The sequence below is a fragment of the Arachis ipaensis genome, chromosome B3 (assembly GCF_059453495.1).
Source record: "Arachis ipaensis isolate K30076 ecotype BB chromosome B3, ASM5945349v1, whole genome shotgun sequence".
Taxonomy (NCBI): Eukaryota; Viridiplantae; Streptophyta; class Magnoliopsida; order Fabales; family Fabaceae; genus Arachis; species Arachis ipaensis.
Window position 1 is genome coordinate 121,123,176 of NC_142438.1, and position 72,089 is coordinate 121,195,264.

General features: G+C 34.4%; 2 protein-coding genes, 1 long non-coding RNA gene and 1 other non-coding gene across 9 annotated transcripts; 3 read left to right on the top strand and 1 right to left on the bottom strand.

Moving 5' to 3' along the window:
• The first annotated feature begins 15,200 nt into the window (after positions 1-15,200).
• LOC148572275 (uncharacterized) lies at positions 15,201-16,019 on the top strand. The gene is made up of 3 exons (XR_015907268.1): positions 15,201-15,564; positions 15,672-15,737; positions 15,880-16,019. It is a non-coding gene; the product is annotated as an uncharacterized LOC148572275 (long non-coding RNA).
• A 7,966-nt stretch (positions 16,020-23,985) lies between these two features.
• LOC148572276 (small nucleolar RNA R71) lies at positions 23,986-24,093 on the top strand. Its single transcript, XR_015908324.1, has one exon. It is a non-coding gene; the product is annotated as a small nucleolar RNA R71 (small nucleolar RNA).
• Positions 24,094-40,392: 16,299 nt separating this feature from the next.
• Positions 40,393-46,028, top strand: LOC107630864 (APO protein 2, chloroplastic). Of its 3 annotated transcripts, none has more exons than XM_088508436.1 (4): positions 40,393-40,846; positions 43,098-43,278; positions 43,800-44,149; positions 45,090-46,028. In XM_088508436.1, the coding sequence occupies exons 2-4, from the start codon at positions 43,159-43,161 to the stop codon at positions 45,919-45,921; spliced, it is 1,302 nt and encodes a 433-aa protein (XP_088364562.1). In that variant the 5' UTR covers positions 40,393-40,846; positions 43,098-43,158; the 3' UTR covers positions 45,922-46,028. The 3 variants fall into 3 exon arrangements, with proteins under 3 accessions (XP_088364562.1, XP_088364564.1, XP_088364563.1); XM_088508438.1 differs by having other exon boundaries at positions 40,397-40,846; positions 43,012-43,278; XM_088508437.1 differs by having other exon boundaries at positions 40,415-40,846; positions 42,824-43,278.
• A 2,356-nt stretch (positions 46,029-48,384) lies between these two features.
• On the bottom strand, positions 48,385-51,507 carry LOC110270287 (uncharacterized). 4 transcript variants are annotated; one of them, XR_015907271.1, is made up of 5 exons: positions 51,280-51,504; positions 51,052-51,106; positions 50,862-50,932; positions 50,101-50,378; positions 48,385-48,717 (listed from the first exon to the last, which is right to left on the bottom strand). XR_015907271.1 is itself a non-coding variant. In XM_088508439.1 (4 exons), the coding sequence occupies exons 1-4, from the start codon at positions 51,415-51,417 to the stop codon at positions 50,352-50,354; spliced, it is 291 nt and encodes a 96-aa protein (XP_088364565.1). In that variant the 5' UTR covers positions 51,418-51,496; the 3' UTR covers positions 49,212-50,351. The 4 variants fall into 4 exon arrangements, 1 of the variants encoding a protein (XP_088364565.1); XR_015907269.1 differs by lacking the exon at positions 48,385-48,717 and adding an exon at positions 49,212-49,758 and having other exon boundaries at positions 51,280-51,507; XR_015907270.1 differs by lacking the exon at positions 48,385-48,717 and adding an exon at positions 49,212-49,727.
• Positions 51,508-72,089: the final 20,582 nt, after the last annotated feature.

A 72,089-nucleotide genomic window follows, 5' to 3' on the forward strand; every position in this document is an offset into this window, starting at 1 on the left:
GTTTATCAACCTTCCCACACTTAAACATTAGCATGTTCTCATGCTAAGCTCAAGAGAAGCTATAAAGGAGTGAAGAGGAATGATAGAGAGTATGCAATGCAACCTATCTATGTGAATGCAACTATATGCAAAATGTTTCTACCTACTTAGTTAAAAGTGAATAAGTTCTTCAAGACAAATACAACCCACATTCCATTAATTCAAATCGTACAATAAAAAGCAAGTAAACTTGTAAGAAGATAGCTCATGAAAGCAGGGAACATAGAATTAAGCACTGAACCCTACTGGTAGTGTATATCACTCTAACTCTCAAGTGTCTAGGGTCAATCACTCTATTCTTCCCTAGTCATGCTTTCTCAACATTATTCTTCATCTAACCAATCAACAAATATTCATCATACCAATGCAAACATCATTAGGTCTTTTCAGAGTTGTAATGGGACTGAGATAAAGGTAAGGATATATGTATGGCCAAGTGAGCTAAAATATGAATCCTTGAGTAACCTAAGCTATCACCTAACATACATACATTCTATATAACTTCTAAAATCATGCATAGCTACCCACAATTCCTACTTTTGCATCATATACTCATGTATCAACTTTTCTTTTAATTTGTGTCACATATGCATTGATCTTTTATTAACTTAACATTGGGGTAATTTTGTCCCCTTATATATATATATATATATATATATATATATATATATATATATATATATATATATATATATATTCTTTTTTTCTCTCTTTTTTTTATAGAGACATAAAAACTAAAATAACATATCAATGCATATGGAATTTTTAATTTTATGTTTTACATGAGTAGGTACCCAAATTTCCCAATATTCAAAATTAGAAACATGATATATTCTCTTATTAACCCATGTTCCCACAGTTTTCCCACACTTAGTTGATGCACAACTTCTATCTTAAGCTAACCAAAGATTCAATTGGGATATTTAATTTATTTTTTTCGCTTAAGGCTAGTGATATGGTAAAATATAGAACAAATGGGGATTAAAAGGCTCAAAGTGGCTAACAAAGGTAATTAAAAGGGTAGGCTTATTTGAGATAAGTGAGCTAAACAAATAATGGCCTCAATTATATGCAAGCATATAAATATACTAAATAATGGACATATAGAATGGAACAAAATATAGATTACAATTATAGAGAAGAAAACACACAAGAATAAAATATTTATGGTTAAATAATGTAACCATATAAATAAGCTCAAAATCTCACAGGTTGTGTGTTCTTTATCTCAAAAACCATGTTCCAATTTACGATCCTCAAACAAATTTAACACATAGAAAATTTTAATTTTTTAATTTAAATTAGTGAAATTTTTCAAAAATAGGATCTTAAAAAGAAACTTATTATTTTTCAACCAAGTAGTACTTAAATGCAAACAATCAACTACACATGCAATCTATTATACAATGCAACATTGAACAAACAAAGAAAATAGAGTATTGGTGTTGAAAAGAAGGTAACTAACCCCTGGAAGTCGGTATCAACCTTCCCACACTTAAAGATTGCACCGTCCTCGGTGCATGCTAAGATGTGCAAGTGGATGGGGGTTGTGGTTCCTCAGCTGGGGCTCTTTTTGTTCCTTTTCTTGCCGGTGGTTTGATAGTAGCTTTCTCTTTACCCTTCTTGGTGGCTATCCTGAAAAGGGAAAAAGAAAGTAACTTTTAAAGCTAAGGGTTAGAGCAAGGAAGAGAGCGGAAAAGGTGGTAATCAATGCACAATAAAGAAGAATGACGTTAACACATGGTCATGACTACATGTGAAAAGTTCATCAATGGAAATATAGCAAGTGCGTGTAATGACAATTAAATGCAAGATGTTTATTGGCATGCTGACAAAGGCATGAGTAGCATAGATCAAGCATTCCATGTCCAAGTTAGATTACCAAGTCTTTCAAACTAACATGTTTGAATAACAATTATATTTAATTAATAAAATATAAAAAGGGTTTTGTGAAAAGCAAGCATTTAGAGTAGTAGAATAAAAAAATAGTGCACAATGCCATACGAGCGTTTTCACAAACACATAGCATGTATGGTAAATAAGTTATTGAATGTATTAAATTGAACATGCAAGCAACCCTTTAAAAAGTAATATATAATTGTCAAACAATTCCTTTAATAATCCACAAGCAAAATATAGGAAATAATGACCTAAATAAATTTCTAACACCAATAAAAATAATGCAATGAATGAAAGTATGCAAATAAATTAGATGAAATAGAATGGAAGTGAAGAGGGATGAGAAGTTAAAGAGATGAAGAAGAAGAAAGTAAGAAGAAAGAAGAAAAGATAGAAAAAAATTAGGGTTAGAAAAGAAAAGATAAGATAATTGGCGCTGATCAGGATAAGTTGTGCGATGCGGGCGACGCGAGCGCGTGGGTTACGCGTTCGTGCGGATAGCGCTTCTATGAAGTGACACGGACGCGTGGGTCACGCGTTCGCGTGGAGTGATTTGTGCCATTAGCACGAGGGCAGTCTCGCGGTCGCGCAACTCTCTCTTTTAAATGCATTTTGTCAAAAATCTGGGTGACGCGGTAGCGTGGTTGACGCGATCGCGTGAATGGCCATACTTTGAAAAACGACGCGGACGCATGGGCACGCGTTTGCATGGTGGGGCTTGTGCTTCTAGCATGGTTCCAGCCCCACTCCATCACAACTTGCTGCCATACACCCATTTTACGTCGATTTTTAGGGTCACGCGTTCGCGCGGGTGACGCGGACGCGTGGGAGGCGTAATTTCCAAATGACGCGGCCGCGTGGTTGACGCGGACGCGTGGGCATGTTTGTGCCAAAGGCACGCCTCCAGCCACGCTCTCGCATGACTCTCTGTTCACTTTTCTTTTCTTCCTAATGCACTTGTGACACGGACGCGTCAGCGACGCTTCAGCGTCGCGTGCGTGCTTCTTTCTTTTTCTTTTTTTTTTATGCAATATGCAGATGCAAATGCAAAATGCAGGTGAATATGCAGAAATTATGAATGAACACTAGTAAAAATGAAATAAAATAAGATTAAGAATAAAAAGGAATGAATATACCATGGTGGGTTGTCTCCCACCTAGCACTTTTAGTTATAGTCCTTAAGTTAGATATTTGGTGAGCTCCTTGTCATGGTGGCTTGTCCTTGTACTGATCCAGGAATCCCCACCAATGTTTGCAATTCCAATATCCTCCGGGATCCCAAACTAGGCGTATAAAGCCTTCAAGCAAGTCAAAACAAGTGACAAGGTCCCAAGAGTATTGATTGCTAGACTGAATTCTGGGGTCCCAAACCTTACTTTTGCACCCATCTTCTTGTTGATCATCATGATTCCATCAGGGTAGCAAGAAATCTGAATTCTCACTAAAGCGGCCAAACAACTTCCTAGATCCATTCAATTGAGCTCTACACCAACTTTTGCGTTTAAACTTAAAGCTTCCAACCATAATAAACCTTGCAGGACAATTCTTACCACTGACCATCTTCCTCTTACTCTTAATGCCACAAAGAGCTCTAAGTTGACCATTCGTCTCCAGTAGCCCATATTCAAGTGGAATTAGAAAGCTAAGGGATATGAATTTTACCCACTTGAATGTTGTGAAGGATGATGGCAACTTAGGGGGAGGGATCTCCAACAACTTTGGCAAGGTAATTGCAGGCTTTACTCCCGTGAGTGCTTTCTTAACACTTTCCATCTTTTTGTAAGCTTCTTCAATATCAACCTCTTTTTCTTGGTAGCTTTCTTCTAATTTAATCTCTTCTTCATTGCTTACTAAGGGCACGGGAGGCTGTGCTTCTGCTTCTTTAGTCTTCATCTCTTGATCAACCTCTTCCAAGTCTTCAACCATGATATGCCTCGGAGGTTGTACACCCTCTTCAACATCAAATTCAAACGTCTTGGAAGGAGGTTCTATGATTTGAATTTCCCATGGAGGTTTCGCATCTCCTAAATCTTCAACCATTTCTTCCTCTGCAACTATTATAGCTTCCTCCACTTGTTCCAATACAAAGCCATGTTTCTCATTGTCCACCGAAGTTTCTAGTGTCTCCTTCATGCTAGGCTCTTCTTTTGATTCTCCACATGCAGCCATGGGAGTACTTTGAGTGCTCAGATGTTGAGAAGCTAATTTATTTACTACCTCGGTTAAGGCAGTCGCAAGTTCCAGTACATCCCTTTGCATCTTCGTTTGCCCTTGAAGAAAACCACGAAGGATGTCATCCATTGGAGATTGGGGTGGATATGAGGGTTCATTATTTTGAAGAAAGGGTTCATAATAGGAAGGTGGTTTTTCTTAATAAGGATATGGAGATGGTGAATATTGAGGTGGTGGTTCTGGGTGTGGTTCATATGGTGGTTGGTGTGGTGGATATATGTTAGGGTCATATGATGGTGTTTGGTGGTAAGGGGCTTGTGAGTATGGTGGTCCAGAGTTGTGTTGAGGAGATGGTTCATAAGCATATGGCGGGACTTGTTGGTAACTACAAGGGGGTCCACCATAGTCATCATTTTGGTATGCATCACAGAATGGTTGTTGGTTATAGTGCATTGGAGGGGGTTGTTGCCAAGAGGGTTGATCAAATCTTTGTGGCTACTCCCATCTTTGATTCTTCCAACCTTGATGTCTATTTTCATTATAGTTTCCATTCCTTACAACAACATTGGAACCAAACTTAAAGCGATGGGGGTGAGAACTCATAATAGCAAATAAAAATTAAAAACGAAAATAAAAACAAATTTAAATTAAAAGGTTATTGAAATTTAAATTTTGAATTTGAAAATTAAATTTTGAATTTTGAATTTTTTAAATTTTGAATTTTGAATTTTTGAATTTTAAAATTTGAAATTGAAAATTTAAATATTGAAATTTGAAATTTGATTTTGAAATAAGATAAGGTTTTGAAAAAGATATGATTTTTTAAAAAGATTTGAATTTTAAAATTTAAAACTAAGATAAGATAAAAATTTTAAAATAGAAATCTGAAAATTTTTTTATGCAAATTTTGAAAATTCAATTAAAATAAAGAGAAAAGATATTTTTGAATTAAATGAGGAAAGAGAAAAAAACAATAAAATGACACCAAACTTAAAATTTTTAGATCAAAACGAAGAGAACAACTAAGAACAACTTGAAGGTTAAGATAAACACGAAAAACAAATTTTTGAAAAAAAATTTTAATAACTAAATAAAAACCAATAACCTCTTAATTTATGAAAAAGAAAAAATAAAAACAAAAATAAAAACAAATAAACAAGCAAAAAGCAAATATTTACAATAACCAATAATAAGGCACACGTTTGCAATTCCCTGGCAACGGCGCCATTTTGAAGAACGAAACTCTCGCGCGATCTAGAATTTTCACATATGAATTTCCGTTGCAAGTATAGCTTCTAGACCGACAAGAATTTCTTTCTTACAAAAACTTTGGTTGTCACAAGTAACAAAACCCAATAAAAAGTAATAACCGAAATATTTAAACCTCGGGTCGTCTTCTCAAGAAATTGCAGGGAAGTATGATTTATTATTGGTTATGAAAAATAGTGTTTTTGGGTTTTAAAAGGTTTGAACAAGGGAAATAAATTGTAGGAATTAATATATCAATAGCTAATAAAACTCTTGGCAAGGTATGAAAATTAGAAGTCCTATCCTAGTTATCCTTATCGATGGTGGTGAGAATTGAGTTTTAATCCCACTTAGTTAACCTTTACTAAAGCAAAGGAAAGTCAAGTGGACTAATTAGTTTGATCTTCAGGTCCTAGCCAATTCCTAAGAAAGGACTAGAGTTATTGGAATTCAATTCAATTAGCAAAAATAATAATTATCAATCACGATGAGTTTGATAACTCAAGAGTCTCCAATTAATCAATTAAAGCCAAGAATATAAAAAGCTAAATAAGAATCATAAATCTGAAATACCTCAGTTTATATTAAATAAAGAAAATCCTAACATGAATGGTTCATAAGCCAATTTAGCAACATAATTAATTAACAAATAAAATCATTAAAGTATCTAAAAGTAGAAGAGAAATATAAAGTAAAAAGAATATTAAACCTGTGACTGAAGATGAAATGCACTAAACTAATAGAAATCCTAAAATCCTAAATCCTAAGAGAGAGGAGAGAACATCTCTCTCTAAAAACTACATCTAATCCTAAAATTATGAATTATGAATGTATGATCCGTTCTCTCCCTTGAATGGATGCATTCTCCCACTTTATAGCCTCTAATCTGTGTTTTCTGGGCCGAGAACTGGGTCAGAAATAGCCCAGAATTTGCTGGTTACGAATTTTGTCACGCTGATTTTCGCAGATGTGATGCGTCCACGTAAATCACGTGTTCGCATCACTTATCCTCAAAAAAACTATGACAAATTATATATCATTTTGAAGCGCCGAACGTTAGCTTTCCAACGCAACTGAAACCGCATCATTTGGATTTCTGTAACTCAAGTTATGACCGTTTTAGTGCGAGAGGGCAGGCTGACAGCTTTGCAGTTCCTTCAGTTTCTTGTATTCCTTCCACTTTTGCATGCTTCCTTTCCATCCTCTAAGCCATTCCGGCCCTGTAATATCTGAAAACACTTAACACACATATCACGGCATCAAATGGTAATAAGAGAGGATTAATATTAGCAAATATAAGGCCAAAGAAGCATGTTTTCAATCATAGCACAAATTCTGGGAAGGAATTGTAAAACCATGCAATTAGTATGAATAAGTGGGCAAAGACTTGATAAAAACCACTCAATTGAGCACAAGATAAACCATGAAATAGTGGTTTATCAATGCTGCCGGACAGCACCATCGCGGCGGCGTAGCCCTTTCCTTTCCTTCTCTCTTCCTCAAAGTCTCGTAGTGCTTCTCTCTCTCCCTCATCCTTTACAGCTCCACACCACCTCTCCAGCAGCCGTCTCCTCCACCAACCAACAGCCGTCGTCGTCTTCAACGAACCGCAGCAGCACGCACCAGACGCAATCGAAGCCGCCGCCGTTCGTCGCCCGTCTCTCATTTGTTGTTGATCTGTCCAGTCTTTCTAGTCTTTGGTTTGTCGTCGCCGCCGTCTCACCATCCTGTACCTCCGTCGTCCTCTGCAATGGAGCCTAAGTCTCAGGTTGTTTCTTTTTGTTCTGATTCTATTTTTTTATATTCCGATTTAGTCTTCTTATTGATTCTAATTTGTAATGAACACTTGGTTGGCTTGTTCTTGATTCTATAGTTGAGTTGTTGATTTTGATTTTGTTTTTTAATTCTGAAATTTTTGTTCTATTTTGATTTAGGGTAATTCTTGTTTAGGGTTGATTCTGAACTTTTTGTTTATTCAATTTTAATGCAGGAAATGGGAAGATAAAAGAGAAAGAATTTGTGGAATTGATGCACCACATGAACTTTTTTGGAATTAATTTGGTTGTATTTTTTATTGAGGTTGGTTCTATTTCTTGATTCAGTTTGGAATTGGTGTACCATTTTTGCAAAATTTTTGGAATTAGTTTGGTTGTGTTTTTTTATTTTCTTAATTCAGTTCAAGTTGATTATTGTTCTATCTATTTCTGCTATTTTTTCAAAAAATATTAATGATTTTAATTTGTTGTGCTTTTGCTAATTTGTTACTGATTTATGAGTCAAGTTGATTATTGTTCAATCTGCTTCTGTTGTTTTTGCAAAATTATTAATTATTTTAGTACCTGAATCGCACTATTAATATAAAATTGGATCGGATGGATTTTCTTTAAAAAAACAAACCAAACTGCACCGCTAACACCGCTAACGCACAATACTCGCACAAAATCAATTCTATTATGGTTTGGCATCGAGCGTACGCACAGTACTCGCACAATGCTCGCACAAATCACTTTTGCTTCTGGAAACGCGTTCATGCGTACGCATGATGTGATTTTTTTAAGGCTAAAAGAAAGTTTTCAACCTATTTTCTAACATCCTAGAGACCAAAATCAACTCAAAAATTACTTGAAAACTTAATAATGCAATAAGGATAGAAAATCAAATTAAGAAAGCTACAAACTATTTCAAAAGTGACATCAAACAAGATATTCAAGCATGAAATTAACAATCAAAATCTACCTAAACAAGCTAATAACTAAGAGAAATATGTACAAGAATAGTAAAAACATGTGAGGTTGGAAGATTTTACTATGGTGGGGTGTCTCCCACCTAACACTTTTATTTATTGTCCTTAAGTTGGACATTTTGGCGAGCTCTTGTCATGGTGGCTTATGTTTGAATTTGTCCTTGTACTTCCACCAATGCTTGGACTTCCAATGCTCACTATAATTCCAAATGATGTACGCCAAGCTTTGATGAAGTTGCAAACAACTTAAGAGCTCCTAAAATTAATCTTCACGTTGTATTCCGGGATCTCAAACCTTGTTTTTGCACTCGTCTTCTAGTTGATTGCCATGGTTCTATCCGAGTGACAAGACTTCAGAATCCCCCCTTAAATGCCAAACCATCCTCCTAGATCCATTCAATTGAGCATTGCACAAACCTCGAAACCCAAACCTTGAGGTTTCAACGCTAGTGAGCCTTGATTCATGTTGTCAACCACTACCCATCTCTCTCTTACTCTTCAATCCACAAAGAGCTCTAAGTTGACCATCCATTTCTATCAAACCATGCTCAAGTGGGCCAATAAAGCTAAATGACGAGATTTTTACCCACGCAAATAATGTAACAGATGGTGGTGACTTAGGAAGAAAGGCTTCCAACGGCTTTAGCGATGTGATCTCCACTCCCCTTTGTTCCTCTTGTATAATCTCCACCTCTTAATAAGCTTCTTCAAGTTCGATTCGTTGTTTTCTGACTTCTTCTACACGTTCCTTATTGCCCAAGTTATGTGTCAGCGAGGTTATGCACAGTCCTCCTCAACATCAATTTCACTCATCATGGAGGAAGATTAAACAATCATAAATAGTACATTGGTTGGTGTAGAATCATCTTCACTGATGGCGTTTGTTCCTTGCTCAACATCTCCTAACTCTTCGACTACTTCTTCAAATTTGATGCATTCAACCTTCTCCACTTGTTACAATTCACACCTGGCTCCTCTTCTTCTTCTTGAAGCTCCAAGCTCTCTCTCACACTATGCTCTTCGGTTGATCTTCCACATTCGTTAATCGGAGTACCTTGATTGCATGAACGCCTTGAGACTAAGCGGTCTACAGATTCGACTATGATTGCCACGTAGTGTTCTTACCCCTTGTGGGATTCCTCTTGCTTTAGGAGAAAATCTTTTTGTTCTTGGATTAATAGTTGAAGAGCTTCTTCCTCCATTTGGTTTTCCAAGCTCTCGTCCACACGATGTTCTTCGGTTGAAATTAATTATTCACATTTATTAACAGGAGTACTTTGATTGTCGTGTGAGGTTAAATGAGCTATGATTTCTGCTAAGGTAGCCATGATTGCGCCATGCCTCCTTTGGGATTCTTCACGATCTTGGAGAAAAATTGATGAGGAATGAAAAGCTTCTTCCATGGAGGATTGTGATGAAAAAGATGGTTGATTGTGTTGGAGGTAGCAATCATATATGGGAGGTGGTTCATAAGAGTAAGAGTGTTGAGGTTGTGTATATGGAGGTAATTGGTCAAGGGGAATTTGAGAGTATTGGTATTGGAATGGTGGTGATTCTAAGTGTGGTTCATATGCCTCATATGGTTGTTCTTGAGGCACATAAGATTGATAGTATGATGGTGGATATGGATTAGGATCATATGGAGGTGTTTGGTGGTAAGATGGTATTTGTGAGTATGGTGGTTGAGGACAATGTTGAGGAGGTGTTTGTGAGTATGGTGGTTGAGGACAATGTTGAGGAGGTGTTTGGTAGGCATATGGTGGTTGAGGTTTATAACCATAAGAAGACCCATTACATCCATTAGATTAGTAAGCATTATGGGGTGTATTATGTTCATAACGGGACGGAGGAGGTTGTTGCCATGAAAGTTATCCATACGAACGTGGTTCCTCCCACAATAGATTTCCCGATCCATAACGTGACATATCATTGAAGTTTTCATTTCCTACAACATAGTTACAACCAAACTCAAAGCCAAAAGGGTGAGAATTCATAGAGAAAAGAGAAAATAAAAACAAAAACTATCAAGAAACAAAGAAACACATTCCTAACTACTAGCAATAACAAGCAAACAAACAAAAAGAAAACTATTCACAATATTAACATATTAACAATAACCAATAATAAGCACACATTGCAATTTTTCGACAACGGCACCACAAACTTGATAGCGGGCTAAATGTTGGTTCAGAATTTCTTAAAAAGAATCTCGTCGATAGTATAGTTCCAAATCAACAAATGAACCGAATCAAAGTTTAGTTTGTTTGTTACAATTCAAATCAATAAAAACATGGAGTCTTAGATCTCGGGTCGTCTCTCAAAGAAATTGCAGTGAGGTGTGCACATCATTGGTTATGAAAAAAATGGTTGTGATAGTAAAAGACAAAAAATTAAATTGCAAGAAAATAAAGAGCAAACAAGGAATTTAAATACTAAAAGGGCATCTTGGCAAGGATTGAGAGTTAAGGTTTCATATCCAAGTCATTGACCACAAACATGGCAATTAAGAAGAGTTAATCCTACTTCGTAATCCCCAAATATTGGGAAAAAAATCAAATAAGCATAATTGATCTTAATCCACAAGTCCTAGCTAACTCACTAATTAGACTTAGTGAAAGACTAGCGTCAGTAGAATTGTAGAAACAAAACTAACTAACAACCCTGAATTGCCAATCAATATTGGATATTAATGACTCAAGGTCACCTAAGTCTTCAACTCCAAGCCAAGAATGCAAAAATCTACTCTAAACTAGAAAAAGTATTTTGCAAATATTTGAAATGCATAAAATAAAAACATGGTAAATTACAATAACAATAAAATCTATAACTACAAAATTTAAGGAAGTAATAATAACAATTCAAATGAGCAACAATAAACATAAAAACATCAAATTGTATTAAAAAGAAATTGAAATTAATAATTGTTCATAAATTACAATTAACAAAATAAAGAAACTAACAAGTAAAACTAAAGGAATTAAGATACTAGAACAAGAAAATGCAAAGAAAACTAAACTAGAACAAGATTAAAACATAAGTCTAAGGAGAATTTAACCTAAAAAAATCCCTAAATTCTAGAGAGAAGTTAGAGCTTCTCTCTCTAGAATTGACCTAAAACATGATACTAAAACTATTTTCTACACTCCTTTCTTGATCCCCCTTGAGTCTTGCCTTCAAATACTTCAAAAATGAGTTGGATTGGGCCCAAAATGAACTTGAAATCACAACCCACGTGTTTACTTAAGTCAATCACGTGCTGCTACTTGTGCGTACCCATCTGTCATGCGTACGCACAAATCCAAGGAGATGCGTACGCATCTGCCATGCGTACGCACAACTAGGTAAATTTCCAAAACTTCATTTATTCATGATTTCTCTACTTTTTTTTATGCTTTTTCTCCATTTCTTCAAGTCATTCTTTCATTCTAAACCTTAAATCACTCAAACAAACATATCAAGGCATCAAATGGAATGGAGGTGAATTAAATTTGACAATTTTAAAGCATACAAAGTATTTTTTCACAATTAAGCACAATTAGGAGAAATTCACAAAAACATGTAGTTTCAATAATTAAATGTAAGATAAGTTGATAAAATCTATTCTTTTCAAGCAAAAAATTACCATAAAATAGGGGTTTATTACTAGTTTATATCTTTTATTTTGATTAACTAATTTTAAAGTTTCTTTATGCAATTGAACTTTATATGGGATGATGAGCACGAGGCTCTCATTAGGAAGATATACGACTATTGAATGGGTCGGCGGTGCAATAGATGCTATAGGATGTTCATGAGAGGTGCGACCACCTCACGACCTGGCTCTGCTCGAAAATCAAAAAGGTTCTATTAGTTCACTGGGAGACTAATGAGGAGTTCAGGTATCGGCATCTCAAAAACAAAGCTAACAGGGCATCGGCTAGGTCGTCCAAGAATACCGGTGGCTCAACGACCTTCATGAAGACTAAGGCCAGGCTAGTATGTAGCTTCTTTAATTTTGTTATTAACTTAGTTATATTCTTTGACATATCATTACTAGGCATCCTAATCATATTGTTTCAATGAAACATGTGTAGTTGAAGTCGTTGTATCGCGATGCGACATTGGCGGAGACATTCAAGTACACCTACACTTTGAAGGAGCATAAATAGAGATTTGCATATTAGCAGTCTCAGGATCATTATGTGAGTAACATTTGATCTTGTGATATAAAATTATAGATTTACTGTATAGTTGTCATACTAATCATAATAACATGTGTGACACAGGAGTCCTATACGCATAGACTAGAGGCCGTGACATAGCAATCTCAGCAAAGTGGGGAGGATGCCGATGACTTTGTTGCTTCAGTCGTCGATCTCGATGCAGTTTGGCGTGAGACCGCCTCAGCGCCATACAAGAACCGCGTATACGGGTTGGAGTTGTTCTTCACCAGCAGCTTCCCCACTTCCATGTTGAGGCCATCGTCTGCCTATGCCACCAGTCGAGCCGTCGACTCCGAGAAAGGCATTGATTTGAGGTTGCAGGTGCAGAAGCTCACCCACAAGCTTTACGAGCAAGTTAAGGAGCTGACCGATTATCGGGAGAGGTATCAGGAGATCCTCACACGTGTGACGGACACAGATGACCTAAGGCTAGGGTGGAGGGAGTAGTTGGAGTGGCTTCAGCGGATGGAGGCTCAGATGGAGGTGTACCAGGCTCAGATGCACGTCGCTGGCATCATCCCTGTTGGTGGTAGCGGTCCTTCTGGTTGCAGCGATCCTGCTGGTGGCAGTAGTGCTGCTGGTGGCACACAGACATCACCGCCTTCTGCGTTGCCTCAGTAGGACCATGGGAACGACGATGACGACTACTTGGATCTTTAGTGATTAGGGCTTCGTTTTATTGTTTCATTCTATTTATTTGATTTATTTGACTTTCAATTTATTTGAACATTTGATATTTAATATTTTATAATTGATTTTTATTATTTATAAGTTGACCATTAATTATGTGAAAAATAAATTTAAATAAAAATTAAAAAAATTGCGTCACAATTTTTTTAAAAATATTGACATTATCGTCAGACTTACCGAGAAAATAATCCGACGGTAATAGTGCGGAAAACAACATATTGTAGCGCCAATATTACCGTCAGAAAAATCAACGATAACCAAATGATTTTTCAGGTAGGTAATCCGTTGCAAAATCCGATAATAATTACTGTCTGATGAAAAAATTCGACAGTAATCATTTATCGGCAAGGTTTATACCGTCTGATTCCTTCCGATAGTAACTTAATTAATATTGGATTTTATTTGTTTTTTTGACAGTAAAATCAACAGTACTTAAAATTTTTCTTGTAGTAAACGCGAGAAATGACGAAAAAGTCACTTCGTCTCATGGAGCTCAAGGACAAGAGCCGATTTGAACTCTCTTTCTTCTTCAAGGACACTTTGTTTATCAAAATAATGGTCAAGAGCTGAGTTAGATCTTTACTCCAATAAAAAAGCAGCAAGTTACTGATTTACTCAATTTGTATAACTATAATTAGAAGTTAAAAGCAATAATTTAGAATTGAAATTTTTAATTAACAATAAAAAAAACTGTTAAGAATAAGAAAATAACATAAAGAATCAAACCCCATATGTTGACATATTCAGTTTTTGATTTGTCAACTTTTCAATTAAGATACTCAAGAATCCAATAATTAGTACAATTTTTGTAAGCGATTAGTTAAAGCTAGTGTTGAAATCATCATTAGTGAAAAAGTTTAAATATTTTTTAATGAATATATTAAAAATTAAATTTTATACATTTTTAATTAAATATCTTCAATTAATAATTTTAATACGTGTCTTTAACTAATTATTTTTTTTTATAAAACTTAATAATATGATGCATAACTTAAGTTGTTACATTGAAAGTTTATCTATGTTGTATAATTGATTCAACCCAATTTCTATTTACAAAATTAGAGTAAAAGTTATGGATTTTTATCAATTAATTTGCATAAATTTTATAAAATATTAAACAAATTGATTATTTTCAAATTATTAATAGCTCCCCTCAAAATCCAAAATCTAATTATAGTAATAGGATTTTCTCTAAAAGACGAAATTTTGTAGAGTTGAGGTAGCTACATTTTCTAACGGGTTTGGTGCTGATGTTAAAATTAATAAACAAAGCAAACATCTAAATTTCCATGGCAGCTCCATTGATGAAGCTCTCCAGAATAATTAATTATCTCAAATCTTTTTTGTAATTTGTAAATTGGCAACCATCTTGCTTCCTTTTTCCAACTTTGTTACCAATGATTCTCCAAATTAAAAAATTTCTCAATCCCTCTCCAAAGCAATAATTTCATACCGGTCTATCTCCCCTGATGGTTCATAAGTTGAATCAAACCATAAAAAAATTTTCTCCCCCAAGGTTAATGAAGCAAGTAGTAATCTAAGGAATAAACCACCAAAAATACACTTGAATTATCTTGGCACTGGGTGTTCAAAATCGATCCGGACCGAACAAAACCGACCAACCGAATCGAAAAAATTAAAAACCAAACAAACCGAAAACCGAAAAAATAGAAAAAAAAAAAATTATGTTTTGCTATTTTTGCGGTTCGGTTCGGTTTTCGGTTTTGTCACTTAAAACCTGAACCGAACCAAACTGAACCGGTCAAATAAAAAACCCCAAATAACTATTAGACCATTATCCCCACCCCACCCCCATCAGATAACCTAATCAGCTACGTTCCTAACTCCTAACCTAGCGCAGCCACACTCTCAAAGAACCCCATTACCACAACCCCTCGCAGCCCCTCCCAACCTCGCCTCCCAACACCTCGCAGCCCCTCCCAGTCCTGCCAAACTACCGCCTCCCAGCTCCTCCCATCAGCGCCTCCCAGCAGCGCCGGACCAGCCACCCAGCAGTGACATTCAGCCCCTCCCAGTAGCGCAAACCAGCGAACCCAACGCCTCCCACTCCCAGTAGCGCTTCCCAGCAACGCCTCCCAGCAGCGCCAAACCAGCCACCCAAAACCGGCGTTCAGCCCCTCCCAGTAGCACGAACCGGAGAACCCAGCCCCTCCCAGCACCTCCCATTCACCCACACCCAGAGATAAGAGACACCGCTGGCCCACTCCTTCTTCCTTGACCACCACTGGAGACTACTCGCCGGAGGTCGCCCACTCTTCCTCACGTTCATCCCTCTTCGTCGCGTTCTTTCTGTCGCCGCTGTTCCTCGCGTTCATCCCTCCCTCTTCATGGTTCAGTCGTTCTCGCCGCCTCACGTTCTTGGGCGTTCTCGCCGTCAGGAACGGCCCCATCGCCGTCCTCCTTTTAGTTCCCGCCGTCAGTCTGTGGTCCTCCGTTCTCGCCGCTTGCCGTCCTCGGTGGTTACCGCCTTGCCGTACTCGGTTCCTGCCGCGTCGTCGGCCTCCTTTCAGCGAATCAGCGTGTTCTCTGCTTCATTGTTCAGGACTTCAGGCAATTTTTTATGAAGATCATTTGAATTTTGAGAAGATAATTTGAACTGTGAATTGTGAATAATTGTGAATTGCTTTTGGATATAAACTAATAATTGTTTTTTGCAGTTTCTAAGTCAATGGCAGTACCACCAGAAGAGTATATAAAACTAGAAATATGAAATCCAAAATCGTGTAAGATTTTACTTGTTCAGTTATTGTGTTGATGCTGCTGTTATTGTATATGTTTAAAAGAATTAGATATCATGAATTATACTTGTTCACTTGGTTAATCTTAACTTATCTCGTCGCTGCCTTCTGTCTCATCCTTTTGCAGAGACTGTAGTCTTCTTCGTCATTGGTGACTGTACTCTGCTCTTCCAAGCAGCAAATTCAGGATGAATGTGACTATTAGGACTCTGTCCCTTCCTATTGGAATTGCTTTCCCCACCCGACAGAAGTTTTTATGTTGAAGCCCAACCTATTATTGCATCTTAGTTCCCTTGGTTATTACCAGGTATGACTTGGAGTTATTTTTCTTTGTATTACCTCCGAGTTTATTGATTCAAGTGTTTGTGTTGTCGATTATTATTGGTTATTATTTGGACTGAATTACAATAGGTATACATAGAAATAAGTCACTAGTATGAAATACAAAATACAAATATACATTGAAAATAAATTAAATAACACATCGATTTATACATATTGTTGCTTGATTTTCGTATACAAATAGCATTTTTGCTGAATTGCGGGTTCGTGTACTGAAAATAACAAAATTGTCACCCTTATTTACGTTTCTTGGTTGAGATTCTAAACAAAAAGTGGATAATTTCCTTTTGTTTCCTTTGCATAGTTTTCTATAATCTAATATTTAACTGGTTCGTCTTCAAACTGGCAATATCCCATTTTGGCTAAAGTAATTTACTTCATTGAACATTGTTCTTAGCTTTTATTTGGGTTGTCTACTGTGACAAATGCAATGGTTACTGCCAATTATGTTACAAAAATTTTCTTTTGTTCCTGTTTTTGTTTATCAGTACAATAGCGATAAGATTAGACTTCCCGTGGAGACTAGAATTTAAGCGAAGAAATGTTTTCGATGTAAATTGAAAGTCAGGGATGAAGTGCCACAAAATGCTGATTTTCCACGGCAATATGCAAGAAAAGAAAAGAAACCTTTTCCGACGCCCATTGTTGAGCTGCGACGAGCAGCTAGGGAAAGGCTAAAGATGATGAAAGGTCAGCCAAGAAAACCACTCTCGGCCCCAAATAATGGGTTGCTTGTGAAGAGCCTTATACCAACTGCTTACAATGTGTATAATGCAAGGATCACTTTAATTAACAATCTGAAGAAGTTGCTCAAAGTAGTGCCAGCGCATGCTTGCAGGTAGTTATCCTTGGTACCTTATCATACATTCGGCTAATGTGGAGTTTCTATGATCATAACCTCAATTTGATATGTTTTCTTTGTTATTGATAAATGCGATAATAGTAATACAAACTGGTGCTGTTGTTTGGGGTCATGTGACATTTTTGTTTGCTTAGTGGTTTCTTTTACAATTTCTTTGAAGTGTTTCATAGGTCACAAAGCTTTTCATCTTCACCACATTTTAGCTTTTTTAATTGTGTTATCTTTTAGTGAAATTTGAATCTAATGTCATACTGGCAATGCCACATACTATTTTTTTGAAAAGTGAATAGTTTATATCTTCCATTTTCAACAGAGGAAATTTGAATGATAGACATTTGCAACCCATAGTTTGTTCTAACTATTATAACTTAATGAAAGCGATATTATAGACTTCATGTAAAATTTACCTCACTGAACCCCTCAATCAAAGATACCCATATAAACAATGTCAGTTTTTCCACTTGTTTGCTGCTTAAAGTCTTTTATGGTAAGCATGCTGCCAGAGCCAAGGATAGGTAATTCACTGATGTAGGTAGGTTAACTTATGGTAGCATTGTAAAATTTTCAGTTGAAATTTAAATTCTGTTATACATTGAGCACAAATAATATATTCATGTACATTTTCAAGTGAGCACATAAGATATAGTAAGGAAAAATTCTAGTTACTAGCTAACCTTGCAATATGGTATTTGTGCTGACAAACTAGTCTTGTTGCTAACTCGTTCTGATTTACATGAGAAAAATGTCAGATCTTCCTGTAAAGTTTATTTTCTCTGTTAAAACGTGGTGCATTATTGTCCATTATTTATACAAATAAATGTGATTTAATGTCTGCCACAGCAAAAGTAATGAAAAAATGATTGATTGTCCTATAGTGGTAGGTATCTGAAAATTTGTATACTGATGCAGGTGGTGCAGCGAAATCCATGTAGGACCTATTGGACAGTCATTTAAATCGTGTAAAGGTGCACAAGCCAATCTTTGCAAGGGACTCCACGAATGGATGAAGGCACATGTTGAAGACATGATAATACCAATTGAAGCCTATCACCTCAAAGATCGACTAGGAAAGAGGATTCCTCATGAAGAGAGATTCTGTATCCCTTGAATACCAGTAGTGGTTGAGCTTTGTATTCAAGCTGGTGTTGAAATTCCAGAATTTCCCACCAAAAGAAGAAGATAGCCCATAATTCGGATTGGGAGAAAGGAATATATTAATGCTGATGAAAGTGAACTGCCAAATGAAACCCCAGCAGAACCATTAAGACCACTACTAGCTGAAATAGCTGATTCAGAGTAATAGCTCCATCGAGCAACGAAGAAATCGTTGCCCTTGCCGAGGAAACTCTCCAGGCATGGGAACGAATGAGGAAAGGTGCTAAGAGATTAATGAGGATGTATCCTGTGAGGGTCTGTGGATATTGCCCGGAAATCCATGTTGGTCCCCAGGGGCACAAGGCTCAAAATTGTGGAGCACACAAACACCAACAACACAATGGGCAGTGGTACATGAAATTGTGATCACACTTTTCACAACTTCGCACAATTAACCAACAAGTGCACTGGGTTGTCCAAGTAATACCTTACATGAGTAAGGATCGATCTCACGGAGATTGTCGGCTTGAAGCAAGCTATGGTCATCTTGTAAATCTTAGTCAGGCGAATTCAAATTGTTATGAGGTTTTGATAATTAAAAGATAAATAAAATATAAAATAAAATAGAGATACTTATGTGATTCATTGGTGGGAATTTCAGATAAGCGTTTGGAGATGCTTTGTTGCTTTTGAATTTCTGCTTTCCTATTGTCTTCTTCCAATCATGTGTGCTACCTTCCATGGCAAACTTTATGATCCTCTTGGATGAAAAATACCAGGTATGGTTTCTGCACAGCTAATCAACTGTCGGATTTCTCGTCTCGGATGAAAAATACTTGGTACAGCTACCGCACGGCTAATCATCTGTCGGTTCTCACTAGCATCGGAATAGAATCTCTCTATCCTTTTGCACACTGTCACTGTGCCCAACATTCCCGAGTTTGAAGCTCGTCACAGTCATCCTTTCCCAGATCCTACTCGGAATACCACAGACAAGGTTTAGACTTTCCGGATCTTAGGAATGCTGCTAATTGGTTCTAGCCTATACCACGAAGATCCTAATCTCACGGACTCGGTCCTTGGATTAGAGACCCAAGAGAATATACTCCGGCTGTCGTCCAATGACTACGTTGAACATCATGTAGATCGCTTGTGGTTGTCAGGCACGCGAAACTTGGCTAAGCGAGTAAAAAAGATAATGGGTGATTGTCACGGGTCACCCCTTCATTCTGACTTAACTGAATTAAGTACAAGAGTATCTCTTGGAGAAAAAGTAGGCGTGAATTGAAAGAAAAACAATAGTACTTGCATTAATTCATGAAGAACAGTAGAGCTCTGCACCTTAATCTATGAGGTGTAGAAACTCCACCGTAGAAAATACATAAGAGAAAAAGGTCTAGGCATGGCCATGTGGCCAGCCTCCAAATATGAAAAATGGCATAAGCTGTTCCAAAACTGCGAATACAATAGTAAAAGTGCTATTTATACTAAAACTAGTTACTAGGGATTACAGAAAATAAGTAACTAAGTGCAGATAGTGCAGAAATTCACTTCTGGGGACCACTTGGTGTGTGCTTGGGCTGAGCATTGAGATTTACACGTGCATAGGCCATTTCTAGAGTTAAACGCTAGCTTGGATGCCAGTTTGTGCGTTTAACTCCAGTTCTGGCGTTTTACGCCAGAAAATGATCTCTGGCTGGCGTTTAGACGCCAGTTTGGGCCATCAAATCTCGAGAAAAGTATGAACTATTATACATTTCTGGAAAGCCCAAGATGTCTACTTTCCAACGCAATTGAGAGTGCGCCAATTGCGCTTCTGTAGCTCCAAAAAATCCATTTTGCGTGCAGGAGGGTCAGAATCCAACAGCATCTGTAGTCCTTTCTCAGCCTCTGAATCAGATTTTTGCTCAGGTCCCTCAGTTTCAGCCAGAAAATACCTGAAATTACAGAAAAATACACACTCATAGTAAAATCCATAAATGTTATTTTTACATAAAAACTAATAAAAATATAATAAAAAGTAATTAAAACATACTAAAAACTATGTAAAAATAATGCCAAAAAAGGTATAAATTATCCGCTCATTACAACACCAAACTTAAATTGTTGCTTGTCCCCAAGAAACTAAAAACAAAATAGGATAAAAGAAAGAGAAAATACAATAAATGTCAAAAATATCAATGAAGATTAGTTTCAATTAGATGAGCGGGACTAGTAGTAGCTTTTTGCTTCTGAACAGTTTATGCATCTCTCTTTATTCTTTGAAGTTCAGAATGATTGGCATCCATAAGAACTCAGAATTCAGATAGTGTTATTGATTCTCCTAGTTCAGTATGTTGATTCTTGAACACAGCTACTTTATGAGTCTTGGCCGTGACCCTAAGCATTTTGTTTTCCAGTATTATCACCAGATACATAAATGCCACAGACACATAACTGGGTGAACCTTTTCAGATTGACTCAGCTTTCTAGAGTCCCCAGTTAGAGGTGCCCAGAGCTCTTAAGCACACTCTTTTTTCTTTAGACCACGACTTTAACCGTTCAGTCTCAAGCTTTTCACTTGACACTTTCACGCCACAAGCACATGGTTAGGGACAGCTTGATTTAGCCGCTTAGGCCAGGATTTTATTCCTTTGGGCCCTCCTATCCATTAATGCTCAGAGCATTGGATCCTTTTTACCCTTGCCTTTTAGTTTAGGGTTGTTGGCTTTTTTCTGCTTGCTTTTTCTTTTTCTTTCTTTTTCTTTATTTTTCGACCCTTTTTTTTTCTTTTTTTTCCGCAAGCTTTTGTTTTCACTGTTTTTTCTTGCTTCAAGAATCAATTTTATGATTTTTCAGATTATCAATAACATTTCTCTTTTTTCATTATTCTTTCAAGAGCCAACAATTTTAACATTCATAAACTTCAATATAAAAAATATGCACTGTTCAAGCACTCATTTAGAAAATAAAAAGTATTGCCACCACATCAAAATAATTAAACTATTTTCAAGATAGAATTCAAAATTCATGTACTTCTTTTTCTTTTTCAGAAAATATTTTTCATTTAAGAAAGGTGAAAGATTCATGGAATCATTCATAACTTTAAGACATAGACACTAGACACTAATGATCATGTAATAAAGACAAAAACATAGACAAAACATAAAGCATAAAAACCGAAAAACAGAAAAGAAAATAAACAAGGAGATTAAAGAATAGGTCCACCTTAGTGAGGGCGGCTAGTTCTTCCTCTTGAAGATCCTATGGAGTGCTTGAGCTCCTCAATATCTCTTCCTTGCCTTTGTTGCTCCTCTCTCATGGCTCTTTAGTCCTCTCTGATTTCATGGAGGATAATGGAGTGCTCTTGTTGAGGTCCATGAGTGGGCTCTCTTGTTTGCTCCATCCTCTTTTTAGTGATGGGCTTTTGAGATGAATCTCTCCATCTCCCATGACTCGGAGTTGGAAGCAACTGCCTTCCCTTTCCTCTTCCTAGAGGTTTCTCTGGCCTTAGGTGCCATTAATGGTTTATGGAAAAACAGAAAGCAGAGCTTTTTCCACACCAAACTTAAAAGGTTTGCTCATCCTCGAGCAAAATAAGATAGAAGGGAGTAGAAGAAGAATGATGCAATTAATTTTGAAAACTTATTACTGTATACAAGAAAAATTAAAAAGAGTTGAAAAAGAATTTGAAGAGATATGTAAGTTTTAAAAACGTTTTGGAAGGAGTTGAAAAGAATTGAAAAAAAAAAGAATTAAAAAGAATTGGAAAGGTTATTAATATTTGAAAATAAAAATTGAAAGATGAACATTTAAAATATGTTTGATGCAAAAAATTATGAATTAAAACATGAAAAATTAAAAAAAAAAATCGAATTGGAAACAAAATTACCTCCCTTGTGTCATCCTGGCGTTAAACGCCCAGAATGCTATCCATTCTGGTGTTTAACGTCCACTTGACTGCCTCTTTGGGCGTTTAACGCCCAGCCAGATACCCTGGCTGGCGTTAAACGCCAGGAATTCTTCTTTATTGGGTGTTTTGCTGAACGCCCAGAATGCTGCCTGCATGGGCGTTAAACGCCCATTCTGCTATCCTTACTGACGTTTAAACGCCAGTAAGCCTGTCCTCCAGGGTGTGCTATTTTTTATGCTATTTTTTATTTCGCTTTAATTCTGCAGCTATTTTTATGATTCAATATGATCATCAACCTAAAGAAAACATAACATGGCAATGGAAAACAAATGTCTATAAAAAAATAAATATAATTAAATAACATTGAATTGCCTCTCAATAAGCGCTTCTTTAATGTCAATAGCTTGATAGTGAGCTCTTAGAGAGCTTCACAGAGACTCAGAGCTTAATGGTGGCCTCCCAACACCAAACTTAGAAGTTGAGTGTGGGGGCTCTGTTTGACTCTGTATTGAGAGAAGCTTTTCATGCTTCCTCTCCATGGTTACAGAAGAAGATTCTTGAGCCTTAAACACAAGGTAGTCCTTATTCAATTGAAGGACTAACTCTCCTCTGTCCACATCAATCACAGCCCTTGTTGTGGCTAGGAAGGGTCTTCCAAGGATAATGGATTCATCCTCATCCTTCCCAGTGTCTAGGATTATGAAGTCAGCAGGGATGTACAGGCCTGTAACCTTCACTAAGACATCCTCTACAAGTCTATAAGCCTGTTTCATTGATTTGTCTGCCATCTCTAGTGAGATTCTTGCAACTTGTACCTCAAAGATCCCTAGTTTCTCCATTACAGAGAGTGACATGAAGTCTATTCCTGACCCCAGGTCACACAGAACCTTCTCAAAGGTCATGGTGCTTATGGTACAAGGTATTAAGAACCTTCCGGGATCCGATTTCTTCTGAGGTAATTTCTGCTGAACTAAGGCATTCAGTTCATTGATGAGCAATGGAGGTTCATCCTCCCAAGTCTCATTACCAAATAACTTGGCATTCAGCTTCATGATTGCTCCTAGATACCGAGCAACTTGCTCTTCAACAATATCTTCATCCTCTTCAGAGGAAGAATACTCATCAGAGCTCATGAATGGCAACAGTAAGTTCAGTGGAATCTCTATGATCTCTGTATGAGCCTCAGATTCCTTTGGTTCCTCATTAGGGAACTCCTTAGTGGTCAGTGGACGTCCATTAAGGTCTTCCTCACTGGAAATCACTGCCTCTTCCTCCTCTATAGGTTCAGCCACTTTGGATATATTGATGGCCTTGCATTCTCTCTTTGGATTCTCTTCTGTATTGCTTAGGAGAGTACTGGGAGGGATTTCAGTAACTTTTTTACTCATCTGACCCACTTGTGCCTCCAAATTTCTGATGGAGGACCTTGTTTCAGTCATGAAATTGAGAGTGATCTTAGATAGATCAGAGATTATGGTTGCTAAGTCAGAGAGGCTCTGCTTAGAATTCTCAGTCTGTTGCTCAGAAGATGATGGAAAAGGCTTGCTTTTGCCAAATCTATTTCTCCCACTATTATTATTATTGAAGCCTTGTTGAGGCTTCTGTTGATCCTTCCATGAGAAATTAGGATGATTTCTCCATGAAGGATTATAGGTATTTTCATAGGATTCTCCCATGTAATTCATCTCTTCTATTGCAGGATTCTCAGGGTCATAAGCTTCTCCTTCAGATGAGGCTTCTTTAGCACTGCCGGATGTAGCTTGCATTCCAGTCAGATTCTGAGAAATCATGTTGACTTGCTGAGTTAATATTTTATTCTGAGTATCAATCTCAAGAACTCCTTTCTTTTGAGTCATCCCATTATTCACAGGATTTCTTTCAGAAGTATACATGAACTGGTTATTTGCAACCATCTCAATGAGTTCCTGGGCTTCTGCAGGCATTTTCTTCAGATGAAGAGATCCACCAGCAGAGTGGTCCAATGACATCTTGGACAATTCAAACAGACCATCATAGAATATACATAAGATGCTCCATTCTGAAAGCATGTCAGAAGGACACCTTCTGATCAATTTCTTGTATCTTTCCCAAGCTTCATTGAGGGATTCACCTTCCTTCTGTCTAAAGGTTTGGACTTCCACTCTAAGCTTGCTCAACTTTTGAGGTGGAAATAATTTGACCAAGAAAGTATTGACTAACTTTTCCCAAGAGTTCACGCTTTCTTTAGGTTGTGAGTCCAACCATATCCTAGCTCTGTCTCTTACAGCAAAAGGAAAAAGTATAAGTCTGTAGACCTCGGGATTAACCCCATTAGTCTTAACAGTGTCACAGATTTGCAAGAATTCAGCTAAGAATTGATGAGGATCTTCCAATGGAAGTCCATGAAACTTGCAATTCTGCTGCATTAGAGAAACTAATTGAGGCTTAAGTTCAAAGTTGTTTGCTCCAATTGCAGGAATTGAGATGCTTCTTCCATAGAAGTCTGAAGTTGGTGCAGTAAAGTCATCAAGCATCTTCCTTGCATCTCCACCATTGTTATTGGGTTCGGCTGCCATGTCTTCTTCTTTTTCAAAAATTTCTGTAAGGTCCTCTCCGGAGTGTTGTGCTTTAGCTTCTTTTAGCTTCCCCTTCAGAGTCCTTTCAGGTTCAGGATCAGCTTCAACAAGAATGTCTTTATCCCTGTTTCTACTTATATGAAAAAGAAGAGAATAGAAAAGAAGAGGAATCATCTATGTCACAGTATAGAGATTCCTTTACGTGAGTATAAGAATAGAAGAATAGAAGAATGAGGTAGAGAGAGAATGAGGGGAATTCAAACACAGCGAGAGGGAGAGGGTTCGAATTATGAGTAGAAGAGAAGTGTTAATAAATAAATAAAATGAATAGAAAGAGATGAGAGAGAGGGTATTCGAATTTTAAAAAGAGGGAGAAGAAAATATTTTTATTTTTATTTAATTAATTAAGTTAGAATTCAAAATTTAAAAAAAAAAAGAAATAAAATAAAATTAGAATTTAAAACAATTAGTTAATTAAAAGGAATTTTGAAAAAGTGGTTAGTGATTTTCGAAATTAATGAGAGAGAAAGGTAGTTAGGTAGTTTTGAAAAAGATAAGAAATAGTAAACTTTTTAAAATTAAAACAAACAAGTCAAGTGGTTAATTGAAAAAGATTTGAAAACAAATTTTGAAAAGATAAGAAGTTAGAAAAAGATTTTGAAATTAAGTTTTGAAAAAGATACGATTGAAATTTATTTTGAAAAGATTTGAAAAAAAATTTTAAAAAGATTTGATTTTGAAAATTAAAGTTGATGACTTGACTAACAAGAAACTAAAAGATATGATTCTAGAATTTAGGGTGTGTTTGGCAAACCCGTTGGTGAAGAAAGAAGTGCGTTTGAGCTTCTTGAAAGTTTCACTTTTATGTTTGGCAATTTTTTTCTTTCTAAACGCAGAAACGATTCTGCCTCTGAACCTACGTTGAGAAGAAGCTAAAATTTGTAGCTTCTGCGTTTCACGTTCATGGTTGCTGATTACCTTTAGAAAATTAGGTGAAAATTTTTTTTCTTTCTTACCAACCTTACCCTTCATTTTCTTCTATAAAAAGGATATCAATAACTATAAGCTTCACAGTAGTTCTCTGTAATTCTTTCTACCTTTTCATAGTTCTTCCTTCCATTTTTTTTCATCAAAATCGTTCAAATTTGTTTCAAACACTAGTAAATTGAATATTTTATTTTTTTTATTATTTTACTTACTTTCTATCTTTTTTTTCTATTTTTTACTACATTGTATTTATGTTGTGTATGAAATTTTTTTATTTTTTATTTATTTTATTCATATGAATTTTATTTAGTTTTTATTGTATTTTTTTGTTCATATGATATATGTTGTTAGTTTTATAAATTTTTTATTATTTTTTATCTGTATGATTTTTTTTCTATTCTTTGACGTACTCTATCTTTGTTTTATATTAATTTTTTATTTTTTATTTTGACTTTATAAAATTTGTAATTGTAATTATTATATACTACGTTTATTATCAAAATTTTGTATAATATAAACTATGATCTTATAAAAAAGGATAAAATAAATAAAAAATTAATTATAAGTAATAATAGAGCCATCAATAATGAAAATTTATAGTAAAAAATAATACTAAATTAAAGAGTACGTGTAATATTAAAAATATTATAAAATATTTTTTTTGTTTAATATTATAAAATTTATAGTACTCTTTTTTTATATTTTTTATATTATTTTTGTTAGGTTCTGTTTTTGCATGTATATAAAAAAATAATTTAAATTGATGTCTCTTTTAGTAATTTTTCATCTAAAAGTGATTTTGAGTAGTATAATCCAAACAATATTTATTTTGTTATAATTAATTTTGATACAAATATTGCCAAACATAAATCATGTTAACCCAAACTTACTTTTTATCAAAATCAATTTTGTAAAATCAATTTTATGCAAACTCACGTTTGCAAACTGAAATCCAAACACACACTTAAAGATTGAACCTTTCTTAACAGGAAAGTAACAAACTTGAAATTTTTGAATCAAAACATTAAATGTTAGCAATAAATTCGAAAATTATGAAATAAAATTAAGAGAAAGATCTTGAAAATTAATTAAAAAAATTTCGGAAATCATGAAAAAAAAAATGAAAGATTTGATTTTTGAAAAAGATTTGAAAAGATAAAGTTTTTAAATTGAAATTTTGACTTGACTAACAAGAAACAACTAAATTTTGAAAATTTTTTACTAAGTCAACCCAAAATTTTGAAATTTATAGTAAAATAAGGGAAAGATATTATTTTTTATTTTTTATTTTTCTGAATTAATGAAGAAAGAGAAAAACAACAAAATGACACAAGACATAAGAATGTAAGATCAAAACAACTAATGCATGCAAGAACACTTTGAATGTCAAGATGAATACTAATAACACTTTGAAGATCATGATGAATATCAAGAACATATTTTTGAAAATTTTTAAGAAAAGAAACATATGCAAGACACCAAACTTAAAAAATTTTAATGTTTAGACACTATAAATTCGAAAATGCATATGAAAAACAACAAAAAGCACAAAACAAGGAAATCACAAGATTAAACAAAGAAAATCATCAAGAACAACTTGAAGATCAAAGAAGAACACAATGCATATATTTTCGAAAATTTAAGAAAAATTAAATCATGCAATTGACACCAAACTTAAAATTTGACACAAGACTCAAATAGGAAACACAAAATTTTTTGGTTTTATGATTTTATTAATTTTTTTGTATTTTTTTTCGAAAATAAAAATAAAAAGCTTAATCATAAAATAAAATTACTCAATCTAAGCAACAAGATGAACCGTCAGTTGTCCAAACTCGAACAATCTCTGGCAACGGCGCCAAAAACTTGGTGCACGAAATTGTGATCACATTTTTCACAACTCCGCACAACTAACCAGCAAGTGCATTGGGTCGTCCAAGTAATAGCTTACGTGAGTAAGGGTCGATCCCACGGAGATTGTCGGCTTGAAGCAAGCTATGGTCATCCTGTAAATCTTAGTCAGACGGATTCAAATGGTTATGAGGTTTTGATAATTAAAAGATAAATAAAACATAAAATAAAATAGAGATACTTGCATTAATTCATGAAGAACAGTAGAGCTCCGCACCTTAATCTATGAGGTGTAGAAACTCTACCGTAGAAAATACATAAGAGAAAAAGGTCTAGGCATGGCCGTGTGGCCAGCCTCCAAATATGAAAAATGGCATAAGCTGTTCCAAAACTGTGAATACAATAATAAAAGTGTTATTTATACTAAAACTAGTTACTAGGGATTACAGAAAATAAGTAACTAAGTGCAGATAGTGCAGAAATCCATTTCCGGGGTCCACTTGGTGTGTGCTTGGGCTGAGCATTGAGCTTTACACGTGCATAGGCCATTTCTAGAGTTAAACGACAGCTTGGATGCCAATTTGGGCGTTTAACTCCAGTTCTGGTGCTAGTTCTGGCATTTAGACGCCATTTTGGGCCATCAAATCTCGGAAAAAGTATAGACTATTATACATTGCTGGAAAGCCCAAGATGCCTGCTTTCCAACTCAATTGAGAGCGCGCCAATTGGGTTTCTGTAGCTCCAGAAAATCCATTTCGCGTGCAGGAGGGTCAGAATCCAACAGCATCTGCAGTCATTTCTCAGCCTCTGAATCATATTTTTGCTCAGGTCCCTCAATTTTAGCCAGAAAATACTTGAAATTATAGAAAAACACACAAACTCATAGTAAAGTCCAAAAATGTGATTTTTGCATAAAAACTAATAAAAAGTAACTAAAACATATTAAAAACTATGTAAAAATAATGTCAAAAAGGATATAAATTATCCGCTCATCAGGTAGTATAGTTGGCATTCTGCAATTCTTGATGACTTGATCCCACCAAGATTTGTTTGGCATGTTCCTGATGTAAATGGGCCACCCTTGGAACGAGAGCTAAAAGATTTTAATGGGCAAGCTCCTGCTGTTGTGGAACTATGCATTCAGGCCGGTGCTGATTTACCGGAACAATATAAATCAACCATGCAACTCGATGTTGGGATCCCATCAACTATGAAAGAAGCTGAGATGGTAGTTTGAGATGAAATATACTTGTAAACAAACAACTGGTGTTATCGTGTACACTGCATAAATTATGCAATATGTACATATGTTTTTATCAACCAAGTTTAACCAACTTTAACCAACTTGTTCCAATTACTCATTGGTCTAGAAATATATCACTTTTTTTTCTTCATTTTTTTAATTAATTTTGTTCTGAACATGTTTTTTTCTCATATTTTGTTATTTTTACAAAATAATTTTATGTTTCTGATGGTGTTATTTATAGTTTGGGATGCGAATTTAAGCCGCAATCTTTTTTACTCGTTTTTGGATAAGAAGGGCCTTCACTTTTGCACAATAAGGTAGTGTCTCGTTATCATTCAAGGACTTCCGAGTAATGCATGAGAATAGTTTTCTTTATAAAAAAAGTGAATCAGATAATCATGGTCTATTGATCTATGTGGATGATATTGATACTACATTTCTTAATCTTAACTCCACACATTTACGTATAACTTTCGCAACGAGTGTGGTTTACCACGGCTTGTACCTTTCATCAAATTTATCTTTCAATATTGAATGTGGTGAGTTTTAGGAAGCGCTTCACTAAATGAGGTGTCTGAGACGCCTGTACTGTCCTGCGATCGTGGCAATGGAAAATTTAGACACGTGTCTCTAAAATTCAGTGGCTCAGTCATCAAAGATTTGTTTTTAACCTGAAATTTGGTAGAAGATGTCTTTTCGAATTTTTATTTTAGCCTATTTCCAGTGGGGTGAATATATAATATACATATAAGATAGAGTACCTTTTAAAATAATTTTGTAGAGATACGGTGGGCCTCTAAGTTGGGCCAGGAGAAATATTTTCTTGTTTGGTGCATGTGAGAATATTTTTTGTTTTGGCAACTGAAAGAACAAAAAAACTAATTAACCTGGGGCAAGTAAACTTGGGTCTAATGTGGGGTTTGTTTTAGAAAGAGTTCACTAAATTAGAACAAAATCTAAAGTTTTAGGTCTTTAGCAGGGACTCATTTTGAGCGTTTGTAAACATTTTTTTTTTCTATAACTTGATTTATATTAGGTTTAATTATTCTGTTGGTTTTTATAATTTCGCAAAATTTTTAATTAGGTTTTTATACTTTTTTTTCTTTTAATTGGGTCTCTGTACCAATTTTTTTTCAATTAAATCCCTTATAATAGTAATTAGTTTAATTATATAGGGACTCAACTAAAAAAAAAGTTTGGTGCAGAGACTCAAATAAAAGGAAAAAAAGTGTAGGAATTTAATTGAAAAAAAAAATTGATGCAGGACCAATTAAAAGGAAAAAAGTATAGGAACCTAATTGAAAATTTAGCAAAACTATAGGGACCAACAGAGTAATTAAACCTTTTATTATTAGTAAAATCCTGTACATATAGTATATATAAGAGTAAAATATTGTTTTTGTCCCCAACGTTTGGAGTAAGTCTCAAAATTATCCCTAACGTTTGAATCGTCCTATTTAAGTCTCTAATGTTTTAAAATTGACTAAATGTTGTCCTGTCGTTAGAAATCTGTTAAGGAAATTGACGGCGGGACAAAATTGAGACGATTTTGAAATGTTAGGGATTTAAATAGGACGAACACGTTAGGGACAAAAATGATACATAGAAATAAATTTTAATTTTATCCTTTACTAATATCAATCTTTTACTATACATAGTTATTCAACTTTTTTTAATCACATTTAAATAAATTACACTTAATCACATTACTTTGATTCTAAATAAAATTTAATTATTTTTTAATTTTACTCTAAAATATTTTTACTCATCATGAAATGTTTGTAAAATGACTAGAATCACATTACTTATTGTATATGTATCAAATTTATTTGTATGTATCGTTTTTCTTTTTGAATATGACTTTAAGATGTTGACATATTAAAATTCCCTCTTGCAGGTTTTTTTTTTAATCAATAGTATGATCTGTGAATGAATTTTGTTTTTTATTTTCTCTTTTTTATTTTATATATTGTTAAAGAATTTTCTTTTTCATTTTCTCTTCTTTTCTTACCCGATGAAATTTTCTTAAAGATGACCATCCGTTAGATATTTTTATTTTCTATTATTCACTTTTTTTTTCACTTTTTCTCATTCATGGAGTTCCTTTTTTTATTTTTTATATGGTCATGAATTAAAAAAAAAAAGTTTAAGAAACATTCTTGCCAAATTACGAATTGGGCCGGTCCTCATGATAAAGGATACATATTCAACTCAATAAAACAACTCGGGCTGCATTACGTCTGGAGTAGAATCCAACAATTTATTAAATTCTATGGATCATCTTTAAAAATACTATGGTATACTTTTTTCAAAAACTGAATCTTTTAAGGGTTAAACGCAATTCCATAATAAACTTGAAAACCCAGGTTGGAGTGTGTCAGACAGTATGAGGCGTTTCATTAGCCTCAATTGGACAGGCGCGGGCTAAAATCCGCCATTGAATGCTAGGACAAGGATCAAAGAGTTTATCCTTCATGACTGCATCATCCACCTCCTTTTTCCATCAATCTTCCGGATGAGTCATCTCCACCTACACTTTCATACGGATGAGGAAGTTGGCATGGACAGTAGTGAGTCTCTATAGGAGGCTTTTGGTGACTTTTTTTGGCCGTTTGTCTCCTCAATATTGATCTCCAAATCTTCAACTGATTGGTTCAAATCAACATCATCTCGTATTGACTTTTTTCGTATTCCGTTGAACAAGGTCGTTTCCTTGGTTGAAATCCTAGGAGAGCGTTCGTGTCATTGTCCAACTCTTCTAACAATAATGTTTTATTATAATAGATAGCTATATATGTTAATTAGGCACATTTTTTTGCTAAATTTCATTAGCTGAAAGTATCAAATATTAGGGATAAGTATTGTTTTGATACCTCACATTGAAGGTCGGAATCGAACCTGTTCCTGGAGTATATTTTCATTTAAAATTATCCTTAATGTTGTATTTGATTTTAAAATTGTCCTTTTAAATATTTTTTTTCTAAATAATAAAAATATCCCTTTTTTTCACCATTTCATTCTTCTTGTTCTTCTTCCTCCAAGAGAACAAATTCTGTTCTTGTTCTTCTTCTTCTTCCAGAAGAAGAAATTCTTCCATTAACAAAACTCAAAACTTCAAATCTTAATACAGTTAACAAAATTCAATTACAAGAATTAAAAATACCCCTTTTTTTTCACCATTTCATTCTTCTTGTTCTTCTTCTTCCAGAAGATAGAAGAAATTCTTCCATTAACAAACTCAAAACTTCAAATTTTAATATAGTTAACAAAATTCAATTACAAGAATTAAAAATACTCAAATTCATCTCCAATTATAAAAATAAAAAATCTATCATTTTAATTACCAAGAACAATCAAATAAATACAAGAAAAAAGAACAAAAATTAGAGAGAAACACAAAATTCAAAAACAAAAATTCAACAGTAATCCAAAAATCCAAAAATCCAGAAATAAGGATAAAAACAAAACCAACAATAAAAATTAGGAAATTAGGGATTACGATGAACAACATCAAATTCTCCAAATCTAACAACAACAACATATTTAATTTCTTTTTAAAACAGAAAGAATGAAACTTTATCTTATAAAAAGCATGGAGGTCGCCGTTGTTGCTCTTGGAGATCGCCATCGGGGTGGAGGTCATCGTTGGCCGCTGCTGCTCTTGGAGATCACTGCACCGTCGAGGTGAAGGTCGTCATTGGCCGCTGCTGCGCTTGGAAGTCGCCACGCCGTCGGGTGGAGGTCGCCGCGCCGTCGGAGTGGAGCGCCGTGCCGTCGGGGTGGAGGCCGCCGCCATCAGGGTGGAGGTCGCCGTCGAGGTGAAGTGTGTGTGGCGGTTGTGTGTGATGGAGAAGAAGAAGAAAAAGAAGAGTGATTGTTGTGTGTGAAGAATAAGAAGGAGAAGGAGTTATGCTGTGTGTTTTGTGTTGTAACGGTGGAGTGAAGATAGGATTTGAAGTGAGAGAGGTGAGAGAATACAAGGATAAAATGGTCAAAAAAATGATTTTAATACCAAATATAACATTAAAGACGATTTTAAATCAAAATATACACGAGAAATGAGTTCGATTCCGATCTTAACGTGAGGGATCAAAATAATACTTAACCCTAAAATATTATTAACATATAGAAATTAATTACAAAATATTACGCCTAAAAAATGATATTCTTGAATAAAGTAAGACAAAATTTCAGGTTCTAAAGGTAAAATTATAAATGATCAATACAAGTAAGATCGTATTCCTCACAAAGTCACATGATCAAGCTTCTCCAGATCCGGCGCAAATGTGATTAAGAATTTAGGTGTGCCTTTATATTGATGAATATGACTAGACATATACAAACTAAATTGAGAAACATAATAATCCAACTTTGACCGAACCAAATATTAAACAGATTAATAAAATTAGTGAGAATTCTTGACACCTTCTTAATTATAAAAAGACATGCGAAAAATATTAAAAAATCAATATTTATATAGTGAGAAAAATAAAAATTATCTACTATTTTAAATATAAAAAATATTAATCATCTAACATTTTTCAAATAAGTTTAGTTTCACTTCTTTTTTTACTACCGTTGGTCACACATTTAAGTCATCATGAATAACGAGTAATCAAAAGGAAAAAAAAAAAACAGAAGTGAGACAAAAAATTAAATGAATATCAAAGCTCTCTAGCTACTTTGCATAATCGAAAACAATGTAGATTTCAAAACCCATAAAATGGATGAAAGAGGAAGCCTAGTGGTGCAAACTTGCCATCACCAACTAGTGGTAGCTTAGAGTGTCTATAGCAAAATTAAAAGTTCACCAATTGAATATAATTAAGAACTAGCTAGTTACCCAAACGGTTAATCCTCCCTAAAGCTATATTATAAAAGTCTTGGAAATGTTGAAGGACAATAATTAATTAAGGTGGGTTAATACTCAAATTCGTCCCCGAAAGATTATACGATCTTCATTTTCGTCCCCGAATGATTTTTTTAATCAAATTAGTCCCTGAAAGATAAAAAATAAGTCAAATTAGTCCTTCTGTCAGTTGGACAATGACGTGGCACGTTAAGTGCCACGTGGCATGATGACGTGGCATGCCACGTAGCAAGTCAACGCCACGTTCAACGCCATGTGACAGGTCAGCGACACGTGGCACGCCACGTGGTATATCAGTGCCACGTGGCAGGTCAGTGACACGTGGCATACCCAGGTCAACGCCACGTGTCACTTGACATGTATAAAAGATTTTTATAGTCAAAATAGTCCTTGAAAGTCCAGACGTAAGTCATTTTCATCCCTCAAATTTTAAAAATTAGTCAAACTAGTCCTTATATAATTTTTTTTTATTTTTTCTTCATAATATTAAATTTGAAATATTTTTTTATACTACTAATTTTAATAGAAATGTAATTGACAAACAAAACATTAGTAATTGTATCTTTTCTTCTTAAAATTTTTTTTCAATAAAATTGTCTCTCTCCTTTAATTCTTCTCAAAATCTCTCTTATTCTTTTCTATTCTAAAACTTTTTTCTTACATACATTTTACTGGAATATATATATATATATATATATATATATATATATATATATACTCAAAATTGAAATGTATGTATTTATTAACCTAAACAAAGTTATATTCTTAAAATCAAAACTTATGTATGTTAACCTAAACAAAGTTATACTACTATTTTTTTTTCTACTACATATTTTTTTTCTATTACGGTATTACTTACATATAGGATGTAATGATAGTGATACTTAGAGTCAAAATTTAAGAAGATCTACAAATTTTGACTCTAAGTATTACTATCATTACATTCTATACGTAAGTAATACCGTAATGGACAAAAAAAGATGTAGTAGAAAAAAATAGTGGTATAACTTTATTTAACTTAACATACATAAATTTTGATTTCGAGCATATAACTTTGTTTAGGTTAATAAATACATACATTTCAATTTTGAGTATATATATATATATATATATATATTCCAGCAAAATGTATGTAAGAAAAATGTTTTAGAATAGAAAAGAATAAGAGAGATTTTAAGAAGAATTAAAGGAGAAAGACAATTTTATTGAAAAAAATTTTTAAGAAGAAAAGATACAATTACTAATGTTTTGTTTGTCAATTACATTTCTATTAAAATTAGTAGTATCAAAAAATATTTCAAATTTAATATTAAGAAGAAAAAATAAAAAAAATTATATAAGGACTAGTTTGACTAATTTTTAAAATTTGAGGGATGAAAATGACTTACGTCTAGACTTTCAAGGACTATTTTGACTATAAAAATCTTTTGTACATGTCAAGTGACACGTGGCGTTGACCTGGGTATGCCACGTGTCACTGACCTGCTACGTAGCACTGACCTGTCACGTGACGTGCCACGTGTCGCTGGCGTTGACTGTGACGTTGACTTGCCACGTGTCATGCCACGTCATCATGCCATGTCATCGCCCAACTGACAGAATGACTAATTTGACTTATTTTTTATCTTTCAGGAACTAATTTGATTAAAAAAATCATTCAGAAACGAAAATGAAGATCGCGTAATCTTTCAGGGACGAATTTGAGTATTAACCCTAATTAAAGTCTTAGTAGTGTTTTTACTTTTTACTTTTTTGTCCAGGGAAGTCAATTCCCGAACCCGAGAAGGAATATCATGCAAGGTGCGTTCTTGACTTCTCCACATCATTATGTGTAAATCCCAATTTCCTCAACACTTCATCTTTTATGTTTTCCAAAATACCAATAATTATATCCTTCTTGTATAAGCTACAATACAAAATTAACCAAGTAAATATAACATAAAAAACTGTAGAAACAAGCACGCATGGGATGAAGGGAATTTGATTAATAAAAAAAAAAAAAACTCCTAAGGATAAATTATACGAAGAGATTAAAGGAGGTTAAATCCTTAACAAAAAAATATATACAGAAAAGACCTTTGGAGTGCTTAGTATCGAAAATTTGTTTAATGAAAAAATATAATTTTCTGGATATATTATGTGTTAGTGGGATATTTTTTATTTTCCGGATCTAGAAATGATATTATAAAAAATTCATGTTATTGTATATATTATGGAACAAGAAAAGAATTTAGGCATTATTTGTCCTCTAAAATGTTAACAGACAAAATCTATTTATTCTTTCTCTTTTTATTTTATTTGCGTTTGATAAAATAGTTTAACTTTGATGTGCTAATAATGTAAACATCATTTTTAATCACATTCATCTTCTTATAACTATTTACACAGTAAAAATAAAAAATAGTTATTTTTTGTTGACGTAGCATGATATAATTAGGTATATATGTAAATTTATTGTAGACGGAGAATGTATCAAAATTAAATTAAAAAAAAAATAAAAATATTTTCTAAAGTCAAACATCCATATCCAAAAAATTAATAAGAATGAAGGTGATAGAGGCAGAGACTTACCACATGATGATTCCATCATAGTGAAGCAGGATCACCAGACAAAGAAGCCTTGATTCTCACAACAGTGCAAGAAATAAAGACTATTAACCGTTGCAACTGACCCAAGAGAAAGTTTAGCCGTTGGAACCGAATCAACCAATATTTGGAATGCAACCGTCAATAGAGAACCACCTCCACCGTCAGTAGGGCCATTTGTTTCACCACTAATGCCGCCTGAATTTCCATGGGGGGAGGATGGCAAATCCTGAAGGAAGAAGTGCCACATAATCTGGCTCCCCTCCATTCAAAACCACATTCATGGCAACAATGCAATGCCCACAGGAACATAAACTACAAAGGAGCCTGTTGAATCTGTGCAACTCTCTTGTAGTATCAACATGTTGCTCTGGCTTGAATTTGCACTCTGCATTCATCATAGTAATAATATTTTAATTTACTCATACTTCACTTGCTTTAACTAGACACATGGATTTATATATTATAGGATGTTTCCTGAAATTATAGTCTTCAAAAAGATTGGTACCCACAAAAGATTAAATCCTAAATCATCTACTATATATTTGTGTATAAATAAATGTACTGAAATTATAGAATGATTAATCTTTTTGCATATACGTAATATGGTTGCTTAAAAATCTTTACAAAATGTGGATCCTATTATTTATATTTGTATGAAGTAATTCAAAAGTTAAGTATGTGAGAACACACCAATATTGTTTGAGGGTAAACTGTTACTGTTATACTAAAATTGATGTTACTAAAAATTCAGTCTAACTGTATGTTAAACCTTTATATTGATATTGTATTGTAACATGAACTACACAATTGTTTTAAAAGAAAAGATTTTTTTGTATGTATTAGTATTTATTTAATTGAATTTCTTTTGGAGAATAAAGCTACATCCCGATGATACATATTCATAGTGCATGAAAAATAAAACTCATAAAATAAGAAAAAAAAATGTATAGGGTTAACTCACATTGACTCTAAGTAGCGACACACAATTTCCGGTATCTCTTCCATTTGCAATGTGCGCCATTTCTTGCACTGCTCCACCATTTGAAAGAATATCCCACTGTAATTTCAACAGGGTAAGAAAGTTAAAACCGCAAACATGAACATAAACATTTAAGGCCAAGTTTGGATAACCAACTTAATTAAGCTCCTTTTGATAAAATAACTTAAACAATAAATAACTCTATTAAAAGTAAAAAATAAAAAATGTTTCAAAGTTCAGACCACGAATTGGTCCTTAAAAAATTATCAAAATATATTTTTATTTATTTAATTATTTTTGTTTTTCCTTCCGTAATAAAGTTCTACTTTTACCGTAATCATGAACGGTGAAGTATTTAAGCACATTAAATTTGAAGTAGCAAGTCATAAATGTTTTTTTAAGAAAATAACATTTTGACATAAAAAATAGTTCTTAAATACATTTCATTAGAACATTAAAAGAATTAAGATCAATCAATAAATAAAAATAGAAGAATTAAAAAGGCCTTTAGAGAGCATATTATGATTAATATATGTTTCTTTATACAACAATATAGAATTTGCTAATAAAAACTATGGAATTAGAAATTATGCAATTCTAAAAAAATGAGTTTATTAAACATGAAAATAAGTATGGCAAATTAGAGACTAGAATCTAAATATTCTTTATACAACAATATAGAATTTGCTGATAAAAACTATGGAATTAGAAATTATGCAATTCTAGAAAAATGAGTTTATTAAACATGAAAATAAGTATGGCAAATTGGAGACTAGAATCTAAATATCCATAAGAAAATAACAATATGCTTGTTTAACATCTTTTATTTTTGCTAATATTAATATAATTTATGAAACTGAAATAATAAAATTATATAAATAGTATAATTCAATAATTAAAAAATAAGTAAAGAATATAATTTGAAGATAGAGATTTAAATCTTTCATGTTTATTTTCTGTTTATTTAAAATTATTTCTCTAAGTAAAATAGTAAATAGTAATACATCCAATTTTTTTAATATCTTAATCTTAACCCCTAGTTTCAATCTCTCTCCTCTCATCTCCTCTTACTCCCTCTGTATAAAATGATGGGTTAGGTTTCAAGTTAAATCATGTTATATTTAAATCGCTTTATCATGGTTATATCATGCAATGTTAGGTAAAGTCCCTACTTTATAGTAATATTTTTTCATGTTTTTCTGCATTTACGCCCTGGTCTTACTCCAAGATCTAGAAGAAGGCCTTCTGGTTGCTTAATCCATGAAATGCCCAATCGTTATTCCAAGGTAATTCAAAAATAAATAAATAAATAATACTATTCGTACACCAAATATTTTTAACATTTGTATAAAAATTCAGCTGTTCATAATTAATTATATATTTAAATTATTTTTTATTTAACAAAACAAAAATAATGCATATTTTGTTGTTAAGAATATATAATGTCAAAATAGTATTTATTATAAAAAATGTATACATAGATTGATTAATCAATACAAGCAGAAAAGAGTCTCACTTAAAAAGAATACAATGTAAACAATCTAATCTAAATATTTGACATTAGGTGACATGGGTTGAGCATGTGGAAGTGGATGATAGAGGTGTTCCTAACCTTTAAAGCAGCTTGTAAACTCTGGACATGCATTTGGTGCAAAACGTTGGGTTGCAACTTTGAATAGACAATGTGAGAGGCTTGCTAGTGCCATGGCAACAAACGTTCCCACCGTAGATGTTGGAGGTATTCATAAAAAAAAACACTGATTTCCTTACATATCTATTTTGCTGGATTTTTTTTTTTTACTTCTTATTTATATTACTTAACTATGTATATCTATCAAAATGATAAATTGATATTTCTACTTAGATGTTTAGACTGTTTAAACCACTGACAATTTTTTTTACGAAATATAAAACTAATTCTGTCAACGCTCGTTTTGTCAAGAAAAATCTAGTTTTATGCAAAATTGAATACTCATTTTCTAATTTTTTTTGTATCAATGCTAATTAAGTTATGGCATGCATGATGTTATGATGTTAATAATTAGTGATAACAAACCAAGAAGGGAGGAAGAGTATGCTGAAGCTGGCAGAGAGAATGGTGATAAGCTTTTGTGGTGGAGTGAGTGCGTCAACAGCACACACGTGGACAACACTGAATGGGACAGGTGTCGATGATGTCAGAGTCATGACTCGAAAGAGCGTTGATGATCCTGGAAGACCACCTGGCATTGTTCTAACTTCTAAGTGCTGCCACTTCCTTTTGGCTTCCAGTTCCTCCCAAAAACAGCCTTTGATTTCCTCCGTGATGAGAATTCAAGAAGTGAGGTATGTGATCATATATGTTAATCAACATTTCAAACTTTCAAACTTTATTATTATTATTATTATTATTATTTTTCATTAACCTTATATCCTACCATCAATAGACACTACTATTAATTTACCTTTTTATTTTTTAAATATGTATAAAAATAATAAAAATTGAATTAGTTAAGATGGTAAATAATTCATAATTTAACTAAAATATTTTGCATTTAAATCTTTAAAATAATACTTTTTATGAATTAGATATAATAAAAGATATTTAAAAAAATAGACACTAATCTTTTTAATATTTCCATTATTTTTTTTTCAAAATAAATAGGTCCTTTTCTAAATAAGATAAATTCCTTTTCTTGGGAAATGCCTATCTAGTTTTTACTTTTTACACAAACCACAAGTGCTTGGGATAGATCTTATTCAGATTACCAAAAATTGAAGTGTACATCAATGCATTGACTAACTTTTTAGCCATGGGTCAAATGGATCCCATTTTTCACACACAGCCTTGTTATAAATTGATTTTGACGGATATAGAAATTTTATCTATCTGAATTTATTAAATTATTACTTAGGGTCCGTTTGGAACTCTAGAAGTAATTTTTTTAAACTTTTGACTTATGAAAAGTAATAATATTAATGTCTGGTGTAATTTTCAATATCAAATTGTAACTTTCTAAAAAGCTATTTAGGAGTTTATAGAAAAGTTAAAAAAAATGATTTCTTTCATAATACTTCTACTTTTCATCACATTTCTATAAAATAAGCACTTTTAGAGTTAAAAATCCAAATACAAAATAACTTATTTATAAGTTACTTTTAACCAATGTTCTGAAAATCGGACCGGACCGACCGGTCGAACCGGTTCAACCGGAAATCGGCAAAGAAAACGGCCCGGTCTAATATGTAAACCTGCAAAATTAAAAACCGCTCAAGAACCGTTGAATCGGCCGGTTGCCGTCGGGTCGGACCGGACCGGACCGGAACCCGGCCGGTTTACTGAAAACGACGTCGTTTCCTTCCTTGAAAGGCAGAAAGCACGCGTTATCCCCCATTCCCCCTTCTCCAACTCCTTCCTTCAGCAAAGAGCAAATTGCCCTCCTCCACCAAAGAAAGCAAACCCTAGCCTCCACCAATAGTTGTCGCCGTCTGTCGGAGTGAGAGACTGCTGCCGCCGTCCATCGCATTCAAGAACTTCTGTCTTCGTGCTCTCGGGCCTCTCGCCGGATCCTCCACGTTGGGTGCTCGCATCTCGCCGTTCTCCTCTGTGCTCGGCTGCTCGCGCCTCCCTCCGCCAGTGAGTGCTCGAGCTGTGCGTGTTGGTTGCTGCTCGTCGTCCGTGGTTGTCTCTGCTCGAATCTGCCTCCCAGTCTCACTCGAGTCTTGTCTCAGTCACTGGCATCTCGTGGTTCGTCTGTCTCGTTGCCGGCGGCAGAAGCAACTCGTGGGGTTGTCTCTTGCTTCGTCGCCTTCCGTGGGGTGGTCGCCGACTCGCCGTCGACCGTTGGTGAGTCCCTGCACCATCCTTCCCTGTTCTCTCTTTTTCAGATTTCCCTTCTCCCTGTATTTTTGCATGTTGCTGAATTGCTAATCAAATTTGCCTTGTTGCTAATCTAAATGTTACTGTAAATTGGGACTTTACTTGGATTTTTTAAATTTGTTGCTGTAACTTGAATTTGTGGCTGAATTTGTTGCTTCCTAGTCACAGAATCAGAACAGAATACTTAGTTAGTGCTTTGTTGATTGGCTTTGCTCACTGATTGTTGCTGAATTGCTAATCAAATTTGCCTTGTTGCTAATCTAAATGTTACTGTAAATTGGGACTTTACTTGGATTTGTTAAATTTGTTGCTGTAACTTGAATTTGTGGCTGAATTTGTTGCTTTAGTCACAGAATCAGAACAGAATACTTAGTGCTTGGTTGATTGGCTTTGCTCACTGATTGTATTTGATGATAAATTTTAAATTGATAACTTTTAAATTTTAAATTTGCACTGCCTGTTACTGATTCACTGTTTCTTCAGTACTTTTTGTTGTTGTTAATCATTGTGATGAGCTTTATTAAAATTGGGTTGAAAACTGTTGAATCTTTTTTCATTTTTCATTGTTCTTAACTTCTGTTCTTATTAAAAAACTTGCTATTGGTGATCTTTTGATTTATTATATGCTTCATGTTTTTAATTTCACTCTGCTTCTAGGCTTTTAAATCAGTTTATGATAACTGTGATGCAATTATTTAGTTGGATATCGGATGTAATTATTGAGTTCAAGAGATTGAGTTTTTGATTTGCAAGGTGATTTTTGGTTGATTTTTTATTTAATTTGGTAATGGTGTTTATGATTGGGGTTATTTCAATGCATATTTGTATCTGTGTTATTAGTCAAAGTCATGTCAAGGCCATGCAAATTTATTCAATGTAGTTAAGCATTACTTGCCTAGTCCAGTATGTATGCTCTCTGGTTCCCTAGAGTAAACATTTTGTGAATTCATGAATATTATGTTTCTTGGAGACAAATTCACAGGGGGAGCATTGTATAATCTCATGTTAACAATAGAGACAAAAATTCACCTCACTACACTACATAATCATGCATCTAAGCTCATATCTATTTCCAGTTAGTTTGTAGTTTTGTACTATACGTGATTTGTAGTTTTGTACATATCATCGTAAAAGAAAAAATAACATTGGTTACAATTGCTTGCTGAAAATGTGAACTTAAGTCGTGAAAGTTGTTTGTATAATGAGATCTCAATGAATAAGTAGCTTTGCATTGTATTCAATGATTAATGAGTTATATTTTAGGATGTTTATTTATAATTTATTTATTATTTTATTTTAAAATGGTTTTTTCGGTTGAACCACGGTTAGATCGGTTGGACCAATAAACTAATGAACCAGTAACTAGAACGGTTCGATGACCGGTCCGGTTCTCAGAACCTTGGTGGTGGTAGTAGTATATGTCATGCTGCACCACTTGATTTTTATGGTCTAAGTAATTGATGTATCAAGGAAGCAAAAATGCTGCAAGTTATGGCGAATTTTGATGATTGATGACAAACTTGGATGTTGGCATTTTATGTTTGATTGGTTGTTTTTGTTATTTGATTTTTGAGTTTGTAATGAGATTATAACATTCTAGTTTATGTAGTACTTTTAATTTGGATGATATTTTAAAGTTTATATTAGACTATAATTATGTTTTAGTGTATTTATTATATTTTATTTATTATTTTATTATAAAACGGTTTTTTCGGTTTAACCACGGTTGAACCAGTTAAACCTATAAACCAGTAAACCAGTAATTAGAGCGGTTCGATGACCGGTTCGGTTTTCAGAACCTTGATAAAACTAGAGGTATAAAATACAAAATAGTGTAGGATTTTACTTGTTCAGTTGTTATGTGATGCTGCTGTTATTGTTTATATGTCTAAAAGAATTAGATATCATGATTTATACTTATTCACTTGTTCTTTGGTCCTGTAGTTTTATTGAATCTTCCATACAGAGATATGCATTCAAATAAAGTTTCTGTTTTGTGGATATATCCAATATTCCTTACGGATTGGATCGGGTCCAATCCTTAAAAATTCAGATATCTTATCTGACCCGATTAGAATTGTGCGTACACCCTACTTTCTGACTTGTGCTACAATGTTTCCTTTGGCTGTGAGCTTGTGCTGCTGCTCCGCCTCCATCATGCATCTTGGGTAATCTCAACTTATCTCTCGTCCCTGCCTTCTGCCTCATCCTTTTGCAGAGACTGCAGTCTTCTTCGTCATTGGTGACTGTACCCTGCTCTCGCAAGCAGCAAATCCAGGATGAATATGACTATTGGGACTCTGTCCCTTCCTACTGGAATTGCTTTCCCCACTCCGACAGATGTTTTTATGTTGAAGCCCAACCTATTATTGCATCTTAGTTCCCTTGATTATTACCAGGTTTGACTTGGAGTCATTTTTCTTTGTATTACCTCCGAGTTATTGATTCAAGTGTTTGTGTTGTCGATTATTATTGGTTATTATTTGAACTGAATTACAATAGGTATACACAGAAATAAGTTCACTGGTATGAAATACAAAATACAAATATACATTGAAAATAAATTAAACAACACATGCATTTATACATTGTTGTCTGATTTTGGTATACAAATAGCATTTCTGCTGAATTGTGGGTTGTTGTACTGAAAATAATAAAATTGTCAGCCTTATTTACGTTTCTTGGTTGAGATTCTAAACAAAAAGTGGATAATTTCCTTTTGTTTCCTTTGCATAGTTTTCTATAATCTAATGTTAAACTGGTTTGTCTTCAAACTGGCAATATCCCATTTTGGCTAAAGTAATTTACTTCATTGAACATTGTTCTTAGCTTTTATTTGGGTTGCCTACTGTGACAAATGCAATGGTTACTGCCAATTATGTTACAGAAATGCATTTTTGTTCCTGTTTTTGTTTATCAGTATGGTAGCGGTAAGATTAGACTTCCCGTGGAGACTAGAATTCAAACGAAGAAATGTTTTCGATGTAAATTGAAAGTCAGGGATGAAGTGCCACAAAATGCTGATTTTCCCCGGCAATATGCAAGAAAAGAAAAGAAACCTTTTCCGACGCCCATTGTTGAGCTGCGACGAGCAGCTAGAGAAAGGTTAAAGATGATGAAAGGTCAGCCAGGGAAACCACTCTCGGCCCCAAAGAATGGGTTGCTTGTGAAGAGCCTTATACCAACTGCTTACAATGTGTATAATGCAAGGATCACTTTAATTAACAATCTGAAGAAGTTGCTCAAAGTAGTGCCGGTGCATGCTTGCGGGTAGTTATCCTTGGTACCTTATCATACATTCGGCTAATGCGGAGTTTCTATGATCATAACATCAATTTGATATGTTTTCTTCGTTATTGATAAATGCGACAATAGTAATACAAACTGGTGCTGTTGTTTGGGGTCATGTGACATTTTTGTTTGCTTAGTGGTTTCTTTTACAATTTCTTTGAAGTGTTTCATAGGTCACAAAGCTTTTCCTCTTCACCACATTTTAGCTTTTTTAATTGTTTTATCTTTATTAAAATTTGAATCTAATTTCATATTGGAAATGCCACATACTATTTTTTTGAAAAGCGAATAGTTTATATCTTCCATTTTCAACAGAGGAAATTTGAATGCTAGACATTTGCAACCCACAGTTTGTTCTAACTATTATAACTTAAATGAAGGCGATATTATAGACTTCATGTAAAATTTACCTCACTTTACCCCTCAATCAAAGATACCCATATAAACAATGCCAGTTTTTCCACTTGTTTGCTGCTTAAAGTCTTTCATGGTAAGCATGCTGCCAGAGCCAAGGATAGGTAATTCACTGATGTAGGTAGGTTAACTTATGGTAGCATTGTAAGATTTTCAGTTGAAATTTAAATTGTGTTATACATTGAGCACAAATAATATATTCATGTACATTTTCAAGTGAGCACATAAGATATAGTAAGGACAAATTCTAGTTACTAAATACTAACTAACCTTGCAATATGGTATTTGTGCTGACAAACTAGTCTTGTTGCTAACTCGTTCTGATTTACATGAGAAAAATGTCAGATCTTCTTGTAAAGTTTATTTTCTTTGTTAAAACTTGGTGCATTATTGTCCATTATTTATACAAATAAATGTGATTTAATGTCTGCCACAGCAAAAGTAATGAAAAAATGATTGATTGTCCTATAGTGGTAGGTATCTGAAAATTTGTATACTGATGCAGGTGGTGCAGCGAAATCCATGTAGGACCTGTTGGACATCCATTTAAATCGTGTAAAGGTGCACAAGCCAATCTTCGCAAGGGACTCCATGAATGGATGAAGGCACATGTTGAAGACATGATAATACCAATTGAAGCCTATCACCTCGAAGATCGACTAGGAAAGAGGATTCCTCATGATGAGAGATTCTCTATCCCTCGAATACCAGCAGTGGTTGAGCTTTGTATTCAAGCTGGTGTTGAAATTCCAGAATTTCCTACCAAAAGAAGAAGAAAGCCCATAATTCGGATTGGGAGAAAGGAATATATTGATGCTGATGAAAGTGAACTGCCAAATGAAACCCCAGCAGAACCATTAAGACCACTACTAGCTGAAATAGCTGATTCAGAGATAGTAGCTCCATCGAGCAACGAAGAAATCGTTGCCCTTGCCGAGGAAACTCTCCAGGCATGGGAACGAATGAGGAAAGGTGCTAAGAGATTAATGAGGATGTATCCTGTGAGGGTCTGTGGATATTGCCCGGAAATCCATGTTGGTCCCCAGGGGCACAAGGCTCAAAATTGTGGAGCACACAAACACCAACAACGCAATGGGCAGCATGGTTGGCAGTCTGCAATTCTTGATGACTTGATCCCACCAAGATTTGTTTGGCATGTTCCTGATGTAAATGGGCCACCCTTGGAACGAGAGCTAAAAGATTTTTATGGGCAAGCTCCCGCTGTTGTGGAACTATGCATCCAGGCCGGTGCTGATTTACCGGAACAATATAAATCAACCATGCGACTCGATGTTGGGATCCCATCAACTATGAAAGAAGCTGAGATGGTAGTTTGAGATGAAATATACTTGTAAACAAACAACTGGTGTTATCGTGTACACTGCATAAATTATGCCATATGTACATATGTTTTTATCAACCAAGTTTAACCAACTTGTTCCAATTACTCATTGGTCTAGAAAAATATCACTTTTTTTTTTGCTTTTCTTCATTTTTTTTAATTGATTTTTTTCTGAACATGTTTTTTCTCATATTTTGTTATTTTTACAAAATAATTTTATGTTTCTGATGGTGTTATTTATAGTTAGTTTTATATAATTTAATAATTTAAGGTTTTCAATTAAATTATTATATTAAAACATTTTTAATCCTTTATACTTTTATAAATGTTTTCCAGTCAGGTTGTCTAGTTTAAATTTTTTTATCAAGCCCCCTATATATACTGTAGTAAATTTCTTTAAAAAAAATTTGTGATTATCATTTACATTTAGTACAGAAATTTAGTTAGAAATATTTAAATTTAAAAAACAACTAAAAATTTTACAAATAGACAAATTTGAACAGTACCTATAATAAAACAAGGTTTACAATTTATTACCGTGCTTACTCTCATACAGAATGAAACTGTGTAGAGTAAAAATAAATTATCAGATATGTGGATTTCTTCACTTTTTTTAAATACAATATAATTCTATTACCAAATATGTATATATTTATTCTGTATGTGAGTGTTGTCTTTTACAAAACCTTGTAAATTCTAATTCATAAAACTAATGTTGTCACATGCATACAGATGCAACATGGAGCAGATTCTGTTAGAGATGGATAGGATTTTGAGGCCACAAGGTGGTGTCATATTGCGTGATGATGTTGATGTGTTGACCAAGGTGAAGAGCTTTGCAGATGCAATGCAATGGGAATCACTGACCATGAAGATGGACCTTACAGCAGACAAAATTTTTTTGTAGCAATTAAAGAATATTGGACTGCACCACCACCACAAAACCAAGATCATAATCAAGACATAAAATAGTTTTAATATCATATCTGGACTATTCAAGATTAGTCTCTTTCTTTTTTTTGTGGCAAAATTTTTCTCAAGAATTCAATTCTTCATAACACCAATTTATAATTTGTGGCAGTAGCGGAAAATGTTAGTGATGTTATGTTGTAACTTGTAACTAAAAGAGGTCATTAACAATTGGCATTCTACTGGAATTAAAGAAATAAATATTCAATAGAAAATAAGAAAAATGTTTTATATTACTTATTTTAGAAGTGCCTTGAGTCATTGTATTGGAGACTCTGTTGGGATCACTTAATTAGTTTGTGTGAGTTGCATTAGTAAAGGTTTTTAATGGAGGGTTTTTTTTTGTCTCATCACTACCATATTTATTAGTATTATATGGATCATATACTTTTGTCTCTGGTTTCATTATTTGTAATAGTTGTAGTAAATTTGAATTTTTATTTAGGTTTAATTGATTCAGGGATATCTATATATATAAAAGAAGATTACAAATAAAACATGTTAAATTCATATTTTCATCTCTAACACTCATAAGAAAAAACATAGGAAGCTCAGGAGTTTTTCTTTCTACACCATATTCATTATCATTCATAACTACTGTACAACACATGTACATATAAGGAGTTTTTCTTTCTACACCATAGAAGCTGTCGACACAAAATAACCATTCACAAATATTTTAATTCAAAAATAAATTCATACAACAAAAGTATTTGTTTGTCAAAATAAAAAATACAAAATATTATTCAAAATCTATTTCAAAAAACACATGAGCTTTGTAAAACTAATCACCATAAAATCAATCCAACTTGTTACACATCCATCATAAATACAACTCTTTTGAACATGAAAAAAATCAACTAAATTTACTCTTTACTACCGTACAAATAGTTGAATAAATATATATAATTTAAACATAAACGGCATATATATAAATTTAAGGTGTTTGTTTGTTGTACGATAATAAATTTATACGTACCGATACGTTAAAAATATTTGACACAAAATTCTCTCTCTTCAAGGCAGCTCCATTTTTTATTCAGTTATACTGCTGTTTTGCCGATTTTTAGCAAATCGAGGGTGGTTCGATATCTAATGGTTTGAGAGCGAAATCTACTCCTCTTTGCAAATACCAGTTTTCTTACCGTGCATCAAAAACCTTTCGATTGAACAGAAACTTAAGGAAATTTGGAAAATAAATGAAAAAGACTTTGAAAATAAATTGATTGAATTTGAAATGAATTGCATGGAATTTTAAATAAAACAATAAATTGCCATCGATTAGATCAAAGGACTTTTGAAATGGAAAATAAAAATAAATGTAAAACTAGACAAGGAAATTAAATGTTGTTTGAAAGATAAATTTACAAAAAAAAAAAGTAAAGTTTGCAGAAAATGTAAATAAAAAGGTAAAAACAGTGGAAGAAACTCTACAAAAAAACTCGAATGCAGATTCAAAAAGTTGCTGAGATATGAATGTACTTGAGTATTTTCTGAGATAAAGTTTTAACCTTTGTTCCTTCGATCTGTCTCTTATTTATAAAAATCTTCAACCAATCGTGTTAAAATGTAACATCCACGTCCATTAATTTACAAGTAACCAACCGTTTTCGCTCTTTCTGCTTAACATGGGTAACGGCCAGAAGTAACTTTCGAAACTTGGATTCTTCAATTAAGCACATCGAACAGCTTATTGATTAACCGTGACAGTCTGACTCTTGCTCTATATTCCCTGTCATAATCCTCCTCCATGTGGGCCTCTCATGCTAACTAAAGCTCGAATCCAACCTCTCTTTCGAAACTAATGGTTTTCGATTAACAACTGCAAAACGAAATCAAAGTGTAAAAAAGCATATGGGAAAATTCAAAGATGAAATAAGAATTTAATTTTCTCATAAATCTTCAATTACAGTAAGCCAGTCACAAAACTACGGGTGGGTTAGATAAAGTTTAGTAGAGAAGTGTTGAAGTGTCGGAAATTTTTAAAAATATAAACACTTCACTTTGTGTTGATAAATAAAAAATATAATGTATGTGTGCTTTTAGCTTTTGAAAACTTCTTATAAAGATACTTTTCAAAACTAACTGTTTTTTTTTAATAACCTTATATATTAACAAGTGTTTAGATTTATTCTTTTGTTATTATATTTATATTTACGTCTATTAAAGTCATTTTAAATTTTACAAAACAAATTTTACCAAAACACAATTGTTGTAGTTTATACTTATTTAAAGGCTCTTTTATTCGATTTAGCAAATATAACTGCTACAAAAGCCATTACTTTTGAAAAATAGAAGGTTTACCAAACCACCCTAAGTGAAATCTTTTGAGAATATAATAATTTAACATGACAAATAAATGAATAATTATACATTGTATAATCAAACCTTAACACCAAGCATACGCTAAGCTTTCAAAGATAACAAGTTATAAATATGATAAAGTACACCAACCTCCCTTGAATTTTAGGTGAAATTACACATAGCACCCCATGAATTATATGTTGACAATGACAACCCCAGATCCAGTGAGAGGTCAGTGTCCATTTTAGAAAAATATAGTTACCAGATGTCAGATATAACTTAAATCTTAGAAGAGTTCTGTAAAGACTTTTAGAAATAAAGACGTATGTGTAATGTCCCTTAACATCAGAGGCTCAGAGGAGGTTAATGTAATTTTACCAATCACACCAAATCAACAAAGCTTAAACATTTATACAAGTTACGAAGTTAGCAAGGCTAGAGTTGTCTATTGCAGGCTAGAGCAATTCTTGATTGGATATAACTAGAAACTTCTCCAGAATCCGCATACTTCAGTTCTGAGTTGAGATTCTTCAATTTGAGCATAAGATGAATATTAGTTCTGGAAATGAGTAAGTCAACTGGATTGATTTAGAATCAAAGAAAGCAGTTATAAATCCTTAACTTTTTTCAGTTATAAATTCAAATATTTTGTTTGTCACAGTTATGGTTTATCAGATTCAGTATATGAACAAATTAAGTTTTGATTAACTCTTCAGTAAAGTAATCTTGGACAAATCTTGGACATGAACTACTAAATAATGATAGTAATAAAAGATGTTTTCAGACCAGAATAAATTCTTAATACCCTACAGGATCACCATGCAGTTATTGTACCAAAATACAGTTTGAAAGACATCATCAAATTCGTAAAGTAACTTACAACACCAAATGAAACTCTTACCCAGATTCTGAAAAATAAGGGCAGCACAACTGCACAAGCAGCTCAAAATGATCATCACTCGTCATCATCTGAAATGTCAATTACTATTGGTTCCTCAGTTTTTCCATTGTTATGACCAAAAACCTCAAGTGGTTCTTTCTTCACGTGCACCTCAGAACAAACTTGAACAGGGTGTTCTTCAGAAGATGGATGCTTTCTCTTCTGACCAGCCTGCTCCTGATAGTTGCTCATCATTGGTACCTCCCCAATGCTCATGTTAGCCATTTCTTTTCTTTGTACTGCATAAAATAACCATCTCTATTCAAAATGAAATACATCCAACCATTTGAGTAATATTCCATTCAGTTCTAGTAATTGTAAGCTTGTGTCATCAAACCCCAACTTAAGCAAATTCACTTTGAAGTATTCAATATTTTACTTTGTATTCAATTTGCCTCAAATTAAATAATTAATCCCAGTGGGATTAATTTTCTAAAAAAAGTAGCGATAAAATAACTCATTTTTGTATATTCACTTGAAACTCATCATGGTATCATCATACATAAAATGTGGCTCCCACTACTCACTTCAGATTCATTACCTCAACACATCGGATCATAAGATGGACTGTGATCCCCATTTTAACTGGCCACACACTGTATCATCCTATGATGATGAGGTGATGAGTCCCAAGTACATAAAAAATGCACCGCACAAATGTGCCTCTAGGCTTACACTTTCATGCATTGAAGTTCAGAGTTTGATAACTTATAATAACTTACCTGAAGTGAGGTCACGTAAAGAGTGGTCAACAGAAGCCTGATCATCCAAGAAGAAGAAGGCAGTGGTAGAGCTTCGCAAACAAAAACCCAAATCAACTAATATTAATTCTAAGATCAAATAACTGAAACACATAGCACAACCATGCTAATGTAAACTTGAACTCAAGAAAGAATTAAAATTGTGCAGTACCTTGACCTACATCCCCAAAAGGTTCCAGTTTGCGTTGGTAAACTTTTAACCTGTCCTGTGAGAGTTGGAGACAAAAGCAACAACATTAACAATTAACTAACATACTTTGGCCTTGCGAGTGATTTTGATTTCTGTAGTTTTCGATTGGTTAAAATAGTCACATAAAGGGAATAATTCGACTCACATTTGCTATCTACAAGGAAACGTTAAGCGAGAAATGGAACTTACAAGTTCAGATTTGAGGGGATGATAATCTGGATTAGTCCCCTTAGAGAGGATGAAAGGGTTTGAGAGAGACAGAATATTCGGCAGCTCTGCTTCCAGATTCTCCAGGCTGGCTACCGTGCGCCTCAGTGCTTCGCTCATCTCTTTCGGTACCGCCCTCACCCACACTTTCGCTTCCCCTCGCCATTTTCTGTCTGTCTCAGTCTCAGGGGAAGTAGAAATTTTGTGACTCACAAGGAGACGCGCAGTCGTGCACACCAATTTAAGGTTTTGAAAACCAGACCGATTATTAAACCGCTCTAGTCACTGGTTTACTAATTTACTGATCCAATCGGTTCAATTGTGATCCAACCAAAAAAATTATTTTATAATAAAATAATAAATAAATTATAATTATCCAGTATACACTCTAAAATATAATTATAAATAAAACATTCTAAAGAATCATTGTCCAAAGTTTTCAAGTTTGATGACAAATAACTAAATGCTGTTAGAAAGTTTCTCTGGATGCTTCTCCTTCTTCATTTACAATCGAAAGTAATAATAGTCTCGTTGGGTTGAAAGTTGTTTCTCTGCTTCCAACTAGATCAAATTGTGACCAAAATTCAGAACAAACAACAAGAAATAAAAACACAACAATTAAGAAAAAGGCTTCAATTTTATTTTTTGTCTATTTTTTATTTTGTGCTAGAAACTTGAAATTATATTCTCCTGACTAAAAAAATCATACATTTTTAATTTAATCATAACTAGACCATGAGTTAACCCTAAAAACTAAAGCTTGAATAAACAAACTATACATTTTTAATTGCTTCCGTTATAACCACTACCAGTTATTCATCTTCCCCTGTATTAAGATTAGTCGTATCGTTCGAAATGAAAAAATTAACAGCCAAATTATTATCCACAGATGTATTATTATCAGCAAATATTTCTTGGTTCATACTATTATCTATAACTGAAATCAATAAATCACCAAGATAGTTACAATCTAAGTAAAAATAAAATCACAAAATGGTAAAAACAAACACAACAACTCAGCAACACATCACTAAACAATAATCACAATACATTCAAAATCAATAATCAGTAAATTAAAAACACAAGTTCAAACTTTGTAATGTGAAATTAACAATATTCAACCTTTGCACACAATTATTTTTAAGTTGACATAATAGTGATTAATTAAATAATAGCTTAAGTGGATCCGTATCTTATTTTTCTAATTCAGCTACAATCACTAAAATTTTTATAAGTTAATCCCCTGTTTAGATGATAAGTATAGTTTAATTGGTTATAAAAGAGAAAAGAGTATCATAGCTATTTTTATTTTAGTAGAAACGTGGAGAATAACAATTTCATTAATTTAGTTCCCAGTAAATTCCTCGATAAATCAAAGAAATTAAATGTTCACTATCATTGAGACATGCATACTTAGTTAATAGTCATTAGAACTATAAATTGTGTACTCTTAATTCTAGATCATATCTTACTTTTCCATCAGACAGTGAAACAACAGACTTAGTTCCAACAGCAAACATCATACTTAAAAATTCAGAAACATCATACTCATAAATTAAAAAACGACAGCAGCATAATAAATCCATTTCAACAATATAATTTCAACAACACAAAAATAATTATTTACTTAATTTCAGATTAAGAAATCACTAATTATCAGACATTCAAGTTTCAACATAGACTCAACAGAGTATAAAAGAAAATCACTAAACAGGGCCACTAATCTTTGATTGAGAGCAAGACGATGATGGCGAGACGACGAAGACATGACGGCGACACCACGGCGAGCAGCTCGAACTCGAAGCTTCCAACAACAAAGCTAGAAGACAACGCGACGACGACGTGCCGAGCTAGGGGTTAGGGACAGGAAAAAGGAGGAGGCCACGGAGGCGCCTACAACAACGGACGGAGGCGGCGAATCCGTTGAAGAGGCTAGACTTTTGGTTTGAGTTTTGAATTCTTGAATAAGCTAGGGCTGGTTGATTCACGAAGGAGTTGGAAAGGGGGTTGAGTGATGCAGCAGGGTTTGGGGTTTTTTTTTAAAATAATCATTAAGAATCGGTCGATTTCCGATCCAGTCCAACCGAACGATTTTTGGTCGATTCAACAATTTTCTAGCAATTTTAAAATTGGCGGTTTCAGAGAGAGGACCGGATCGTTTTTTTACTGGTTTTCAATTCAATCGGTTCAACTGATTGGTCCCGTCCGATTTTCAGAACCAACGTAGGAGGGAACAAGCTTTTTCACTATAGCTTCGCTCCTCTAACAAACAAGAGTAAATTACATTTTTCTCCCCAAAATAAATAATTAAATAACCCTTAAGAAAAAAAAAATAACATTTTGTTTTTATTCACCATAGGATTGAAATTTATCCATTATATTTAACTAGTTTAGCTTTCATATACTCCAAAACACAATGTTAAAATTACTAATTTAAAAAGTTTGAAAAAGATGTCAAATTTAATTTTTAATATATTTATTGTGCATTTAATTAAATAAAATGTTTAAAAAATTTTGCGAATAATAATATTAATATATGACCGAAAATACATGTTAGGTAAATGTAAAACTAAGATAAGAAATTAGGCCACAAGAACAATTGATAATTCACTAAATAAAACTATAGCATTTGTACAGAAATGCAAAAAAAATAAAATGTATTTAATTAAACAAAAAAATCTAAACAAAACTTAATAACAACTGAATTGTTTTTTCAAATAAATACAAAACCTTAAATAACTAAAAATATTAAAATGATATGGCTGTTGTGAGAAAATTTTTTAAATTTATTTGTTCAATAAATTTAAACTTCAAACCACAATGGATTCTTTTAAATTTTAAAAAGTAAAAATTGAAAATTTGTACTTTTTTTTCTTTTTATTTTTATTAGTGCTAGAAAATAAACAACAACAAAATAAAATAAAAACTAAAATATGAAGTTGCTTAACAAGAATATTTGATAATCTCACTAAGTAAAATTATAAACGTTTAAAAAATGACAAAAGAAGATGTATTCCATTAGGGAGTCACTCACATAAAGATACTAAAAATAATTTTTTTTAAAGATATTTTTTAGTAACTAAAATTTAACATATGTAATTGATTAAATTGTATTATTTTTGTCAAAATTAGATTGGACAAATTGATTTGACTAAAAAATTGGTAAACTAAATTTTGAACTAATTTAAATTAATATTTTTTAATAAAAATTACTACAATACCCCTATTATTACTATATATATATATATAGGTGTTTGCTTTGTTACTATGATAAATTCATACGTACCAATACGTTAAAAATATGGACAAATAATAACATGATATGTGAAATTTATTTTCCACGTAAATAATTAATTTTTTAAAAATATATATCATATCAATACTTTTACTAAACTACTCTTATATTTTAATAAAAATAAAAAAATATTTTTATTTAATTTTACAAAAAACTTAAATATCTTTTTTTTTTTATATATTGGACAAAAACTATCTTAATCTTTTTAATTTAGTCAAAATTCAATTAGCTTTAGTTTTATAATTTTAAATCTGAAACAATTTAAAAATCAAAAATTTAAAATAAAAACATATATAAAAAATAAAAAAATGTTTGATCTAAAATTAGGGTTCAGTGTTCTTTTTCTCTAGACAATAAAAAAAGAACTTAGTTCCTCCACGTCATTTTCTTGAATAGCTTAAGTGTTGTTGAATTTCGCCAAATGAATAACGGTGGATCTGTCACTGGTTTCAATTCTGAGCAGAGATTGAAGGGCGTGATGGTGTTGAGGGGGCTGTTAGGTTGGTCCCCGCCGCACATACAACCTATCTTGTCAATGGCATTATATCTTCTTTTTTCCCAGATACTCAATGGTGCACGAATTGTGAATCACACTTTTCACAACTCGTACCACTAACCAGCAAGTGCACTGGGTCGTCCAAGTAATACCTTACGTGAGTAAGGGTTGAATCTCACGGAGATTGTTGGCTTGAAGCAATCTATGGTTATCTTGTAACTCTTAGTCAGGATATCAATTATATTTATCAGTTTGAATTGCGAAAAATAAAAGAGCATGAAATAAATACTTGTTCTACAGTAATGGAGAATATGTTGGAGTTTTGGAGATGCTTTGTCTTCTGAATCTCTGCTTCACCCCTGTCTTCTTCTTCACGCACGCAAGGTTCCTCCTATGACAAGCTGTATGTTGGTGGATCACCGTTGTCAATGGCTACCATCCGTCCTCTCAGTGAAAATGGTCCAGGTGCGCTGTCACCGCACGGCTAATCATATGTCGGTTCTCACTCATGCTGGAATAGGATCCATTGGTCCTTTTGCGTCTGTCACTACACCCAACCCTTGTGAGTTTGAAGCTCGTCACAATCATTCAATCCCTGAATCCTACTTGAAATACCACAGACAAGGTTTAGACTTTCTGGATTCTCAAGAATGCTGCCAATAGATTCTAGCTTATACCACGAAGATTCTGATTAAGGAATCCAAGAGATATTCATTCAATCCAAGGTAGAACGGAGGTGGTTGTCAGGCACGAGTTCATAAGTTGAAGATGATGATGAGTGTCACGAATCATCACATCCATCATATTGAAGTGTGAATGAACATCTTAGATAGAAACAAGCGTGTTTGAATAGAAAACAGAAATAATTGCATTAATTCATCGAGACACAGCAGAGCTCCTCACCCCCAACAATGGAGTTTAGAGACTCATGCCGTCAAAGAGTACAAAGTTCAGATCTAAAATGTCATGAGGTACAGAATAAATCTCTAAAAGTTGTTTAAATACTCAACTAGTAACCTAGGTTTATAGAAAACGAATAAACTAAGATAGATGGTGCAGAAATCCACTTCTGGGGCCCACTTGGTGTGTGCTGGAGCTGAGACTTAAGCTTTACACGTGCCTAGGCTATTTCCAGAGTTGAACGCCAGGTTGTAACCTGTTTCTGGCGTTCAACTCCAACTTGTAACTTGTTTCTGGCGTTTAACGCCAGAATGCAACATAGAACTGGTGTTGAACGCCAGTTTACATTGTCTATCCTTGAGTAAAATATGGACTATTATATATTACTGGAAAACCCTGGATGTCTACTTTCCAACGCAATTGAGAGCGCACCAATTGGACTTTTGTAGCTCCCAAAAATCCATTCCGAGTGCAGGGAGGTCAGAATCCAACAGCATCAGCAGTCCTTTTTCAGCCTGAATCAGATTTTTGCTCAGCTCCCTCAATTTCAGCCAGAAAATACCTGAAATTACAGAAAAACACACAAACTCATAGTAAAGTCCAGAAATATGAATTTTTCCTAGAAACTAATGAAAATATACTAAAAACTAACTAAAATATACTAAAAACTACATGAAATTAACCCAAAAAAGCGTATAAAATATCCGCTCATCACAACACCAAACTTAAACTGTTACTTGTCCCCAAGAAACTAGAAAAATAAAATAGAATACAAATGAGTCAAGAAGCAATAATATCTCAGAGTTTTGAGTGTAGCTCAAATTCTAATTAGATGAGCGGGACTAATAGCTTTTTGCTTCCGAACAGTTTTGGCATCTCACTTTATCCATTGAAGCTTAGAATGATTGGCATCTATAGGAACTTAGAATTCAGATAGTGTTATTGATTCTCCTAATTCAGTATGCTGATTCTTAAACATAGCTACTTTATGAGTCTTGGCCGTGGCCCTAAGCACTTTGTTTTCCAGTATTACCACCGGATACATAAATGCCACAGACACATAATTGGGTGAACCTTTTCAGATTGTGACTCAGCTTTGCTAAAATCCCCAATTAGAGGTGTCCAGGGTTCTTAAGCACACTCTTCTTTTTGCTTTGGACCTTAACTTTAACTGCTCAGTCTCAAGTTTTCACTTGACACCTTCACGCCACAAGCACATGGTTAGGGACAGCTTGGTTTAGCCGCTTAGGCCAGGATTTGATTCCTTTAGGCCCTCATATCCACTGATGCTCAAAGCCTTGGATCCTTTTTATTACCCTTGCCTTTTGGTTTTAAGGGCTATTGGCTTTTTCTGATTTCTTTTTCTTTTTCTTTTTCTTTTATTTTCGCAAATTTTTTTTTCTGCAAGCTTTTGTATTCACTGCTTTTTCTTGCTTCAAGAATCATTTTTATGATTTTTCAGATTATCAAATAACATTTCTCCTTTTTCATCATTCTTTCAAGAGCTAACATATTTAACATTCATAAACATCAAATTCAAAAGACATATGCACTGTTCAAGCATTCATTCAGAAGACAAAAAGCATTGCCACCACATGTAAATAATTAGAATTTTCCTTATTAAAAACTCGAAAAAAATATTGCCTCCTTATTCTAAAGAAAATCTGCTATTTTATCCATGTTTAATGATGATAATAAAAATAAATTATAGCTTAATTAGAGATAAAATCAAAATATAGATACTAATTACTACTACTCATATATAACTTCTAAGGTAAAACTCAAATAAGAACAATTATCACAGAGTTAAGGCTAAGATTAGAACTCAACAACCTTGAATTTGGGAGGTGGATGCCTCTTTAGTCTGTGGAGTGCTTGGCCCTTCAAGAGATAGTTTCTGACGCTTTAATTCCTTCAGTTCACGCCCTTGCTCTTCTTGTTCTCTAAGCAGTTTGCAGAGCATGCTGTTTTGATTTTGCTGTTCTTTCTTCAGTTGATCCACAGCTTCTTGCAACTTGGTGACAGATGCTTCTAGGCGCTCCCAGTATTCAATTTGAGGAATTTCCGGGAGGAACTCCTGTGCTTTTCTCTTGATGGGGTCGTCCTGCACTTGTTGTCCTTCCATATACTTTTTGGTGATTGGTTGCTCAACTGAGATATACTTATCTACTCCCATTTTTATCCCAGCATCCTTACATAATAGAGAGACTAAGCTTGGATAGGCCAATTTGGCATCTTTGGAGTTCTTGTTTGCAATTTTGTAAAGCTCACAAGCAATCAGCTGATGAACTTCCACTTCTTTTTCCAGCATAATGCAATGAATCATCACTACTCTTCTGATGGTGACTTCAGAGCGGTTGCTAGTGGGCAGTATAGAGCACCCAATGAAGTCCAGCCAGCCTCTGGCGACTGGTTTGAGATCTCCTCTCTTGAGTTGGTTCGGGACACCCTTTGTGTTGGTTGTCCATTTGGCTCCAGGGAGGCATATGTCCTCTAGGATTTTATCCAAGCCCAGGTTTGATCTCATCATTCTCCTATTAAAGGAGTCTGGGGGTCATCTTGCAGTTGAAGCAGCTTGAAGATCTTCCTTATTTTGTCAGGGTGGGTGTGAACAATCTTCCCTCTGACCAAAGTTCTATAGTCATAGAATGCGGTTCCAGCTATCCTCTGCCTATCCGTCTGCCATAGATTAGCATAGAATTCCTGAACCATGTTTCTTCCCACCTTTGTTTCAGGATTAGCTAGGACTTCCCAGCTCCTGTTTCGAATTTGCTCTTGGATCTCCGAATATTCGTCTTCTTTCAGATCAAATTTAACTTCCGGGATCACTGACCTTAGACTCATTATTTTGTAAAAATAGTCTGAATGTTCTTTGGTTATGAACTTCCCTTGATTCCAAAGTAATTTTGGAATATTCTCTTTCTTGCCTCCTGAGTCGGTTTGTTTTCCCTTAGGAGCCATGATCTTAGTGGGTATTGGCTTAGTGATCACGGATAAACACACCAAACTTAGAGGTTTGTTTGTCCTCAAGCAAAAGAAAGGAAAGAAGAGGGAGATGAGGAGAGCTAAGTCCGAATTGTGTGAGAGAGGGGGGAGCCGAACTAGGATTTAAAGGGAAAGGGGGGGTGGCTTTCGAAAAAGATATGATAGAAAAAGTGATTTGGAAAAGATAAGTATGATATGAAAAGATGTAATTTAAAATTGAAAAGATATGAAAGATATTTGAAAAAGGTAAATCTGAATTTAGAAAAAGATGTTGTGAAGATTTGAAAAAGATATTGATGAGTTGAAAAGATTTTAGAAGGAAAAGAGATAGGTTTGTTTTGAAAAGGATTTGAAAAAAAATTTGAAGAGGATAAATAAAAGGGTTTATGAATTAAGATACATTTGATATCTTTTGAAAAAGGATTTGAAAAATTAGGATTTGTAACATGTTTGTGCAAGAAATCATGAATTGAAACATAAAAATTGGAAAAAAATTTGAATTGAAAACGTAATTGCCTACTCCCCACAATCCTGGCGTTAAACGCCCAACTGCTGCATGTTTTGGGCGTTTAACACCCACTTGGTGCTTGGTCTGGGCGTTTAATGCATAGCTGTTGCTTTCAGCTGGCGTTAAACGCCAAAAACTCCTTTGTTACTGGGCGTTTTTCTGAACGCCCAGGATGCTGTAAATCTGGCGTTAAACGCCCAGAAGCTGCTTCTTTCTGGCGTTTAACGCCCAGATGGCTATCTTTACTGGCGTTTTCTTGCCAGTGAGCTTCTTTTTCCTGTTTTGTGCTCTGAATCCTTCTGTAACTCTGTGAACTTATACAATTGATTCTTTATCTTGAAGATTATTAATATAGAACTTATATAAAATAAAAAAAATAGTTGAATAACAAAAAAAGTTTTGCTAATGGCTGGGTTGCCTCCTAGCAAGCGCTTCTTTATTGTCTTTAGCTGGACCTTGCTGAGCTTTTAATCTAGCCTCAGCCTTGAGCACTCTTGCTCAATATTGCCTTCAAGATAGTGCTTGATTCTCTGTCCATTAACAATGAACTTCTTATTAGAATCAATGTCTTGAAGCTCCACATAGCCATATGGTGATACACTTGTAATCACATATGGTCCCCTCCACCGAGATTTCAGTTTTTCGGGAAATAGCCTGAGCCTAGAGTTAAATAACAGAACCTTTTGTCCTGGTTCAAAGACTCTAGATGACAACTTTCTGTCATGCCACCTTTTTGATTTCTCTTTATAAAGCTTGGCATTTTCGAAAGCAGTGAGTCTGAATTCCTCTAGCTCATTCAGCTGGAGCAATCTTTTTTCTCCAACTAATTTGGCATCAAAGTTTAGGAATCTAGTTGCCCAGTAGGCCTTATGTTCCAGTTCCACGGGCAGATGGCAGGCCTTACCATACACAAGCTGGTATGGAGAAGTCCCTATAGGGTGTGTGTGGTTGGAGGGAATACAAGTATATTCCCAGGAATTAAAATCCAACCCATTTCATTCCCATCTCCCCCCTGGTTATCTTTCATTCCAATGGGAATGGAATGTGTATAATAAAGTGAAAAGACCAAAATACCCTTGTCAATTTCACTCCAACACTACTTTCAGATTTTTACTCCTCATTTGATCAGAAACCCAAACCCTAGCAGAACCCCAATCCCATCGAAACTAAAACCTAGCCGAGCTTCTTCCCCAAATTCATGGAGGCTCCACCGGTGTCAGCACCGTCTTGCCGCCGATTTGAGTTTGCACGACCACCCCTCACCTTATTCTAGAAGGAAATTCACTTCAATCCTTCGTTTGCGTTCGTGTTCCATCATCGCAGCTCACGTCGGTTCACCGCCACTGTATGCTTTCCGTCGTCGCTACCGTGCCTCTAGCCGGATCCTCCGCGTCGCGTGCTCGCGTTTGGTCTCTCTCCTCCGTCACTCTCTTGCTTGGCGTCGAGTTCGCCGTCGACGAGGAAGCTTTGCCACCGTTTCTCCAGTGCTTCACATACGGTTCTCTCTCTCCCTCTGTCTCTCTTTCACTTTCGATCTCTCTCTCTCTCTCTCTCTCTCTCTCTCTTTCGATCTCTCTCTCTCTTGCCCTCTCTCACTTTCTTCTGTTGGTTGCAGGGGATACTAAATAAGAGCAAATTGGTTGCTATTGATGCTGAAAACAGGGGCTACCCTCCGAATAAGGTATGTAAGTTGATGATTACGATGTTTTTGACACTAAATTTCTGATGATTTGATGATGGCACTGATCTGAGGTAGTTAACATCATTGTTAAGTTTGCATAAGGTCACAAGTTGAAAAGTTGTTTTCCACAGTGAGTGCTTTTGGGTTTGTGGTGTTTGAAATTTAAGGGGAGAAAATGAAGGTTAGATGGTGAATTGGTGATTGAGTTTTGGAGCACATAACCTAGTCATGTGTTTGTTGTTTTTTATTGTTTTTCAAGAACCAAAATTGCTTGCAATTCTTTTACTCTGCCAGATATTTGCAATTATGTCACTGAAAGCTAAAAAAAGATAAATTTGTTTCATTACAATTTTGTTAGCTGAACTTGAATTTAATCAACTCAATTTAACTATTATGCTTTTGCATTCTTTTACTTGTGTTCTATTTAACTATGATGCTTTTGATTCTCTTTTGCTGATATCCTACAATCAAACTTCAAGCTATTTTGGATTAGAATTGAAGTTCTCTAATTTGTATAAAGCATGTCTGCAGCATTCAATTTATTGGATATTACCTTTCATTAAAATTAAATGATGATATAGAATTTCACTTACAATGACAATGTATATTTCTTCTTCAAGTCGAGTACTTATCAAGAGTATGCTGCGGAAAAATCCAGAGCTTAGGCAAGCGTATGTTTACTTGCTTGACTTCTTAACTGTTACTTTTCATCTTTTAAACTATGTATTAACTGGTGAAAAGTTGAAAATCAAAATCTACCCTTGCTGTTTGAATTTGCTACTAGTTCATTGATAGGTTCAATTTATTTCCTCTCTTTTGCTGAACAGATCTGCTACATATACTATCATCTACTCCTAGACATCCAAACCTCATTGAGCACACCAGTGAGAAAGCCAAGGAAGCTAAAGATATACAAGTGAGAAACTAGTGGATTTGAATTTGTTAATGTTTCTTTCTTTGAATCTTACATAATATTTGTTATTTGTCCAAGTTGCAGCATAGCTAAAAGAAGAAATATAATTATCAGGTAGTAGTAAGTAGTAACTTTTGGTGAATAGAGAGTTTGCACTTACTAAGTTAGTGCTTTGTCTCGTGTATCCTGTGTTTTTTATTTTAGTAAGTAATAACTTTTGGTGAGAAAGAGGGTTGCAGATACTGTTTTAGACCTATTCCCATGTACCCAGTGCCTCTCTTCTTTTTACTAAGAAAACTCTAACTTGATTTTACTAATCATATGTTTCCTGTGGGGTGTGACATATTCCAACATGAGTGTTGCCATTGCATTTCCCTCTTCATATTTGTACAATGTCCTTATTGCCCATCCCTTCATAACAATACTACTCAGTATCATATTGATCTTGTCTCTGTCTGAAAACAGATTAAGACCTTAATTTTGATTCACTGGAGCAGTCAGCATACAATCTTTTTTAATAATTAATATACCTTTTTTCCTTTATATATATAAGATAGAGTTATGTTAACATCTATTGCACTACTATAAAAATACAATGATCCTACCTAATCAAAGTAGAATCATATAGCCTTTATCTGAATTATCAGCAAATCTTGTATCTATATACTTAGTCGGCAGCATTTTGTTGTCATGCTCTACTGAAATTAAACTTTGAAATAAAAAATATTTATATATATCATATTCTTATATTATATATATATATTCCTAAACTTATCTTTTCTGGTTGTTTCCCACTACATTGACATTGCTACCAGAAAGAAAAGAAAAGAAAAGTTATTTATATTCCTAAACTGGCCCTGCTTGATTTTTTTTTGCAGAATGGATCCCAAATAGAAGATAAAAGTTATTGCCTACTTGATTTTACATTTCGAATTAATGAATGACCTTATGGTTAAGTTGTTGATGATTTACTATGTTTTGATTATATTGCAATTGAAAAAAAAGAAAAGAAAATGGAATGATAGTTATAGTAGGCAAGTAATAAGAGATGTTAGTGTTGATAGAATTATTTATTTTAGTGATCTAGCATGTATAGAAAATACAAGAATGGATAGATGTGCCTTTCATACATTGTGTAACATGCTTAAAAGGGTTGGAAGGTTAGAACCAAGTAGGAATATGGGTGTGGAAGAAATGGTTGCCATATTTTTACATATTATAGCACATGACATCAAAATTAGAGTAATAAAGAGACAATTTGTGAGATCTGAAAAAACAATTAGTAGGCGGTTTAATGATGTATTGCTTGCTATTTTGAGATGTCATAATCTCTTACTGAAGAATCCTCAACCATTTAGCCAGGATAAAAAGGATGAACGATGAAAATGGTTTAAGGTAATTTATTTTGCTAATGTTATTAAATCTCATATGGTTAGTGTTCTTTAGAATTGAGTTAATTGATCTTTGTTTTGAATTTTAGGATTGCCTAGGAGCCTTAGATGGTACTCATATCAAAGTCAATGTCCTTGAGGCTGATAAGCCTAGATATCGAAACAGAAAAGGTGACATAACAACCAATGTGCTTGGAGTGGTTGCTCCCGATATGCAATTTATCTACGTACTGGCGGGTTGGGAGGGTTCAGCTGCGGATTCTAGGGTATTGCGAGATGCACTATTTCGAAATGGGTTTAGTGTTCCCCAAGGTATTTTATTGAGACTTTAATATGTTATCAAAGTAACCATTTGAGCTTTCATTAATTTTGTTCAATTGTGTGTGTCACACTAGGTCATTATTACTTATGTGATGCTGGATACATAAATTGTGAAGGATTTTTGGCACCTTATAGAGGACAAAAATATCATTTGAGTGAGTTTAATCCACATAATCAACCTAGTACATCCCAAGAACTTTTTAATATGAAACACTCACAAGCTAGAAATATCATTGAAAGGGCATTTGGAGTATTGAAAGCAAGATGGGGAATTTTAAGAGGAAGGTCATTTTATCCTATTAAAACTCAAGGAAGAATTATAACTGCATGTTGCCTTTTGCATAATCACATTAGAAGAGTGATGGTTGTGGATCCTATTGATGAGATAGTAGATCAAAATATGCTTGGAGTAGATGGGGGGACAATCCACCATATTGAGACGAGCAATGCTTGGGGTAGATGGAGGGATCAACTTGCACAAGAAATGTGGAACCAATAATGGAGGAGAAGACATCATATACGATAATTGTGTTCATTTTTCTATGTATAAGGTTGTCTATTGTAACATTGATTTCATTTTATTGATGTGGTTGCGTTCTTGTACAAGAGTTGTGCGTCTGCTAGTAAATTTTAACTTTTGAGACTTCTTTGTAACTTTAATTTGGATAATAGTAAAGCTTTTTAATACATATGTAGTTAGAATCGTTGAGCTTTGTTTTATATAAGTTCAATTATGGATTATGAGACGAATTATGAATTATGGAATTTTTGAAAATTTAGATACGTATTTTGTATTAATTTTAATTAAACATATTTAATATTAGGGGTATTTAAGTAAATTTAAAAAATTTAGAGTCAATAATAAATTTAACTAAAGATATTTGTTATTAGGAATATTTTAGTAAATTTAAAAAAATTTAGAATCAATAATAATTTTAATTAAAGATATTTGATATTAGGAGTATTTTAGTAAATTTAAAAAAATTTAGAGTCAATAATAATTTTAATTAAAGATATTTGATATTAAGAGTATTTTAGTAAATTTAAAAAAATTTAGAGTCAATAATAATTTAACTAAAGATATTTGTTATTAGGGATATTTTAATAAATTTAAAAAAAATTAGAATCAATAATAATTTTAATTAAAAATATTTGATATTAGGGATATTTTAGTAAATTTTAAAAAAAATTAGAATCAATAATAATTTTAATTAAAGATCTTTGATATTAGGGTTATTTTAGTAAATTTAAAAATAAATTAAAAATAATATTTTATTATATTTATATTTATTTAAAAAATTACAGTCTAAAAAATTTAATTAAAAATATTTTATTTTATTATATTTATATTTTATTATATATATTTACAAAATTTAATCATTAATATTCTAATTAAAAATTATAAGGGTATTTTGGACAAAGTATTCATAATTCCCAAATATATTAAATATGAACCAAACAAAAAGTAAAACATTCCTAGGCATATTATTAATATTCCATAGATTTTATTTTTACAAACCAAACATAGGAATATTATATACTTGGTAATATTATTCCAAGGAATCATATTCCTAGTAATGATATTCCTAGGCATAAAAATTAATCTTTGAACCATACACACTCATAGGGGTCTTGAATGCTGTTCTGTAAGCCCACAGAGCATTATCCAAGCTTCTTGCCCAATTCTTTCTACGGGTACTTACAGTCAGTTCCAGGATTCTTTTTAGTTCTCTGTTAAAAACTTCAGCTTGCCCATTTGTCTATGGATGATATGGAGTCGCCACCTTGTGGCGAATCTGATGCGGGCAGAAATTGGTGAATTAAAAATTATTAGAATATATACGTTGCAAGTATAGTTCTTAATTCGCCAGAAATCCACCGCTCAATTTAGAAAGGTGTCACAGAAAATTGAAATTTAAAATATTGGGAGTATGAATCTAGGTCGTCTCCCAACGAGTTGCAGGAAAGGGTGCTATTTTATTAATCAGATGTTTTCGAAAAGGGTCGAGTTGAGTAAACAGGAAATTAAATTGATAAAATTGAATAACATAAATAAAAGTCTTGACTGGGAGTTGATTACATGGAAGCCCTATTCTTGATGGAACACTCTTAAGATTAATTGACAATTGAGAGTTATTTCGTTTAGTTATCCTTTACTAAGTAAGAGAAGGTAAAACAAGTTGGAATGCTGTTCTATCCACAAGTCCCAATCCACTCTAAGGAGGATTGGTGTCAGGAATTAGAGAGCAAACCAACAATAACCCAATTACAATCTTTCTCTTGAACCTTCCAACTCAAGGGTTCCTTTCAATCAACTCCCCATCAAGTAGGGAACTACTCACTCATTGTAAAGGTAAAATTCATACCATATGAAAAGGAATTAAAGAAAGACATTGTAAATAAAAATTAAAATAGTCAATTAAAAATAAAAGTGATCCTTGTATTAAATAATCCTAAGAATATTCCAATGGTAAAATTAAACAAAGCAAAGAACATGAAAGAGTGAACCAAGTAAAGAAAACGAACTAGAATGACGAAGTCTTGATGAGGTAATAACTCTTCTTAATATCCCAATGCAAAAAGCTAGAGAAAAATAAAATCCTAAGAACTATGAATGTGTAGAGAGAAAACCTAGAGGAGGAGTAAAACTACATCTAAAAACTAAAACTGTGTAGAATGAATTGTTCCCTTGGTTTATGCATGTTCTCTGGCTCTAGTCTGCTGTTCTGGGCCGAAAACTGGGTCAAAATAGGGTCCAAAATCGCCCCCAGCGAATCCTGCAGATTATGCAGATCGCGCATGTCACGCGATCGCGTCATCCATGCGGACGCGTCATTCGCGCTTTTCCTTGCCACGCGTTCGCGTCGTCCACGCTTCCGCGTCGCTCGAGCTTTTCCAGTCCGCGCAATCGCGTGAGCCGTGCGGCCGCGTCACTGCGAATTTTCCTCTTTCGCGCGGTCGCGTGAGCCATGCGACCGCGTCACTTCTCGCTGGTTATCTCCTCAATTTCTTGTGTTCCTTCCATTTTTGCTAGCTTCCTTTCCAATCTCCAACTCATTCATGCCCTATAAAGCCTGAAACGCTTAACACACAGATCACGGCATCGAATGGAATAAAGGAGAATTAAAATGCATAATTAAAAGTCTCTAGGAAGCAGTTTTCAATCAAGTAATAATTTCAGGAAGGAAATATAAATGCATGCTAAATTAATGAATAAGTGGGTAAGGATCATGATAAAACCACACAATTAAACACAATATAAACCATAAAATAGTGGCTTATCAACCTCCCCACACTTAAACATTAGCATGTCCTCATGCTTAATTGAAGGAGATAAAGTAAATAAGTATGAACATGCAGAAACTCATGCAATGCAATGCAATCCTATATATATATATATAAATAAATGCAACTATATGATCCTTGTCCACTTGATCAAAAGTAAATAAGCTCTTCAAAACAATTACAAATCAAATTCCACTAATTCTATCATCATACAGTAAGACAGATAAAAGTGCAAGAAGATAGCTCATGAAAGCAGGGAACATGGAAATTCAAGCATTGAACCCTCACTGATGATGTATGTACGCTCTAAGCTCTCTAGTGTATAGGGTAATTACTCTATCCTTCTCTAATCATGCTCTCTAACTTTTGTTCTTCTCCTAACCAATCAACAACAGTTAATATACCAATGCAAACATCATAAGGTCTTCTCAAGGTTGTAATGGGGCCAAGGTAGGTAGGGATACATGTATGGCCAAGTGAGCTTATAAATTGAATCTTTAATTAACCCAAGCTTCAACCCAACCTATATAACTTGCATAACCTTAGAATTCATACCTAGCTACCCAGAATTCCCCTTTTATATTCCATACTCATGTATCAACTTTTTTATTTTAATTTTTATCATATGTGCATTGATCTTTGAATTCTCAATTCAGCATTGGGGTAATTTTGTCCCCTTATTCATTTATTTTAAAAATTTATTTTATATATATATTTTATAGAAGCAAAAATAAACATAGCTTATCAATGCACATAGATTTTTAATTCTTATAGTTTCACATGAGTAGGTATCCAAATTCCCATTAAATTATCATGACACATTCCCTTAATAACTTTTGTTCCCACAATTTTCCATACTTAACTAGCGCACACAATTCTATCTTAAGCTAACCAAAGATTCAATTTGGGATATACAATTATTTTTCCGCTTAAGGCTAGTAACGTGGTGAAATATAGAACAAATGGGATTTAAAGGCTCAAAGTGGTTAACAAAGGTAATTGAAAAGGGTAGGCTTAATTTGGATGAGTGAGTTTAAACAAATAATAGCCTCAAGCATGTGCAAGCATATAAATATAATAAATATTGGACATATAAGATAAAACAAAATATAGATTACAATCATAGAGAAGTAAACACACAAGAATAAAATAATTATGGTTAGATAATGTAACCATGCATAAAGGCTCAAATCTTCACAGGTTGTGTGTTCTTTAGCTCAAACATCATGTTCCAAATACAACTTCAAGCAAATTTATCATAAAAATTTTAAAAATTAGTGAAATTTTGTTCCAAAGATAGAGTCTTAGAAGAAACTTATTGTCTTTTCAATCAAGTAGAGCATGCATGCAACTAACCTATTACTATGCAATTTATCCTATTCTATAAAAGAAAGAAAAGCTAACTAAAATATCCTAATTTATTGGTGCTAGGGAAGAGAAATTACCTCCGGAAGTCAGGTACTGACCGACCTCCCCACACTTAAGGCTTTGCACCGTCCTCGGTGCCATCTGTCAGGAACAGGGGTGGGCTGGTAGCAGTATCTCCACAGTCGGGACCATCATGGCTCCCTGTGCTGGTAAAAGAAGTGGAGTCCGGGGTGTCTGAGTCCTTGAAGTGTCCCTTGAGTAGCTCCTTGAGGTGTTTGAATCGGCGCTCGTTACGGCGCTCTCTCATCTTAGCTTTGTGTTCCTGCCGATCCAACTTTTCAAGTATCTGATGGAGCAGCTGGGCTGTTGTAGGTGCTTGTGGTGCGGAAGAAGGAATATCTTCAACTGGAGCAGTGGGAAGGCTTGTAGTGGCTGCTGGAAGTCTAAGGTACTTCCCATTGGGGACAAACTGATCATCCCGTGGAAGCATGGCTTTGGTGTCTCCAGCTCTGTAGGAAACTCCGACTGCTGAGACAAGATCTGAGACCAAGGCGGGAAAAGGTAAATTGCCCGTAATTTGTACGTGTCCCATGGCATTCCGGATATGTCTTGGTAGATTCAGAGGCTGGTCTGTAAGGATGCACCATAGTAGAACAGCCATGTCAGCAGTGAAGGAGGACTCGTAAGTGCTCGGAAAGACGTAATGGGACATGATCTGTGCCCATACGCGAGCCTCCAATGTAAGTGCTGAAGCTGATATTCCCTTAGGCGGGTACGATGGTATCCGTAGATCCAACGACTGCCAGGTAGTGCGATAACTCTGAGAACAGCTTCCCAGTCAAATTGGTACATCTGGCGCTTGAGTGCGGCTTCTTGAAAGGCGTCCATTCCTTCTGGAATAGGGGGAAGACCCAGAGCTTGTTGAATGGCCTCTTCTGTAATGGGAACTTGCTTCTGACGGAGAAAGACAGACTGCAGGGTTGGCAGGTAGAAGTTAGAGTAGAACTCGACCACCCAAGAAAGATTGACCTGCTTTGGCTGTCTCTGTAGGAAACCCCATTGTCTTCATTCAATTTGCGGCTCAACAAAAGTAGCAATATTGGGCGGGAGGATAAGAAGGTGTTCGTTGTTGTAACTCCTTTCAGCTAGAATAGGGAACATCTGCTCACAGTAGCGATTTGGAAATCGCGCAGTGTCCTTTGCTGGAAAGGCTTTCTCCTTTTTGTCAACCTTGATGATCCTCTTAACTCTTCTTGTTGAGAGTTTGACTGCAGTTGAAGAAGACTCTGCCACTAGTGCTCTTTTAGTTCCTCTTCTTGCTGGGGGTTTGGGAGTAGCTTTCTCTTTTCCTTTCTTGGTGGCCATCCTGAAAAGGGGAAGAGAAAGTAAATTAAATTCAAAGAGATATATAGCAAGGAAGAGAGTGGAAAAGGTGGTGATGGATGCACATTAGGAGGTAACTGACATTAACACACGCTCATGAGTACATGTGAAAAGTCATCAAAGGAAAATAGCTAGTGCATATAATGACAAGTAAATGCAAGGTGTTTATTGGCATGTCGGAAAAGGGCATGAGTAGCATAGACCAAGCATTACTTTGTAACAAACCATCACATTTGTATTGACAATTAAATTCAATTAATATAATAGTAAAGGGAATTTGTGAAAAGCAAGCAATGAATATTAGAATAACATAGAGAAGTGCATAATGCCTTATGGGCTTTTTCACAAACACATAGCATGCAAGGTAAATAAAGTATAGAAAGTATTAAAGTGAACATGCAAGCAACCCTTTAAAGAAAATAATATATAATTGCCAAAGAATTTGCAACAATCCACAAGCATATAATGAAGAATAATGACTCAAATAAAATTCTAACACCATGTAAAAAAGAAAGAAGAAGAAAGAAAATATGAATAATGAAAAGAAAAAGAAAAGAAAAGAAAATAACATATTAAATAAGAAGAATGATAGAAAAGAAAAGGGTGAAGAAGAAAATAAAACCTTGTTAATGGAGGTGAGGGAGAGAGAGTGAAAGGTGAGATAGAAGGAAGAAGAGAGAAGGAAGAAATAAGTAGGGAAAAGAGAAAATAGGATTTGGAGAGAAAAAGATATGATATTTGGAAAAATTAGGAAAACTGTGCGCTGCAAGCGACGCGATCGCATGGGGCACGCGGTCGCGCGACCTGCGCTTAAGGTGATTGACGCGGTCGCGTCGGTCACGCGGTCGCGTGACCTTAAGTTGTGCTAGTGGTGCGAGGGTTGCCTCGCACTCGCACAACTCTCTGTTCAAAATCATTAATTGCCAAATTTTTGGTGACGCGATCACATAGGACATGCGATCGCGTGAGTGGACAGTTTATGGTGTATGACGCGGTCGCATGGGGAACGCGGTCGCGTGAGGGGGACTGCGCGTCCAGCGCCAGTCCAGCACCACTCTAGCACAACTTTCAGCTGTGCACCCTTTTTACGTCGAAAATCAGGGCACGCAGTCGCGTGGGAGGTCATTATGCCCATACGACGCGGACGCGTGGGTCGCTTTGTGCCACTGGAACGCCTCCAGCCACGCTCCAGCATGACTCTCTGTTCATTTTTATTTTTCTCCCCTCTCCTTGCGACGCGGACGCGTCGCGTGGCATTTTTATTTTTTTTTTTTAATTTTTTTTAAATAAGAGTATGTAAATGCAGATGCACGAAATATACTAATAAAGAGAAGAGTTATTGGATAAGAAAACTAAAAATAGAGAAAAGAACGATCATACCATGGTGGGTTGTCTCCCACCTAGCACTTTGCTTTAACATCCGTAAGTTGGACGCTCCACTAGCTCAGTCTTTGGCTATGTGGGGATCTTCCAGGAGGAAGATCTCGAGTTCCTTGTCTTTCTTCTGCTTTTCGCCATGGTACAACTTTAAACGATGTCCATTAACTTTGATAAGCTCCGAGCTCGAAGGATGGCTAAGGTGATAAACTCCGTACGGTTCGGCCTTCTCTACTCTGTATGGACCTTCCCATCTTGATCTCAACTTGCCTGGCATGAGCCTCAGTTGAGATTTGTAAAGGAGGACTAAGTCCCCAGGTTGGAACTCTTTCCTCTTGATGTTCTGGTCATGTACAGCCTTCATCTTCTCCTTGTGTAGTCTTGAGTTCTCATAAGCTTCTAGGTGAAGGCTCTCCAGTTCTTGCAGTTGCAACTTCCTTTCAGCTCTGACTTTCTCAATTCCCATATTGCACTCCTTGACTGCCCAAAAGGCTTTGTGCTCTATTTCAACTGGGAGATGGCAAGCTTTTCCATAAACTAAGCGAAAATGACTAATCCCAATGGGTGTTTTGTATGCTGTTCTATATGCCCAGAGTGCATCTTATAGCCTGGTGCTCCAGTCTCTTCTATGAGGCTTTACTATCTTCTGCAAGATACGCTTTATCTCTCTATTTGACACCTCGGCTTGCCCATTGGTCTGAGGATGGTATGCTGTCGCAACCTTATGAATTATCCCGTGCTTCTTCATTAGTCCTGTTAGTCTCCTGTTACAAAAATTTGTGCCTTGATCGCTCACGATTGCTCGTGGTGATCCAAAGCGACAGATAATATGATTTCTCACAAAGGAAACAACAGTGTTAGCGTCATCAGTGCGGGTAGGAATTGCTTC

Excerpts from the sequence above, each read along its gene's own strand:
- LOC107630864 (XM_088508436.1), top strand. The coding sequence starts at position 43,159 with ATGAATATGACTATTGGGACTCTGTCCCTTCCTACTGGAATTGCTTTC. Across the intron at positions 43,279-43,799 it reads GTTCCCTTGATTATTACCAG|TATGGTAGCGGTAAGATTAG; the intron begins GTTTGACTTGGA and ends TTTGTTTATCAG. Across the intron at positions 44,150-45,089 it reads GTGCCGGTGCATGCTTGCGG|GTGGTGCAGCGAAATCCATG; the intron begins GTAGTTATCCTT and ends ATACTGATGCAG.
- LOC110270287 (XM_088508439.1), bottom strand. The coding sequence starts at position 51,417 with ATGAGCGAAGCACTGAGGCGCACGGTAGCCAGCCTGGAGAATCTGGAA. Across the intron at positions 51,107-51,279 it reads ATCCCCTCAAATCTGAACTT|GACAGGTTAAAAGTTTACCA; the intron begins GTAAGTTCCATT and ends CAACTCTCACAG. Across the intron at positions 50,379-50,861 it reads TTTACGTGACCTCACTTCAG|TACAAAGAAAAGAAATGGCT; the intron begins GTAAGTTATTAT and ends TATTTTATGCAG.